General features: G+C 34.3%; 4 protein-coding genes and 1 long non-coding RNA gene across 7 annotated transcripts; 2 read left to right on the plus strand and 3 right to left on the minus strand.

Moving 5' to 3' along the window:
- Positions 1 to 3121: 3121 nt before the first annotated feature.
- Positions 3122 to 16319, minus strand: LOC130625669 (uncharacterized). Its single transcript, XM_057440768.1, has 10 exons — positions 16209 to 16319; positions 14719 to 15070; positions 12828 to 12945; positions 12428 to 12610; positions 10675 to 10876; positions 10156 to 10276; positions 9976 to 10040; positions 8986 to 9110; positions 7875 to 8024; positions 3122 to 3959 (listed from the first exon to the last, which is right to left on the minus strand). Exons 1-10 carry the CDS (start codon positions 16250 to 16252, stop codon positions 3859 to 3861), a joined length of 1461 nt encoding a protein of 486 aa, XP_057296751.1. The 5' UTR covers positions 16253 to 16319; the 3' UTR covers positions 3122 to 3858.
- Positions 16320 to 23620: 7301 nt separating this feature from the next.
- LOC130626016 (uncharacterized) lies at positions 23621 to 31463 on the minus strand. 2 transcript variants are annotated; one of them, XR_008981796.1, is made up of 3 exons: positions 31305 to 31463; positions 30467 to 30512; positions 23621 to 23980 (listed from the first exon to the last, which is right to left on the minus strand). It is a non-coding gene; the product is annotated as an uncharacterized LOC130626016 (long non-coding RNA). The 2 variants fall into 2 exon arrangements; XR_008981795.1 differs by having other exon boundaries at positions 31292 to 31463.
- A 775-nt stretch (positions 31464 to 32238) lies between these two features.
- Positions 32239 to 34623, plus strand: LOC130624927 (uncharacterized). Its single transcript, XM_057439984.1, has 6 exons — positions 32239 to 32623; positions 33345 to 33526; positions 33677 to 33749; positions 33823 to 33864; positions 33967 to 34204; positions 34297 to 34623. Exons 4-6 carry the CDS (start codon positions 33823 to 33825, stop codon positions 34422 to 34424), a joined length of 408 nt encoding a protein of 135 aa, XP_057295967.1. The 5' UTR covers positions 32239 to 32623; positions 33345 to 33526; positions 33677 to 33749; the 3' UTR covers positions 34425 to 34623.
- Positions 34624 to 40482: 5859 nt separating this feature from the next.
- Positions 40483 to 42503, minus strand: LOC130625764 (uncharacterized). 2 transcript variants are annotated; one of them, XR_008981755.1, is made up of 3 exons: positions 41591 to 42503; positions 40828 to 41409; positions 40483 to 40669 (listed from the first exon to the last, which is right to left on the minus strand). XR_008981755.1 is itself a non-coding variant. In XM_057440866.1 (2 exons), exons 1-2 carry the CDS (start codon positions 41829 to 41831, stop codon positions 41165 to 41167), a joined length of 486 nt encoding a protein of 161 aa, XP_057296849.1. In that variant the 5' UTR covers positions 41832 to 42503; the 3' UTR covers positions 40689 to 41164. The 2 variants fall into 2 exon arrangements, 1 of the variants encoding a protein (XP_057296849.1); XM_057440866.1 differs by lacking the exon at positions 40483 to 40669 and having other exon boundaries at positions 40689 to 41409.
- On the plus strand, positions 42198 to 44151 carry LOC130625136 (piggyBac transposable element-derived protein 3-like). The gene is made up of 3 exons (XM_057440205.1): positions 42198 to 42276; positions 42446 to 42571; positions 42686 to 44151. The coding sequence occupies exons 1-3, from the start codon at positions 42198 to 42200 to the stop codon at positions 44149 to 44151; spliced, it is 1671 nt and encodes a 556-aa protein (XP_057296188.1).
- Positions 44152 to 72089: the final 27938 nt, after the last annotated feature.

The raw sequence follows: 72089 nt of genomic DNA on the forward strand, positions 1-72089 counted from the left end.
ATACATCCTTATCTGCAAAACACAATGTACTTGTAGACTGTAAATGCATCCTTAAAACCATGAAATATACAACTTGGGAAGTAAGGAACCAAAACTAACCATTACATTAAGTTTCCTGAAAAAAGCGCTATACTGAAGACTTAAAATGGGTGTGTGAACACCCGAAACGTTGTCAATACGTTGTATTTATTTATTTTTTAGACAGGAAACTGTCCATTGTTAACACATGGCTGAGTGGTTAGTACAGTTACGCAGGGTTGAAGGGGCATATAGGCATAATACCCTTTTCCAAAAATTTTTTATCGCAACTTCAGTTTAAATAAAAACACAGAAAAAAGCTTGTCGTTACCCCGACCAGTTAAAAATATCACTCAGCCATTTAATTTTGCAGAATAAGTTTTCATCTATATAATAATCCGCCAGTTCCGTCTGTCTGTCTATCTGTGACTTTTGCAAAGTGGATTACATTCTTCAAAATTTTCTTTAACAAATTCTATAAAACATCGCTTACAAAATTGTTCTGTAATTTACCAAACTTTACCGATATAATAGTATTGACGTCAAAGGAAAGTTAATTAAGATTAGTGAAGCCATTACAATGCACTTAAAACTTTGAGGCCAAATAACTTGGAAACGAGATGATGACGTCAGTGTTTTTTTTACCGCGTGGGTAACTAGGACAACCTGGGACCAATTTGGGTAAGTTTCCCAAACCTGGGTCCCCGAATCCGTTTCGGAATGGACGGGTTGATAACGTCATCAAAAACCTTTAAACCCTGATGTCTCTGCAACCTTTTGTCAAAATACATAATCCTATACATTTTCTTCATCAGCGTTTCAGGATCTATAGGATGAATGCAACAAGTATACAAATTTCTACAAAAAATTTTCGGTCTTGATGGGGCCATTGCTGACGTCAGCAAAATTTTAAAACCCTTATATCTCATTAACCGCTTATCAAAAAGACATGATCATATACATTTTCTTGGTCAGCATTTAAACCTCTGCACAGTACAGGCAACGAATAAACTAAATTTCGCCAAAAATGTTTGTAATTGCACTGCTGACGTCAGCAAAAAATCTAAAACTACCTATTTTTCCATTGTCCTTCTGCCTAAGTGGATTTTTCCACGGACTTTATCGACTAGTCTATATAATAATACGCCAGTTCTGACTGTCTCTCTGTCTGTGACTTTTGCAACGTGGATAAAATTTCTCTGATATAGTCTATAAAACATCGCCTATAAATTCGTTCTGTAAATTAGCAAACTTTGACGTTAGAGCAATATTGACGTCAAGGGAAAGTATATTAAGATTAGTGAAGCCATCGCACTGTACTTTTAAATTTAAGTCTAAATAACTTGGAAACGGGTGGAAATAACTGACGTCATCTCCTGCATGGGTAACTAGGGACTACTTGGGTATACTAATTTCTGAAAAATTTTTGGGTTTAACGGGCCATTGCTGACGTCATCAAAATTTATAAACTGTGTTATATCTCAATAACCGTTCATCAAAAGCACATAATCATATACAATTTCTTGATCAGCAGTTTAAGCTCTACAAAATAGAGGCAACGTGAAAACAAGGTTCGAAATTATTTTTTGTGCATGAGTTGCTGACGTCATCAAAATTCAACTGACATTTTTTTCAATTTTAATTCTGCCTGAGTGGATTTTTCCACGGGCCTTCTCGACTAGTCTTATATAATAATACGCTGAAATATGCATGTCTCATACGTTAAATTTTCTGTCGTTACGGCGCAACGTCAATATCTTATATGAAATTAGTAAAGCCATTACAGTGTACCTAAAATTTTGAGGGCAAATAACTTGAAAGCGGGATGGTGACGGAATGATTTTTCACCGTGTGGGTAACTACGGACCACCTAGAACCGATTTGGGTAATTTTCTCAAACCTGGGTCCTCAAATCCCTTTCGGAATGGACGGGTTAATGACGTCATCAAAAACCTTTAAACCCTAATATCTCTGCAACCGTTTGTCAAAAGTACAAGGCTGATAAAAAAAGTGTATAGGATATACACTTTTTTTATCAGCCTTTCATGATCTACACGATGAAGAAATTAGACATATAAAATTCTGGAAAAAAGTTTTGTGTGTTTTTGCGGGTCTTTGCTGACGTCAGCAAAATTTTCAAACCCTTATATTTCCTTATACGTTCGTCGAAAACCCATGATCCTACAGATCTTTCTTATCAGAACCTCTACACATAATAGGCAACGAATAAACTAAACTTCCCTAAATTTTTTTTGTACCTGCACTGCTGACGTGAGCAAAAAATCTAAAACAACATATTTTTTTATTGTCCGTCTGCCTAAGTGGAATTCTCCACGGGCCTTTTTGACTAGTGACATTAATAAAAGGTTATAAATAAAAAAAAAGAATTAAAAAAATATTAAAAGGTACCTAACTGCATTTAGCATATGAATTTTTATGTAGTTAGCTAAAAACTGCATTAGGCTACTCTCACTTTTTATGCAGAGATAGCTATAAAGAGCTAGCCACAATCGAAACATAAAAATAAATATACCAAACTGAATAAAAACATCAAAAGAATGGGAATAAATAAGGCTAGGTATAGCTTCCTAGCAGAATGCTGCCTTGAAATCTACGTTCCTAGCTAAATTCTAAAAATTGGTTTGTTTAAGATTTATACATTGCAAGACAAAGTGACGATATATTCAGCTTAACATGTTATAACATCAAAATAAATATTCCTATAGATACAAAGTATTTAAAAAAAAAGGTCAAAAGGAGACTTGAAACCGGACAACACCTTCAAAGTAAAATGGCCTCCGAGCATGTTTTCGTTGTTTATCCGGTTCTGGCGTGATTCCGAAATTATTCAAAAATTAAGCTGCTTCCAATCGAAAAACGGAGGTCCGTAAATATCGGGGCCCGCGATAATTTCCGAAAAAAGTTGCGTGCAACCATTTTGAGCACACATAATACGGCTATTATTATAGAGATTCTCGGTATTGGAAAGATTGTATTTTGTTGTCTAAGACAACTGCAGCCTTACAAAATGTAGTTATTTTTATGGAGTTAATAACTTCAGGTAAAATATATTGAGAGGGTGAAGTCAGAAAATAACATCATCTTTCGGTGCATCTTTTTTTTTAACAAACTTTTTAAATTTATTTTTGTAAATTTACTTAATAAAGCAGTCCACTCCTGGTAACTAACATACCACAATAAAATAATATCACGAAATACTTTCTAATACTTCCTAATTTGAACCTTAGGTAATTCAAACAATTCTTTTCTCCAGCCATAATAGATATATTTTTTTAATTAACGTTTTTAAGCACCAAGAATTTTATTGTTATTATTATTACTATTATTATTTTTTAATCACGTAATAATCATATTTTGTTCTTAATTTCAAAATTCCGTTAAGTCAAATCACCCCCGCCCCCCTTCTAGCCTCCTAAAATATCAAGTTACCAAGAATAAATTGCATAGTTACAATGTCAAAATCAAGTAATTATAATAAAGTAAATACATAAGTATTTACAAATGCTAGTTAAAATAAAGTTCACAAAAGGAGAGAAATAATTTTCCCTTTCGTCACTTTTGTCCAACAAAGTTTATAATTTACAGAAACAAATTGTGAACTTCTTTCTTGTTGCATTTAATAGTGCAGAAATTACTTAACACGACAGCTATACCACAAAAACACAACACATAACTTTAACCTTTATCAAAACTTTGGAAACCGATGTAAGAGTAATAATTTCCTTAGTGGAATTTACAACAACAAAAGAAAAATGTAGAACAAAAAATTAGAAATCGAAATTTAATATAACATTGACCTTACTCAGGCCGAGGTTATAGCTAGTTATGCTTCTGATCTGGTTTTGGTGGAGAAACTTCCACGATTTCTACAGGCGCATATTTATCTTTAACTTCCTTGCTTGTTTTTTCTTTCACCGAGTCTAAAAACAAAAACAAAAGGTTGCCCGCTTTTCTTAACGATATGCTTATAAGAATATTAGCCTGGATTTTACTTAAATAGATTCACATCTCGGGCTAATTTTTACTTAAAAATGAGAATAAAACAAGATTCCAAGATTTTTGTTTTACAACTATGATATGTAAAACGTAGGCATCGACTTTTCGTGTATATTTACCACTTTTTGTCAAGGCGAAATCTTTTTGTCGGCTCCCCTTTTTCACAGTAACGTGATTCTTTTCAGTATTGTTCAATATAGCATGTATTAACAGAAATGATAACAAATATGGCTACCCCATTGCAGCGAAATTGTTTTTAATGTTGTTGTAGGCGATCAAGATTACATCCCGTGTTTTTGTTAAGTTTCATCCTTCTTTCAAAACTTTTCTAGCTATGCCTATACTGATACTTTGGGGGGTTCGTGATTAATTAGTCAGAGAGATGTGAATGGAAAGAAAGCATTTACTTTAAATGACATGAATTTATAAAAACATAACGCTCATTAAGATGTAAAAATGTTACGAGTCTATATCTTTAAATTCATTTTTCTTTGTTAACTTTTAGTATAACTTGTTTCTCTATGTTGTTTTCTGCTATCAATACCACGCATCACGCAACTAATTAATATACTCGAAAAGTGTAGAAAACCATCCAAAAAGTACTACATTGCAAATAATAAATAAAACTGTATTGTCAGTCCTAGTAATTTTGTATAGTTAAAAATATAAAGGAACTAAGTAAGTAATAAACAGAAGTTGTACGTAGGGATTCAATGATAACGGTTTGCAATTCTTCCCCTTTGTCGGTATCTAAGTTACATTACCCGCTAGAGATACGTATAGGATTGCTCTAACTTCCTCGTCTGCCATCCAAGTCGATTAGCGGTCAGTAAGTGGTTCCAATATGGCTCACAACGCTACATTTAAAGTGCTGGAGTGAATACTCGAACCTGCAACCTTATGATTACAAGTTGACATGGCTACCACTACACCAACTCCACCTAACCTAAGCCTTGTTTTATTTAATTCAGATATAAGGTTCTACTCTGCTGATTACCGAAAAATTCTGGGAGTCGTTTTGACATTTTGAGTTTGATGAAATAAAGAATATATCTGCTCAAACAAAAATTTCAACTTTTGTTTAATAATCTTGTCGGGTTTATTGTATTACTAAATTTATTGAATGAAAAAGGTGCAATTTGTCTTTCCCTTCCGATGTGGCTAAACTGTATGATTTTAATCCAATATTGGAAACTATAAAGGTGATAAACTTAAAATTCAGCTAATCTTTCCAGGAATGCGTTAGAACCAATAAATTAATTGAAATTAGACTGTGCTTACTTAAAAAGAAAAAGTTTTAGATGCAGTAGTTATTTTGGAACTGGTTATCCACAGGTTGATTTTGTAGATTCCACAGTAAATTCTGGCAGATTTTATGACATTTATTGCTTGTTTTTTTGCATTTTTCACCTCAGGTGTAAATGAATTGTACAGATTGTGGATCATGCTCCTTTACTTAGAACTTTAGAAAGTAATGAATCAAGTATATGCTAAATGCTGATGCAAGTTCAGAAAAGAGAGAGAATATGTAGTTGTCAACTGGAAAATCCGCTAATTAAAAAGGTCGTATATTACAGAAGAAGATACATGTAGTTGCTGAAGTTAGAAATCACCATCTTGGTAAATTATGTTTTTGATTGGATAAGCAACCAATCAAATCATTTTCACTTAAAAAATTACAGATGTTATAATATCAAACCTGTTTCTAATAATGTTACCAGAGTTTTTAATATGGTGCCCCAGAGATTGCAGTGTAACCTGAAGTAACGTTTTTCAACAATTATTATAGTCAACTATTCATGACTTTTCCGATGACTAGTCCGGATTAAGCCAATGTCTAAAGTCAATCACTTCAATGTATATTTATTTACCGAATTTGCCGAATTTACTGTATGAATTAATACACCTGTCCCGATTCTTTGATGCACAGCTGCTATTTGTCGACTTTCTTAAACAGAATGAATCTTCACATTCACATTCATACAGCAAAGGAATGCGATTTTGTGATTGACCTCTGCTTGAAACCGAGACATATTAGTAAAAGTCAAAAATTAAGAACACTTTGACCGTAACAATAATACCACCAAAACAAAATATTCACATGTCGGATTAAGTTAAAACTTTTTACACACACCAATTTAATGATGCTGAATATGATCTTAAAGTCAAAACATCAAACTTATAAAAAATGAAAAACATGTAACTCGGGAAACGTGTATTTGTAGTAGATTTCTAGTAGAAATTTTGTGAGCCCTTAAGAGAGGTATAAAATGAAAAAAAAGAATACTATCAAGTTATGCTTTTACAAAGTTCGCGAAATTTATATTGCTTATTTCGCAAAGATTATTTCTTGCTCGGGAAAATTAAAGGGGCTACGAACTGGTTAAAAGCTCACATTTCGTATATCCCGCGCACATATTAAATATCCGGCAAACGCGTTTTGCGCAATGAACAGACCAGCGCACTTTGTTTGCTGGTTCAATATATGTTTTCGAAAAGCATATTACAAAGAAATATTTCAGCAAGACTCATTCTGGATAAAAACATGACCAAGGCTGGAGAAGATAAAAGTTCTAGATATTAGCTATATGTTCGAGTCTGTAAATTACATACATGTCGGAAAAATAGGCATTTTTGTTTTCCGCCGACATCAGCTCGATTTTCGTGTAAGTCACTAAGTCTAAAACCAACAGCCGTTCCGTAGCCCCTTTAATTCTCCTTAGGTATTAAGAAACAAATTACCACCTTAGCTTATAAAACCACCACCCGTGACTAATGTTACTCATTCTCCCCTATTCTACGCATGTGCTTCAAGAAATACACAAAAGTGGCGCCTAGACAGGTAAAATGGCGAATTGACAGTTAAATTAGCGAAATGGCAGAAACATGACGAAAGAAGCAGATTGATCGTCAAAAAACGTAGCCACATTAGACAAAAAGCAGCAGAAATACGGAAAAAAGGGACAAAATGATAGAAAGAAAGGCAGGTTAACCAAAAGATGAAGAATCGTCAAGAAGAAGAAGAATAGACAGAAATAGTGGCAAGAAGAGTGGCAATCGACAGGAAAAGTAGCAGGAAAACGCGTATTAGAAATGACACTATTGAGTCACTGTGAACGCCTGATAAAGATTTTACTATCATTGTGCTGTTTAGTCGAAGAGATTTGAACACAGAAACCTTTTTTTATAGAGTGTGTAAAGTTTTGTGTATGGAACATATCCTTTTCACTGACAAGCACAAGGTTAATTATCGGCTTTGTTAAGATGCTTCTACTAAAAAAGCCACGAGAGGTCTTATCGACTGGTGACCTTGCGGTGGAGCGTTTGCCTTCAGTGCGAAAGCTCTTGGGTTTAAACCCCAACCAAGTCATGCCAGAGACTATAAAAGTGTGAATCGATCCTTTCTGCTTAACGTTCAGCATGACAACAGGATTGATATCTTAGGCGGTTGTCTAGTTGAGCGATTGCTATGCTTGCACGCCTTCCGTATCTCAAATGAGAGCTTTGAATGCACTAGGACCTCCTTGACGGGACCCTCATATATGACAGTTCCTATAGAAACTGAAGAGGCTATTCTGGGTAAATAATAGTTCTAAAAATAATAGTCATTTGTTTAGAAGGCTTCTTATGGAATTCAAAATTCCTCGAATGTTTTTGTATATAAAAAAATCCAAAAAGGTATGTATCCACTAACACTCTTCATCAATTTAACAGAGTTTACTTTTAAAAGGATGACGCAATTTAAGAACCACAATTTAATGTGGCAAGTTTTGAGAATCGTGAAATTGTCAACTCGTTCGTTACATTTGACTAACAATATCAATTACATCACTTCTTACCTGATAGATATACAGCCGCTATAGGCTGCATTTTTTCGTAGAAGTATACAAAGTCGTCAATCATGTAATAGCCAGGAACACAATAATCCAAACCGTTGTGACTAAATAATATCACTCCAGTTACATCCCCGCTTCCTGATTGTGATACACCTAAATATGATTTTTATTTTAATAGAAACACATAAACTTCACAATGATGCAGCAATAGTGGTACTAAATTCGTTCGTTCGTTCGTTCGTTCGTTCGTTCGTTCGTTCGTTCGTTCGTTCGTTCGTTCGTTCGTTCGTTCGTTCGTTCGTTCGTTCGTTCGTTCGTTCGTTCGTTCGTTCGTTCGTTCGTTCGTTCGTTCGTTCGTTCGTTCGTTCGTTCGTTCGTTCGTTCGTTCGTTCGTTCGTTCGTTCGTTCGTTCGTTCGTTCGTTCGTTTATTTATTTATTTATTTATTTATTTATTTATTTATTTATTTATTTATTTATTTATTTATTCATTCATTAGTTTCTGTAAGACTTCAAATGGTTCTTCCGAATAAACTATTTCGCAGAATCGGCCGATTTACCAAAAATCTTTTGACGTTTTAAAAACGTAGCAATCGCAAGCAGTTTCTATTCAAGCCCTCTATTGCCGATCAACAGGTTAATGCATTATTTTCAACTCTCTTATGATAATGCGAAGAGTGTCTATGTGTCTGTAACAGGCAAGGTGTCGAAAACCTATGTCTCAAATGTTAAATGAAAAATTTAAGGTCGCGACGTCAATAACACTAATTAGCTATTTAAGCTATACACAATAGAGGCAACAAGTAAACAAATTTCTTAAAAAAAAATATTTTGTCTCTTGACGGGTCAAGATGTCATCAAAATTTAAATGACTGTTCTTTTTCATTGTTATCCTGCCTAAGTGGATTTTTCCACGGGCCTCATTAACTAGTAGAATTATAAAATTAACTGTTGCTCTTTGCTTCCACTAATTACATGCATGTAGCATATTAATTTTTCAGTACTCTCATGAATTTGTTTTGCTAATTTTTCGTCGTATTTTGAATTATGTTTGTAATGTTTCAATATTTAATGCTTCAATGTTTAAAAACAAAAAAAGCTAGCTAGCTAGCTTACTTGCTCCTGATGCAACATGGATCGAGTCAATATAAAAGTTAAGTGTTGTTCCATCAAACTGAACACCAAAATGTCTCCATTCAAGTGGATTGTAAGGTCCATGTGACGCCAACACATGCTTAGTCCTAGAACATACAATGGCGCATAATACATTAGTCGTTTGTGTGAGAGAAAAGTTGCAAACACCCTTTGAGAAAGTTATACTGGGAGCATTGTCTGCTACTTGTACCACTTTCTCAAAAGGTGTTTGTATTTAGTACTCCGTACCTACTAAATGCAGTCGATGTCCTATTTTTTGGCACACAAATTCAAATCATTATTAATACTAATATAAAATATTAATATTAATGCGGCTACTAACTACACTCATTTCGCAGGCATAAACGGGAAGTTGCTGGCTCAAAATATCATTTAGCGCCTGCTAATCGGATATTAATAAGATTTGGAGCCTGCTGAGCAATGCATTGACTTCCCTGATCGAATACTGAACTTTGCAGAACAAAAAGGTAAACAAAAGAACATAAAAAACGAAGCAAAAAAGACGGGCAAAGAAATTTATTACTTTGCGGTGATTCTGTCAATCAAGAATCTAATCTTGAAAAGAGCGAAGACAAAATTGTAATAAAAGAAATTACAGAACGCCCCAGAAATACACAAGCTGGCTTTTCTAAAGTTTTTAAAAGTGGGTTGAATTAAGAAATACCTCTGTAGATTTTAAACCTTTATTATTGGATTGAGTTTGTAAATCGTGATTAAAAGAGTGAAAAGTAAAAATGGATAGATTTTTTTTTTTGATATTGGTAACAATAGTAAAAATGTTTATTTACTCGGGCGTTGTTGTCATTTGGCACTCTTGGATTGTAATTTACCGCCCTCCAGTGTCATTTATGCCTTTTGCTTTGCATCGGGCATAAATGAGACTGTCGGACGGTTAATCGTAAGAAAAAATGAAACAAAGAATGAAAATACTCTAATATATAGTAGGCTTACACTGTTTGATACTCTATTGTCCAATTTCTTGTTTGATAATCGAACCATAGTGTGGGCCCGACATCCTAAACAATTTGCTGACTTATAACAAAACATCAGAAACTTTTAAACGAAAAAATTACTGTATTTCTTTGTATGAATTACTAATCAGTTTGATGCCTTCTATGTTACGATACTTACAGGCTGATGTAGAACAGTTGTTCGTTGAGCAGTACTATTGGCAGCGGTTTGCACTTCGAGATCTTTCAGTAACAACTTGGCCCACAAAGCCAATGTTAGTTCTGAACATGCGTCAGGATTACTGAAATAAATGAAAAACAATTCAGCAAATCATACTAGCTTTAAAACCACCTTGCAGAACCACATGTTGGTATTAGAATAAGCACAAACTAAGTAATCTCTTAGTGGTTTCGTAACGACTGGAACAGAAAATGCCGTCTGGTGACCTATTGGTAGGTTACCAACTTTCGATGCGAAATTAGTAAAATGGTTTTCTTGATTGGAACTGTCAATAAGAATATTAGGATTTTTGTTAACACAATTGTTTGTTAAGACATCATCTTAATTAAACAAAAGAAAACCTGTTGTTGGAAAATGTTATGCTGACATAAATTTAGTGCCTTGAAAATAGAAATTGTTAAATTTTTTAGAGTACAGGAAAGAAAAATAAACAAAGGTTTAAAAATTAAATTCCCTTACAGATAGCATTCCTGCATTTTAGTAGTTGCAGAAAGTACTGACAATGCCGCTCCTCCAGATACCTGCAAAACATTTCCTGGCCGTTCAGGGACAGACACGATTTTAGAATATGCCGTAATAGTGGCTTGAGCTACTGCATCAGTTCCAATATTCTGAATGTTTGTTATGTCGTCAAACGTAAATTTCCAGGTGGGTAAAGCCTCTAAAAATTAATATGATATCATATATTATATAATGTCAATACTATATTGAACCTATGGAACCTGCAACAACTCTAACAACAATACGTTCTACAGAAACGTATTATTTCTTATTTATCTCTGAAAATTGTTCAATAGCTGCAAGAACAGCATTGAAGTCATCGCTATAAATAAAAGCTTTCACTTCAGCCTGCTAGCTTCGGCAACCTTAATAATTTCATCATCGCGCGGTGAAACAATGCAAACGTAAATAATGACTATTCTTAAAGTGCTTACTGAATTATATTTTAAGGTGGCTCTAGTATAACAACTTGACTTAAGAATGCTTAGAGAATTAGAAAAATGTGTAGAATAAAATATGTTAAAAATTAAAGTCTGTCATGGAGTAAGTTTGACTAAAATTCTCAAACCGTACAAAAAAAAATATAAAAAAAAATTGTGTCTGTTATAACAATTGTCTGCCATGAAAGTCTCAACAAAAAACCGTAGTTGAAACAAAAAGTGAGTGACTATTATATTGATATGAACTGTTTTTATGGTAGCTACCAGTTTAATAATTGGCTTTTCAAACCTGTCATAAAATCCTCTCAAAATAGGCGGTAAACCAATCAATCTATCGCATTTTGGTATATAACTTAAACAGTGTTTACGAAGACTATTAAGGGTTTAAATAGTGCGGGCAGTTTAAGAGCTTAAATTTATAAATTAATAATATCAAAAACAACTGATTTTTTAACATATTCATATCATTATGCGATAGTATACGGAAGCGTTAAATTCACGACAACTTAATTAGTTTGTTGTCATGATGATCCGTTGGTGGACAAAATAAAGCTGTCTTGACGTTTACACTAGCCAAAAAGGCCAAAGAACAAATGCGGTTTAAGCGCAGTCTGGCGTGTTTTTGTTACTTGTCCTACAACATTTTAAGCAAGCAAAGCGATATAAAATTTAGCGTTAAGGAGCTAAAGAGGGAAACCCGTGGACTCGTTTTTCTGCAAATTGACGCGTAATTTATGAGCACTTCCGTTTTAAGAATCTTGATTAGCGTAACGGTTGACTAAGAAAAACCCATTTAAGTTCAAGACTTTAGTACCTAAGTTCTATGCAAAGAAAATTTAATTTTAAAAGAACATTATGGGTTTCCTTCTTTAGGTACTTAAAGCTAAATTTTATTTAGCCGCGCTTGCTTAATATGTCACGATAAAAGAAAGAAAAATTTTATGCCTGGATTGGAAGACGTTAAATACAGTAAAGTTGGTTAGAAAGATACTTAAAAGAGGAAAAATGGTTGCTAAGGATGTCCCTATGCAGTTAATTTAGCAGTTGGTCACAAAATGCATCATTTAAATTTAGTTGCACCATGGCTTCACGATAAATGTTGCGTATGACAGTTGGAATAAAAAAAGTCACAAAATTTTATTAAAGTAACTTTACAGTTTCACTAATTCAACATAACCATTCCATTATTTTTTACAGTGTTTCGACATCTCTCTTAACCCAATAAATGACCATATTTAAGTGGGAAAAATTACCTAAACAACAATGCTTACCAAACGAACAAAATCCAAATACACTAGAGTCTGCAGTTGTGCCACACCACGCCCTAACTGCAGTGAGACTTGGAGGAGCATCAAAGGTGCAATCTTTGTACTCCTTTCCTCCATAACTGAATGGGTAATGGCAGTAGTCTATGGTGAGTCCGGTTGTCGTGCCTCCAAATGCAAACGGTCTTCCTAAATTAAAAACAAATAAAAATTGTACGAACAAACGTCATATTTATCAAAATGCTGTTTTAAAACATACATGCTGTTTTGCTATATGCCTACGTAAAAGCAATACGAATAAATACATATATTTGGCCGATAATAACCGTAGTTAAGTCAAAATGTGAATACTAATGTTGCACCATTGAAAAATTATATTACACCATGCAATCATAAAGGAACTTACTCTCTTCACAGAAATCTCCCCAGTGTGACATTGGACATTCACAAGTAAATGAATCGTTGTTATACCCTGGTAAACACGTGCCGTTATTTTTACACAGCCTTTCGTCGCAACCAGTATTCTAAAGAAGGCACGAATGATGTTTCATAACCAAGTTTATTTATTTATTTTTTGATTGAAAAATTTATACAACTTCTAAATCGATGAACATCAAAGAGCTTTTTAAAGCGAAAATACTTTTTAAACAACAACTATTCAAAAAATAAAAAAGAATTTGCGTTCGTCTAAGACACATTTTGTACCATTGATTTTTTAAAGTATAGCTAACAAATTCACAGGTTGTTGTTTCTATAAAATGTATTAGCTATTAGACTTCCTAAAATATGTAGAAGTTGTTTTTGAAGATTATTTGGGGGTTATTCTGTTGTTTTTTCTTGCATTTGCAATTCTAAAATTAATAAAAATATGGCATTATAGCGCCTTTAAATAATTTCCTTTTTCTTTGTTGAGAGTAGTAGATTTATTGCACATAATTTCAATAGTTGCGTTACGTATTGTACAGATGTAACCACGATCCGTAATCTATTGCGACTCCAAAAGGTAATTTAGGTGTTATTAAAACAAACATGTTAACTATTAATATACTTTTCCTATAACTTATTGTAACCGACTGGTAGCCTTGTGGTAGAGCATTTGCTTCCAGTGCGGGAGGTCTTGGGTTCAAACCCTGGCCGAGTCATGGCAGAGACTATAAAAGTGTGAATCTATCCTTTCTGCTTAGCACTCAGCATGAGAATAGGTTTGATATCTTAGGTGGTTGTCTAGTTAAGCGATTAATGTGCTTGCACGAGTGTTGTAGCTAAAATGAGAGCTTTAAATGCACTAAGACCCCCTTCGCAGGAGCCTCGTTGATAGCAGTACCGTAAAGGAACTGAAGAGGCTATCTTGGGTAAATAAATAATTTCAAAAATGTATTCAAGATTTTGCATACAATATTTTGTAGGAGTTAAGCTTGGTTTCCACTAGGGACTAAGGTGAGATAACATAAATGACTTTTTGATCATGATTTCTTACTTGATTTCAGTCCACAGTGAAAACATATTTAATTTGTGTTATGTCAAACTCACCCTCTTCTTAATTCATGAAATAACATGGACTTGCCATCAACTGTTTTTTGATACCAAGTTCACGTTTATTTCATGAAATAAGGAAACATCAAAGTAATACCGATATTTTCATGCAATTGTGAGTTGCAAAACATGCAGTGTGAGAATTTGTGAGATAAAAACGTTTCAAAAATACTTTCGATCCATAAAAGAAATTTTATGGATCGTTTTTTCTCTCTATAATTTAATAAATCATTTGAAACATGGTTTCTAACTCATCAAAATTTAGAAAAGAAAATGGCACTCTTCTTATTTCAATTTTTTGAAAATGATATCGTTTTTTCTATCCACTTTGTTTTTAATAAGAGGAACCTGTATGGGACTAAAGAAAAGAGGCACACTTAGCAAAGAGGCCAAACCAAAGTAGACAAAAACATTGTGCCGGGATTGTTATGTTTGAAAACACAGGCAAAATAAGGAAGAAAATAAGAATTTTAATTATCTTTCCACAGTTAATTTATTACTGCTAGCAATGTTGTCAAAATCTATTGGCGGACCTTTTGTAGCAGTTTATAGTGCATAGTTTGCATTACTAATCATTAATATATATAATCAATCGATATAAACTTAATGGAAATGTTTGGGCCTTTCAGCAGTAATTTATTACTGAAGTGTAAATCCTGTGTAAATATTCATAATAAATAAATAAAATGTTCATTGCTCACAAAAAAAGTTAATTGTGTTAACAGATCACTAGTTAAAAAAAATATATATATTTTTGCTTTTACCTTAAGAGAAACGTGAATCCAGCCAGTCTTTTTTGCAATCAATGATTTATTTGAATAAATGTTTTCTTTGTAGAGATGACATTCAACAAATTCATGTACTTGCATTCCATCAAACATAGTTTCCACTGGTCCAGCATTTGCTCCAAAGCATGTTGCATTGAGCATGCATTTTTTGACACAAGCTTTTTGATTTACAGCAGTGGTGTTAAGAAAATTGTGGGTTATATTTAAAATGGAATTTTCGGTAGGCTCACCAGCAAAATATGCAAAGAATGACTTTCCACCATCATTGGTACCATTTCGACACAAATATTGTGATTCACATGTTTGTGCATTCGCGATTGTGTTGACACTAAAACAGAGTTTATGAATAAAAGTGTTGGCTAGAAAAATAAGAAGCAAATAAATTGTATCAAACTAACTGCTTGTTTTGAATGGTAGATTTTTTCCCTGTTATTTCTTGATTTATGGGTTAAGTTTTTTGTGTCTTTTGCTATTTTCTTGCAAATTTATGGCTTTGGAATTACTTTAAGTTATTCTAAATGCTCTACTCTTTTAACTCAGTCTTTGATTAAACTTGTGATAGTAGTATTCTATACATACTGAATCTTTTTATCGCGTCACAACAACAACACTTAGTTACTCCCGAGTTTGAGTTTTTTTTGTTCCAACTATATCCTTCATAAAGCAGTAAAAAATAACAAAATCGATACAGATAAAAGAACAAAGAGAAGCATGCTGTGTTATGATTAAAAAAACTCACAAGGTGAGATTGTTTAAGGATCTAAAATCACTGCAAAAAATATTGGCGCGAGACTGCAATGTCTGTAGCCAGAAGTTATATTTTAGGCTATACTGGATTTACCAAGTTGAACTTCTCCAAATCCACTTAACAAGGACTTAGGATCTTAGGTTATTTGGTTTAATTTAAATTCTCAAGCCGTAATAATTATTACTAGCGTCAGCATGACTTTCTCCCTCTGGTATTTCTTTGTATTTCGTGAGACCTAACTTTGCGCTAAAATCAGATCCACGTATACCTATACCTACAGAAGTTCCAGCTGTGGAGTATGATGAATTGATGGTTCTAGCCAATCCGAAAAAGAACTGCGTTTTCGCCATTTTTTATTAAGGATTGTGGTTTTAACTATTTTCGTGTTAATATACCGAGGCTTTTCTGTTTAAGAAAAGCATTTACTTAAGACTTCTTCTATTATAACTTGCGTAAAAAACTTTCTTATACATGATTCCTTACTTCGACAATGTTTGCTTATTTTTTTTTAGTTTCAGTTATTAAGGTATATTTTGTTGAATATTGTAATTCATGGTCTCCAGATCTCAAACACGTTCTTTAATTTCCAGGTTGACTGGTCAGCCGCAAAAATATAAAATATACGGATATACCAAGTATATCTGATATATTAAATGACCATAACGTGTTCATTGCAGAAAAAAAAGAAAAAAAGAAAGAAAGAAAGTAAGTAACTTACAAGAGTAGCAGAATCACAAAAAACATTAACATTTTCATTGCCATTCTCACATCAGAAAAAAAATGTAGACATAAAACAACCAAGACTTTTTTTAGCTACAGATGAATTCTTTCAGTCATCTTTTTTAATTCACTACATCAATAAGAGTTAATTAATAATTTTAATATTTCAATATTTAATTATATCATTTTTTTTTATTTTGACTGTTGCTATGTTATATGTAAAATGGAGGTTCTCAATTCTTATCATGAATTTATCCTCAAAATTAGGTGTTTTCGGGCGAATTTAACCATAACTTGTGTGCATTTGCCAAGGGTATTTTTTTTTAGGAAAAACAAAATAGCACTTGGAAAAGAAACTATGCTGTATTTTTTCAAAAAAATGTTACCAAAGCAATATTTATTTTAATTTAAAGAAAAATCAAAACGAAGAGAATGGAAATTTGTTATTTTTGCCACAAAACAACATATTTTCCACTTGTGGAAAGACATTATAGCATTCAAACTCCCTTATTCTCCTATTTTTTTGAATGGTAAAAAGACATAACCTTAGAATCTACGCAATGTTTAATTATTAAATTCTATAATCTGTTTTGACTTTAGCCGTTGCTATGCCATATATAAAATGGAAAGAGGGACGTGTTTAAAAACGATACAAATTCACATTTCGTATATAAACAGGCTCTAATAGTAAAAAGTTGACTTCAAAATTCATTTTGCATATTATGTTAACACTTTTTTTATGAAAAATCCTTTATTCTGACTCTCTTACAAAAATATTTTTATCTGTTAATGTGATACGAAGAATTAACAATAGCTGTCTGCGCAGCCAAAAATTATTTTTCATTTCATGGTTTCGTTCATACTCATAAAATCTTGATTAACATGGTAATGGTATGGACAAACATTATTTTTAGTTTTTACTTAAAAAAATCAAGTCATCCTTCGCAATTTTATTTTTCATTTACTTTTCAACTTCCTATTCGTTTTTCTTTCAAAACAAGTGAGCGAGTTTCCCTATGTAACTATGGCTTGTATACACCAAAGGGTGGGTATCCTTTAATCTTTTCTAACTGACGGGTTAACGTCAACTTGGAATCAGCAGGTGATTTCGAAATAGTATAGTCCTTCAAAGTGAACAAGAGGTCTTATCACCTAAACGTCAGCGCCTAGTGAGAAACTTAACATCACTCGGCATTGAAAGATGAAAATAAGAATCTAGCATGAATACGTAATTATTGTGGTAAATTTTAGTCTCTTTATATTTTTATACTCCTTTATCACGTTTACATGTTAAGCGGTGGTATGTATCAGGGGATTAATTACATATGTTTCTGGGTGTGTTTTGCTTACCAAATGAGTACGACACAATAAATTAGGCAGCATTCATAAAAGAAAAGGTATCAAGCAACGTAAACTATTCAACAGATTTTTATTGAAAGATATGAAAATCCTTAACAAAATGTATAACGCAAGTCACTATAATATAATGATAAGAAAAAAACGAAAACCGGGGGGTTAATTTACCAAAACCTGGTTATGTGTTCTAATTAAAAATCCCCGGCTGTCTCAAAAAGCAAAATAGCATTGTCATTGCTTCTGTTGATGAATTTTTAATTCTCTGTTCTTTGCATATTAAGGATAGTTCATGTATTCTAGATTAAAGTAAATAATTAACGACATGGCTTAATCAATTAAGCCATCCTGAGTATAAATCTTAAACAAATTTTAAGATTTTGACCACAAAATCTATAGAGATGTTGATTTAGTTGAAAATTGTGTTTCGTTTGATAGTGGCCTTTTATCATAGCCATTATTACTGTTTTTTTTCTTTTCACCAATTTCTTTTTACTGAGCTGCGACTTGGGCATATGCCTCTCGGTCGCTACAAATTTTATTGCAATATTAGCGTTGGCAAAATGCTAAAATTTATTGATTTAATTAGACAAAAATGTGCTACTTACAGTTTATTTTATACTCACATTTTTCGTAACGAAAAAGTCGTAGAGTTTCAAGCTTGACCCCAGCCCCTTTTACCGTGACGGTGAAAAGGCGCTGGTATAGGCTGGTCACGTGGGCATAAAATGAACCAGATTGAGATTGAGATTCTCAAAATTTCGATAAAAGAAAAATCATATAAAATCAGGGTAAAGAAATAAGAATGATATTTTTTCACGAAAAGGTAGATTATTTTTTCTTGTCTACTAGAACAATAAGTTTGGAGCAGTTCTAATAAAAGTTAGCTAAAAATGCGAATAAATTGGCTTTGTACCCCCTGCCCCCGTTATTTCCCGATTTTCCGTTTGCCGGGAGCGAAAGACTGGGAAGTACACTTAGCAATCAGAAAACGGCTATCGGCTAATTTGAATTATACACGCTTTTTTCTCTTAATATTTCGAATTGGAAAGCTTGTACCTTTCTTTGAATGCGCAAAAACGTGTTATATTTATCGCTTCATTAAAAACAAGATTTTAAAGTACCAAATTATCAGCTTGAATTGGCATCTTTGTATCCTTTTCATGCAAGAGAAGAAAAGTGAGTTGCGAAGGTAGCTATGGATGATTTGAAAGTTAGTTTTACGTTTTTCCTCTTTGATTTGATGTAGTTAGTTAACTAAATTACTTTTTAGTTCCTGAGGCCGCCATGGAAAATATTTTTTGCTGTCATCCTTCAATCAAATCATTAGCTAGCTAGATAGATACAGTCAGAAAAAGAAAATTCAATCCACAAGTATTAACAAAACTCTGTCTTTTTAGATTTTGTTATATATAATGTCTTTAAATATTTCCTAAAACTCAAGTTGCTTCTTTTTTTGTTGCACCGCGGAAATAAATTTAAGTCACCAATCCCAAACTAACGTGAAAATTCATTCTTTAAGGTATTTGCTCATTTGTGGTTAAAAACTTTTATACTGTTGCTACTAGCGTCTTTTTACTGATATATGTTGAAAATCTGAACTATTTTATCAAACGGTGTCTTTACCTGGAAGTTCTACTTTGTTAACCTACTTTTGCATGTTGTTAAATTCTTCAACACTCGAACCTCACAATAAATTTTTCAAGAAGTGAGCTATGTACAACGTGTGAAGTCACGAATGACCAAGTGGAGTTTTGTTTGATAATGGTGGTGACCGTTAATTTACTTATTGTTTTGAGAGATTAGGTTTGGACATATATAAATATATTTAAAAAGATAAAAAAATTTAGGGCTTCATCATTTTCTTTACACATCTAGCTTTATGTTTTTGCATTGCGTTTCATAAGCTAACAATAATGTGGTATAGCTAAGTTATGATGCGTAAAAACTACTCTTGAATGACCCTTTAAGAATGTGAAACCACATAATAGACCTTAATCAAATTTCCTGTTTTTCGTAACTTTTTGTGTTCAGTATGGTAGATTAGTATGCGTGTGATTTTTTTATTACCAGAAAATATTTTTGTAGTGCATTATTATTACTGTCAAAAGCAGAATTTCTGGAGCTTTTGTGTATTGTGGCAGGGGTTATTTTTAAAATTTCGGAAGAGTTCATTATTTTTTTAGGTCATCTAGCTACACCTCGGAAGTCTGGAAGACAAGAATGTAATCTAACTACGTGCGAGACGTGATTAAACAAACAAATTAAACCCTATATGATGTTGTCATTATGATTTTGTAAATTTTTAGATTTAAAAAATTGGATTCAAAATCTGGAAGTTAATTTTAAATGTTTTGTATTGTTAGATTGCATTCAGAAATGTTCAAAACCCACGCAATTAAAATTTCCAGAAGATAAATTTTGTTTTATTGCACCCGTTTTCGTCTGATTTGTTCTTGCGTTGTTTTAATGCCTACACAACTTTCGAATTCAGTCCTACTTGGTCTCACTTATGAAACTTTACGGTAGTTCAAAAAGAAGTGCAAGAAAAATCAGATTCGGGTTTGTTCTTATTTTCTTACAAAATTGAGACTCAGGTAGTTAGTTGTAAGAACAGTTTTGTTTCTATTCATCGGGAAATATTTGGGTCCTATTCTTATACAGTTGTTCTTACAACAAAAGCGCGTAGTCCTGTCACATTTCCTAGAAATTCCTAAAAAATATACCAGAGCAGGTGATTCGAATTGCTCAATTAGTTCTTGCAATTTTTCCGAATGTGGATGGCTCCTCGAAATTAAAGTCTAGTGTAGCAAAATTGTATTTCGGCAAAAAAAAAATACGCTAGAGAATCAGTACGCCGTTTTCGCAAAACTGAGTGTCAAATAATCCTATGTTTTTTCCTATCCTGACTACAGCAGGGAGGGGGAGGGTGCTAACAGCTTCAAGGCCCATATCCCTGTGAACATTGCCACCTCTGGTTCTTGATGAAAAAATTTTGCTTGCAACTTGCGAGAATGCTTCGCAACCTTTTTTAATTTTTAGTTTATTTATGCAAATTCTACATATTAACGATTTTGAAGATGAGCCGGGGTGATGTGGCACGTGTTTTCAAAAAGCTGAGGAAATGGTGCTACACTAAAAGTCCAGCACATGTTAATTGGGGTTACAGAAGGAAAGGTGTCTCCATTGACTCCTAGTATAAGGCTAACCTGGTTCACTAGTGCTTTGTCATTCTGCATTATTAATTTAGCAAATGTGTGGATGACCTTTGACTAATAGTCAACACTATATTAATTTAACCAAAACAATAGACTACCTTAACCTTGTTACTTAAGCCCATAAGTCCATACTACAAACAGGGGCGGGTAAATATGGAGTAGAACACAGTAAGCCTCTTGCTCTTGAACAGTCCAGACGTTTGCCCTCCCACCCTCCCTGATTAATGTACTAATTAGTTCTGCTTTGTTTTCTTCTATATTCGACACACTAACACAACATTGGTGATGGTATGACGACAATAACAATCTGGTATGCGTTATCTCTCACGTTTCTATCGACACGTAAATACGACGTTGGTGATGGAAAGAAGACAAGAACAACCTGACACAATTTATACAAATTCATTGATGTGGATGGTGACTGGATGCGCGCGCGGCGCGGTCTGATAGTCGATGTTTGATTTAGCTTCTTTACAGAGGGGCTACATTTCATTTGGCTGATAGACCCCACCAAGGTTTTAGTCCAGAGGCAGAATCAACCTTCTCTGTGCCATTTTCTTTCTTATAATTCCACTAATTCTGGTAGGGGTGCTGGGCTTTCTGAGTTATTCTGTTTAAGCTTAGACTTGTATGTTCTTTAGGGTTAAGTAAGTTTTTTGTGTAGAGCGTGCCAGTTCATGTCAGTCTGTTATAATGAGACAAACGTTTAATTGTCATTAATTGTATTTAATTGTCATGTACTGTCAAAGGTCAGTTGTCAAAATGTTATAGACATATAGTAAAAAGAAGCCCGTGTGGCAACTGCTATGATAAAAACTCACCATAATAGACATACAGTGTCAAGAGTCAAGATTCCGTTGTCTTAGGCATGTAGTGCCGGTTGTCTTGTCCGTTACAATGCCAGTAATTTGTCAATTGTCTTGTCTGCTACAGTGTCAGTAATTTATTTCAGTACTTAATTTCTAACGAAGCCCAAGAAGCTTTTTCCAAAACAAAGCTATTTTCCATCAAAATAGCCAGATTTACCAATCCAATCTCTTTGAGTGTATATTCAGGCTTTCCGCTCACACGTGTGCCGGATATGAAATTGGTTGGATGTTTGTTGATGCTGTAAATAGCGGAAAACAAACATTTTCAGGATTTACCATGTGCATAAACAAAACGTACAAGCGCCTGTTTCCGACAGGCAGATCTTTTATGTCCATTCGGACTTTTATTGCGTGGGCATCGCATATGAAAATCGACTTTTATATGTCCTGCTCTTGGTGCGGCGGAAAATGCAGTTCACTTGCTTGTGATGGAACGAAAATTGGATTAAATTTTAAACAAGCATTTGTTTCACCCATTGAACGCTCCAACGAATCTGAAATTTTGGAAACGAAACTGAGACGATTGGATCGGTGCTTTATTCCCATATCCATGAACAACACCGGAGTATTTTTCAAATTGGCGCGAGATACTTTTCAACAAATGTGGGGATTTATAATTGATGGGGATTATAACCAAATTTCGTCACTTATGTTCGAAGAATATGTGCAGTTACTTGATGATCGAGTTGTACCTTTTTTTTCTCGCGTTTTTCACATACAACAGGAAGGTATAGATCAAAACGAACGATGCTGTTTACTGATTGTTCCGTTGATGTCATATGTCCTATCGCTTTAGCAGAAAGGCTGAAAAGTTTTTTTAGCATTAGCAATATTGACACTTTGGTGTTTGCCGAAGATGTTAAGACATATTGTCCTGAGATGACATGGTTAATGATACAATCATTTCTCGTTCATAATGGGACGATTCCCGAGGACAAGCTTAGCTTTTTCGTACACGTATGCGAGCGTGTAATACTCCACCTGCACCAACTCAGGTACTTATAACCCGGCGAAGTACAGTCGAGCGTACTATTTTACTGAGAATGGAGAGCAATTGAGAATAATGCGAAGTTTTTCTATGGATAAAAGGGAAATAAATGACACCGCAAATGATGACACCCCAGATGTTAGATGTCGGAAGGTGTACCCGGACGTGTCCAAAAAAGGAACAACATATTTTTTTGTGGTTTTGTTCTTATCATGGTCACTTTTTTGGGTTTCACATTATAATAGGAAGTGAAGGAAAAAAGGACGCACTGGCATCATTGTATACCCATTTGGAAAAAGGCCCGAATCCATTTTTTTACGATTTTGCTTGTGGCTTAAGCAAGTACGCCATAAATGCTCTCAAGCCTACAATAGTAGCAGGTTAAGTGGAATGAACTCACCGAACACAAGTATCTGTGAACAATGTAACAGCTTTCTGCAAAGAATTAAAGCCTCGGCAAAATTAATGGGACAAGCGCATTATACGTTTTACGTTCCATTCTTTATACACCAGTGGAATATTAAAGTTTTTAATAATAGCCGGACCAAAATGAAGATTGGCTACTACGGTGCGTTTGAGTAGACACTGACTAAGAAGATTGTGCAAAACGATATAAAGTAACATTATCAGGTTACAAAAGTGCTAGGCCAATGATCTATTATTAAATATGCTGCGTGAATTTTATATAGAAGCCTGAATATTTGCGAACATAAAAAAATTTCCACGTATAATACAATAACTGTACTGTTTGTTTCATAATTTGTTAACATAATATCTAACTATCATAAAAATGTTATTGTCACTGCTCTTAACGCCTTGTTTACACTTAGGAGCTAACATCGTTACGACTTTACCAAGATATGTAGTGTGCGTAGGTGTAAAAGGTGTTAATAACTTTTTCGATAATGTCAAAGTTCAGGTAACAAAGCTCTTGATACTTAACACAGACTTCTTACTGTTTTCAATCAAAGCTGTTTAAATACTTAATAAATTCTATTTGAAAATCTGCCTTAGAAATAGAAAAGAAGTGCTTTCAATAAAATTATTTTATATACATATAGCAAAGCAAATATGTTTTTGGTTTACATATATACATGCTTGACACCATTGTAACAAACATTAATTCAAGTTTTTATAAGTTTCATGTCTAGCTTTTTCATATTCAGTGTTCATGCTGCTACTGAGTATAAGATATATAACAAATAAAAAAATATATATAACTAAGGCAACATATTGTCTTCCTCTATGACCATAGAATGTGCTGCTATATTTGTATGCCAATCTTTTCGTAGATCCATTTCATGTCTCATTATTCACATCGCAAATCTCATTTCTTCCCAAGCTATATAAATAAGGAAAATATATTATCTAATAATAAATACACAGTTTCACATTGTCAATCGCCAAATATGTAAATAATTATTGTGGCGCCGTAGGTTAGTGGTTTTAACTCTCACACTTTGTGTGGGAGACTGGGGCTCAATTCCTCTTGGTAGTGATTTAATATGGGCAAGTAAATGTTACCATAACCTAAGCCATATGAGGGAAATTGGGGCATGGCCGCTTTTCCTAAAACCAGCAGTAACCAACAGTATTTTGAAGTAACCACCAGAGAGCCACCAGCATTTTGAACTAACCAACAGAGAAACAGCAGTTTTTTGTAAGTAACCACAAGAGAACGATTAGTTAAGTAGATAAAAACGAAATGAATGCAACTACCGCTTCGAATGTGCAACATGTTATAATGTACGCAACAGTTCATGACACGTTATTTCTGAAATGTTTACGTCTGGTGTGAGTCGGGCTTTATGCAACAATTGATTAAAAGTGTGAAGGCCTTTTTATAAAAAAGTCTGCGTAACTCAAAATGAGCATTAAATACTCAAGGATTCCCCATCTATATTACTTCCAGGCCTTTCCTGGAAGTGATAGACAGGGTATATCCCTTAAATTTGTGAGGCCAGCCATGTAAAATATGCGCATTTATCTAGTAGGTTTAAGTAACAGTCATACTTAGTAACACTTATGTCTACAAAGTACATGTCCTTTTGAAGTGCATTATAAAGGCTTTAGAGTACTCTGCTAGAGTGCGTATCATCAGTGAGTGCTTATGGTAACATAGCTAGCTACATTTTTATGCAAATTGCCATTAAGCTAGACAAAAAAAAAAGGAAAGTTGGGTGACTATACCCTGTATTGTGTCGAGCTAGCTATAGATTTTGTGTTGCAATTACCTCAACAAAAATGTTTAGCTACCAAGAAAGGTAAAAAGTAAAGGTCCTGTTGTATATAGTCAGCATTCCTTGTGAATCCCATAATATTCAGTTTTTTCAGCAAGAACGTTTAAAATCCAAGCCAGAACTTCCTTTACATTCTGCTGCAGCTGTCGCGCCATTATTTTTTTCTAGACGAAAACATTTGCCTTATATGGACACAATTTCACCATATATGGGAGAAATCTTGAGATACGAAACTGTGACTGTAACGGTGTGTAAGGGTATGAAAGAAATACGAAAGGAGCTGCAAGAAAAGAATAACACCATACTGAAGGAGCAGCCATTAAAGACTAAATGTTGGTGATTAAAAGGATGATGAAACTAAGAACAAAGTAAAGCAGCTACACGGTCTCCAAATTAATCAATTTGATTACTTTGAAAACAAACTATCAGAGTTGGAAGGCAGAGAAAGAAGAAAAACTCTCCGATTTGAGAACATCGATGAAGGAGAAATGAAACCTGGGTGTGTAGTGAAGACAAGGTACGTGACGTGATACAAAAACGGTTAGGTATAGATGAAAAAATTTCCATAGAGTGTGCGCACAGAGCGGGACAAAAAGTGGAAGAAATGGAACGATCGTTGTGAGGTTTTTGAATGACAAAGATAAGGAAAAAGTTCTGACAAATTATTGCTCAAGGAAGTTGTGGGAACAGAAGATCTACGTAGACGAAGACTTTTCTGAGCGTACATTAGACATTAGAAAAAAGCTTCTCCAAGAAATGAAAGCTTTGAAGAATAAAGAGGTAAGATCCAAACTTAATTATAAAACGCTAATAAGGCAATCTTGAAAACAAATTTGACGTCAAAATTAAACGTTAAATAACGTTATCAAAAATCGTTACTTAAACGTTTTTTGCCTTCTATGAGTCTCCTGACTTGAAAATATAATGGCATTGCTATATTTTTTATTTTTTCTCTTTTCTATTTTTTGGTTTGTCTATTTTAAATTTTAACGGACTAGAAGTTTTTGTAACGTTTTACCATTGCATACCTTAGAAGTTAAAAATATATTACATTACATGTAATTAACGCGAATGAGCCTAGCTCGCGGTAATTTATCGCAATCGTCGAGTCCAACCCCAACTCTTTTAATATTTCCTTTGAACTGTCAATGTAATCTCCAGCTATAGGATACTGCACGTCTTTAACTTTTGCGATTAAAATTGATAAATTTTCTGGACAGTCCAAAGTGGCACAAACCTTGATTAAAACCACCTTGGAGATCAACAGTTTAAATGTCTAAATACTCATTATGATGCAGAAAAAATTAGCCTCAACGAAAATCTCACAAAGGAAAACTTTTCAGAAGCTTACATAAGAACTTTGAATCTTTTAAAAACTGTGCAATATAAGCAAACTTTCAGCATAATTTGTTTAATGGAATCATGGTGCACAGATGAAATATTTCACGCGAACTTTCACCTGGCCGGATATAATAAAACTCATCTTCAGTGGACGACAGGTTCCAAAGGAGGCGGAGTTTGTGTATTCGTTCATGAAGATCTCTCCTTCTGTATTCGCAAAGAAATTTCTGTTTCAAATGTCGATTGTGAGACATTGTTTATAGAAACAGAGAATAATGGCTGTAAAAACTTCATTATTGGTGTAACCTATAGACCTCCAAATGCGAATGTAAACAATTTTAACTTAGCTCTATCGAGAATTCTTGATAGAATTGGCTGTGAAAACAAACATGTGTTTTTGACAGGTGATTTTAATCTAGATTCACTAAGTTATGATAAAAACATAACTACTCAAAATATGTTTAATTGTCTTTTTCAAATGGTTATGTACTAATCATTAATGGACCAACGCGAGTGACACCTACTTCGAATATAATAATTGATCACATTTTCACTAATTGTCTTTGTGAAAATCAAGTGTTGTCAGGAAAAATTCAAACAGATGTGTCTGACCACTTCCCAATACTTTTTACTTCTAAAAATATCGCAAGTACCTTTTCTAAGCAGCAAACGATAACCTTTTATACAAGAATCTATTCCAAAACTGCTATTAATAGCTTCAAATGCTCGCTAAATCATACCGATTGGACCGAGGTACTAAATACAATAGATATAAACCAACCATATGAGCTCTTCTTAAATATACTTTCAAAATGTATTAGAAAAGAGGTATTTTAAATTGCCTTTTATTGGCAAGTACTCTAATACTGCCAAAGAAAAAGTCAATCAACTTGTCAATAAGATGTGTAAAGAAATCAATGTCTGCCTCGTTTTTAAGTCGTGTAAAATTAAAGATTATTTTTCTTGCAAGGACCGAGTTCCTGAATCTTTTAAATCTGGACTTGTGTATAAATTTGTTTGTGCTAGTTGTAATGCTAGCTATGTGGGTGAAACCACCAGACACATTTCTAGTAGATTTAAAGAACATTTGAAAACTGATAAAAACTCACAAATATTTAAGCATATGCAGTCAAATCTTAACTGTAAATTACTATGTAACGAAAATTGTTTTTCTATTTTGGATCATGCAGACACTGATTGGCAGAGGAAACTCAAAGAGGGTATGCATATTTCTTGGTTGAAACCAGACCTCAATAAACAAGTTAAGCATTGCATCATCAATTTATCCGTTTAATTTTATGTTTTTTTGCTTGTTCAATATCGTTTTTGTTACTTAGATATTGATTTAGCATGTGTAAATTCATTTTATAAAATTAAAAAATTGTACTTTTGGGAAATATTTAATTGTCTTAAACAAATTGTGTATATAAATTTTATTTAACTAACTTTTGTTAGTTTATCTAATATTATTTTGTCAACATGGATTAGCTTGTGTATAATTTATATAAAATTGTACTTTTGGGAAATATTTAAATAACTTTCGAAAAATTTTTTGTATAAAGAGTGTATGTATCAACTTTTGTATAATATTCTGAAGATGACTTTGGTAAAGTCGAAACATGTTAAAAATAAAACGTGTCGTAATTTTTATGAAAATACTTTCAAAAGAATATGAAAAATTCTTTTCACTAAAAAAAACTTGCATTAAAACTAAATCGCTGCAATCCCCATGGATAACAAAGGGCTTGATAAAGTCATCAAAACTAAAACAAAAGCTTTACGTCAAACAGTTAAAGTCTAAGTCGTGTAAAGATATTGAAAACCACAAAACTTATAAAAACTTATTTGAAAAAATTGGGAAAACTTTCAAGGAAGAATCACTACACAAACCTGTAAAATAGATACAAAGGCGATGCCAAAAAGACAAAGTGAATAGGAATGAAATTGTAATAGAAAATGAAAATGAAATTGCTAATGCATTTAACGATTTCTTTGTTAACGTAGGACCTAGTCTAGCAGCAAATACTAGAAACAATAAAGACTATAGGACATATCTACCTAAATGTACATTTAAGCATAACAATTACCCGTTAGCAATAAATAAATTAGATACAGCTTTTAACAGCTTAAAACGCAATAAAGCACCTGGCTATGACAATATTTGCAGTAATGTCGTAATAGACACATTTTCAGCAATGAGATATGTAATTCACAACATTTTCAGTAAGTCAACATCACAGGGTGTATTTCCTAATAAATTAAAAGTTGCAAAAGTGACACCAATTTTTAAATCAGGTGATACTGAGATATTATCAAACTATTGGCTAATTTTTATTTTGCCAACATTTTCAAAAATTCAAGAAAAAATAATGTATTAACAGATTATTTTATTATTTTACTGATCACGCAATATTTTACGAAAAACAGTTTGGATTTAGAAACAAGCACTCCATAGATCATGCAATTATGCAACTTATTGGTGACATACAAAACTCGTTTGAGAATGGTCAGTATACTTTAGGAATCTTCAATGACCTGTCTAAAGCATTTGACACTGTTAATCACGATAAGAAGATTAAAAGCGTATGGTATCAATGGATCTGACTTTGATTGGTTTAAAAGTTACTTGTGTAATCGACAACAATATGTCAGTTTTGACAACAAAATGAAAACAAGCAAACTAGCAATCAAATGCGGAGTTCCTCAGGGCTCCATACTTGGTCCACTTTTGTTTTTAATATACGTAAACGACCTAATAAATTGTTCTAATATACTCCAGCCAATTATGTTCCCGGACAATAATAATATATTTTACTCGCATTATAACATAGAAACACTTTTTGCCACGATGAACACAGAACTAGCGAAATTAAAGGACTGGTTTGATTCAAACAAACTTTCGCTAAATATAAAAAAAGACTAAATACATCCTTTTTCATCAAAAAACACAAAAAGAAAAATATAGAATATAAGGCTAGTCATGTATTGAACAAACAATGTCTCATACAATTATATTACTACTTTATTCATAGCTACTTTGTAGATATGAATAAAGGAGTAATAGTAATAATTGTAGCTTGTTTGGGGTAGTACTCACAAAACTAAATTGGAGTCTCTCTATCGGCAACAAAAACTTGCCACGAGAATAATTACCTCTCAGAACCTTTGCCACTGTTCGTTCTGCAATATATATCAGGGGCGGATCCAGACTTTTTCAAGACTTAGTCAAAATTTAAGCTTTGCGGGTACAAAAATCGCCGAAAATTGTCTCCCGATTTATCTAGTTATTAATAAAATTGACGAAAAAAAAACGCATAAGAAAATCTCCTAACAACATTTTTTATAAGAATCAACTCTCCATCTTACACATCTTATTTTAGATAGATAAAAGCACTAAAATTAACAGGGATTAACTACAATAAAGTGAGACAATTGTGAATATATTTCAATATTTATAAACTGTTGCTGTTTCTGCCAATATCAGGCTTCATCAACATGACTATGTGAATCAAATGATCACACCAGCCATGGACAGCAAAATAAAACACAATCATAACAAAAACAATAAGAATATGGAAAGATCAGGATAATGAAGATGAAATGTACATACATGTGATATGATACATACACACCTCAACCCATGTATTTGTTCAGATATATTTGTTTATTCATAGGGCTAAACTCAAGTTTAAACTTTAAAAGAAGAATTAAGAAGGGCAATTTTCTGCTTTTTGCATGCTGAAATAGGAAAATGCGACTTTCGCTTAAGAAAGTTGCAACCTAAAACAAGGGGAACGTAATGATTTGGCTTGAAGTCTACACCAGATTTAACAATACCTTCATAACAAAATAAAGTTTTTAACTGATCTTCATCAGGTAAAATAGATGGGCATGGCAATATAAACTGTGTAAAGAGAGTTCGAAACAGTAACAAGCGAACTGTGGGTAAAACGTATTAATTTTTCTCTTTATTACTGTTGACAAGGCAAGTATTGATAGACTATGTCTTGGGGGTACAGTTGTTGATTACTTCTGCTTAAACTGCCTCCTCAGGAGAAAGAGTCATATCACAAATAATATGGGAAAGGGAAAATTTGAATAAACTTTTTTTCAGATATAAAAATATTTGCCTTTCAGTTTTTAAAAGCATATTGAGAACAAGGATGATTGAAGTAAAAGGAAGGATGCAAGAAAAGTTCTATGGATGTCAAGATTCTCAAAACATCAACAAGAAAATTATCACCTACCAATACCAACAATGCTGAGCTGTATAGACAGTCTGATGGATTGGATCTAAAAATAACATATTTTGCGATGACCTTTCACTCAACAAACTTTGTTTCCTTATAGCTTGGAGGAAAGAATACGGAAGGAGAAACAACTCTTTTAATTCTGTTGAAACACTGCGTGAGGTTCTAGCAGGTGTCTGTATAGAAACTTAATTTGAAATTTTGGCGGTTGTGTGACTAAATTATTCGTGAATAACAATTCGCAATTATGATTGGTTATAAAAACAATTAGATAATTTGATGATGAATTTGATGATAATACCAAAACAAGAAGCCACATTGAAATTGGCAAAATTTCTTTTGTTCTTATGTTAACATAATTAGCGAAGAAGCACATGCTCGACACTTTTGTAAACAAAAAGAAAAAGTTTATATCTCGTTTTAAAACGACGTTCTGATATAAGAAGTTATTTCTTTAGTTAGAATAAACATTAATCCAGCACACATTTTGTCGGCACACGTCCGGCGCATATCTATCTATATTGTTTTTCATGATCAAAGTGGTATACTCAAGCCTGCAAAAATAGGTTAATATCATGGTTAAACGCTTATTTCCAAACTTATTGTTGAAGTTTTTAACAGCAATGCTTACCGACTTATATTAGGCACACTTTCCATACAAATATCACGTGCCTGCAGCGTGTTACAGTCAGATTTCAATAAAAAAAGTTAGCCCCTATTAAAGGAGAATATGGAATTTGATCATTTTTTTGCGAAAAAGACTCGGTCGAGCACCTCACGGACTGATTCTTTTGAAATTAAAAACAATAGAAAATTCAATACATTTAAAGCGTACAGAAATGAAGTTGTTTCTCCTTCCGTATTCTTTCCTCCAAGCTTATAGCCATTCGAAGAGTTGTTTATTTTCATCACCGATATTACTTATCCATATGTCAAGTTCTTGCTTCTAATAACAACACAAATATTAATTGAGAAAGAACTCATTCACAATGCTAAAAATTCTGTTCAAAGCTCATGTTACAAAAACAATTAGCCAGCTAGCTAGCTAATTAAATCTTTTTGTATTTGTTTTTTATAGTCTGTTGTAAAAAGTTCTCCCTCAACTAGCTTTTCGTAGCGAATATACTGAAAACCTTAATAAATGCAAGGTGTGTTGGAGAGTAGAAAACATACTTCTCACCTTAAAGCAATAATTCCTTTATCTTCGCACCTCGCCTCAGATGAATGTATATATCTGCACCTGAATTCTGATGAAGACTTTTACCAACCAAGGGATAAATATCCCCAGACAACAAAAATGTCCGATAATAAACACTTTCTAAAAGTTCTTTTTGCATTTTACGAACTGATTCAACATTATCACACTTTAAATCAGTAAGCACTCGCGCCAACAAGTCTGCAGTAGACATGATAGTACGGAAAGAATCCAAGCCAAAAGGCGTGACTCTTTCACTAATCCTGACGAATGGGAGTTAAAACTATAGCCTAACAGGTTATAAGTAACCACGCAGTACAGAACCTAAATTTCCTACGCCGGCTGCGGGCCACATACTGTTGGACTACGCATAGAGTGTGAAAATTACGTCACAATTTTGACGTCACATGCCTCTTAGGTGAGATGGGGAGGGTTGCGGGCCATAGCTATTTGATTTTTGACTGACTGAGTGATTGATTAGTCAAAATGAATCAGTCAAAATCTGTAAGCTATAATTTGCAACCCCTCAGTCTATATAGCAGCGACGTCACAACTTTGACGTCAACATCGCCATAGGCGAAATGGAGAGGGCTGTGAACCATGGATTTTCGCTGTAAATAAATTACAATCTGATTTTTAACGCGCTCCGTCTGCAACACCTGGATCGTCGACATCATTCGCTTTCTTAACATTTTTCGTCAAATTTACACTTAGTCATGTGACTTATCTGACTAACCCTGGATCCGCACCTGTATATATTAGCAAATGAGACATATTTCCTTTGTGATTTAGGTGGTACCCAGTTATTAACATAATGACCGATTGAATAAGCAACACACAAAGTTAAAGCACGCCAATAAAATTCATGTTTCAAAAAATGAGACAAAAAGCGTGGTCAAATCGATTTACGTTTTCAGAGCAACAGATCAGAGTGACAGAAAACGTGAAAGAATAAAACGGTAATTTTAAATTCTTTAATCTTTTGTTCAATTTATGAAAACTAAAAATGACATAATCTGAATTGTTCTTTATAGTAGGACCTTATTTTTAGTGAGGCTTCTTCAATCAGCAAAATCCTGGATGTCAGGTTAATTAGGATGAATGATACAGTTTAATTAGGCGTTTTCTCAGCTTCGTTAAGATAAACTTTGATCGTCGAAAACACACACTTAACTGAATTTTAGCATCTAGCTAGCTATCTAACTGAAAAAATGATCTTTATTTTATGACACCATATGTAAATATTCTAATCCTTTATTGTTCTATGTTCATAAGTTTTTTGCATTCTTTTTTAATTTAATTTTTTGAAATAATTCCACGTTCCACGAAATTTGCTTTTTTCTCAGCAAGCATGTATGTCTTGTTATTTATTTTTTGATATGCTAAATTATGAGGAGATTAATTAATTTCAGCTTCTTTGTAAAAGTGTTATTATCTGAATTATTCTTGGACAAAGAAGATTCTCTGCTGAACAAGAATTTTACCTGAGAGGATAAATTTTTGCGTGGATTTATTTTAATATGTCAAATAATTTATTTCCTAAATATTTGATATAACATATTGCTGAACTTATGTCCTGTTAATCCCTATAGACTAGTTGCAAAAAAAGACTATAGCAGAACAAATGCTGTATTCAATTCATTATTTTTAAAATTTATTATAAAACAAAATGTGGTGCAGTGTTGTTTGGATGGAAAACGGTCGGGAAACCGAAGGAACAGTCCCCTACATTTGGGTAAATGAAGAGACAAAGGTAGTCCGATATCCTAAGGGTGTATCAAAATACAAAGCTGAAAAGGAATTTATGCAGCAAACACCAAACTGGATGACATTGCAATTGGTCAAAGTAAAACGTATTGAAAGTGAGTTTTAGTACTCTTATTTATCATTTTTTTTAAAAAAATACTTGTTCCTACAGTCCTTGGTAAATAATTTTGAGTCGATTTTCCCTAATTTGGACAAATTGTTTGGTCCCTTGTGTGTTCGAATTTGTATGTTATTTAACTTTTTAGAAAACTGGGAACTCTGTGAAGAATATGCTTTCACAACTGATGATGAAACATTAAATCAACAATAAGAGAAAAGGTTTGCAATTATATTGTTCATTGTTGTAATACTAAGATTTCATTTTAATAACACTCTAAAATGAACTATTTAGATGACAGTGATGATGAGGATTCACCTGTCAAGAAAAAGAAATGTAAGTAATGGACCACCAGAGGGTTTCCTTCATCAATTTGTTGCATATTTGTTTATTTTGAGAAGTAGTATTTTTCAGAGTACTATATGTCTCTTGTTTTAGTTCTGGCGCCGACACTACCACGGCTTAATTCCACGATTAACGATTTTTCGGATGAGTCACTATTACAAAAAATGTTTCAGTGTGAGAAGCACCACAAATACGGATTCAGTATCCACTAATTTTAATCGCTCCATCGACAACATGGTGGCTGTAGCAAATTCGTCAGGCGGTAGCAGTGATTCTTCTATTTCATTCAAAAAGAATGTGACAACTACTGGATATCCATTATCCATTGAAAGTACGTATATGTTCACTCAATTGTACCTTGTTTAATGTATACAAAAGCCAACAAATAAAGTTCAAAAGGATATAAAATTTTCTCTCTGTTAGGACTTCAAAGAAAGGTTATCCAGGGGATAGCTGATATTCTTGAAGCAGTTGAGCGATGTGGAAACATGATGGAAAACAATAACACAAATAATTTTAAAACGCCTAAAATGGATGATATCAAGTCTTAATAATTTATGAGGATTTTAAAGTAACGTATTAATTTATTTTGTTTTATATTGTGTATCTAATTTAGGTTTTGAAACATAACATTTGTTTTAAAAAAATTATATTTATGTGTATTGAAAATTTTTTGTATATTTTGTTGTGTATTTTCTGTAAATATTTTACCCAGTTTTTGAAACAGAAATAAAGTCATTTATTTATTTATTTATTTAAAGTTTGTCTTCTCAAATTCTTTGCATCGCGGTACTACAATGTACATCCTGAGGATGTTGTGCACGACCTGTGGTATAACATATGGCGTAAAGAGGACGTCCCCTGGCATTATCCTGGGAAATGCCCTCAGGTTAAACAATAAAAGACTTCCCCTAGACGACTTGTTAAAACACCTCGAGGACGTAGTCATAAGACAACCTTAGGACAACAATAAAGGACGTCTTAGACACAGGGATAGGACGTCCTCCTATATTACACATGTGCCCAACAGTGGATGTCCCGGGGATAAAGAAAATGTCGTCCTCCGGACATTTTTAGGACGAACATTTGCCCACTGGGAGTTGACACATTCAAAGCCTTTGTTTCAACATATGAACATTTTAAACATATTTCAAATAAATATCTTTCAGGCACTTTGTTTTATGTACAGGTCAAAAAAAGAATCCCCTGTGGTGTTTTCAAATACGTTTCATGTGATGAAAAAAATATGTCACTAGATCTATTGGGTTGTATTACACGCCATTTAGGAAAACAAAGTTCAGTCGATTTTCCATTTCGTATCGCGGCCCATATATCTGGAACAAGATCTCCGAAGTAAAACCATTAATCTTACAGGACAAATGCCGTTTTAAAACTTTTCAATCAAAAGTGCAAAATTTTATCTTGTGTTGTCTACAAGACGAAATATCCCTCTTTTAATAACAATATTCACCATCCCTTTTCGAATTCAAACTAATGTTTGCACTTACACTTTATCTTTTATCTTTTTACTAATATTTTAAACAAGTTGTAAATATTACATATCCGACAGCTGTTATAAATGGAGGAACAAGTTAACATTTCTCTTTCGACAAGCTCGTAAACTATGCATAGCGTAGATCCCGCAGGTTCTCAATGATAAGACTTTTTTGCCTTCTATGAGTCTCCTGACTTGAAAATATAATGGCATTGCTATATTTTTTATTTTTTCTCTTTTCTATTTTTTGGTTTGTCTATTTTAAATTTTAACGGACTAGAAGTTTTTGTAACGTTTTACCATTGCATACCTTAGAAGTTAAAAATATATTACATTACATGTAATTAACGCGAATGAGCCTAGCTCGCGGTAATTTATCGCAATCGTCGAGTCCAACCCCAACTCTTTTAATATTTCCTTTGAACTGTCAATGTAATCTCCAGCTATAGGATACTGCACGTCTTTAACTTTTGCGATTAAAATTGATAAATTTTCTGGACAGTCCAAAGTGGCACAAACCTTGATTAAAACCACCTTGTCCTAATGGGGAAGCCATTGGTTTATTTTTATAAACCCCACCTCGTACTTATCTCCTTATAAACTGGAGTACCAGACAAATCGTGAAAGTTCTCTTAGGATATGCCCAACAACTATCCAACCAAATTTTCCTCTCATCGCCAGCAACCGCAAATTTATCGTGTTTATTGTTATTCTCTTTTAAGTGCAATTTTCTGGTTTTCATAAGGTTTCCAGTTAGCAGTATCCTGATTAACATGATATCCTCTTAATGCTGAGTAGAATTCGAAGTATCTTGCCATTCTGTTAGCCAAGGCTTGTGATACGAGATTGAGCGTGATACTCTTGAAGGCTAGAAACAACAGTACTCATTTTATTTACTTACAATGTAATGTCTTCAAATTGCACTGGGCTATAACGTGCAGATCAAGCCTTAACGTTCGAATTTTAAAGAAACATTCGAATCCGACGATTCGAATTATCAGACATTCCAATTTAAAAAATTCAACTTTCATAACTTTGATGTTACTATTTTAAAAGAACTAGTGCAAACTCTAGTATAGAAAATGCTTTAATGTCAATGAAGAATAACTAAAACTTACCATCAAACATTTTTAATGGTGAATTATTTAAAGTTGAAGAAAGTCTGCAAGTTGTTAAGGGGCGGAAATCCAAACGAACAAATTGAATTGAAAAAATTCGCGTTAATTAAGGATCTTAAAAGTGCCAATTTGCGTTAATTATCACACACTTTAAGGTCTAACCTCGTCCTTCTCGTTAATTTTCGATCGCATACATTTCAAGTCCGTTAAATACTGACAAGCTATATTTGTGTAAAAAGGCATATGTTATGGATGGCTGAGGTATCTTTTGTCCAATCTAAGGCACAAATGTGGGTAGGATGGAATTTATTCTACTCCAAAGACTCTGAAGCTCACTTGCCTCAGATCAACCTATCACCTACATCAAATGCTGTTGTTAAAGAAACGCTAAAAAGATCTTAAACAATGGCTATAGAATGTAAAAAAAAAAACATTGTTCTAACCTATGATTTAGCAATTGCAAAGATGGCGTTAGAAGTACAGACGGAAGAAGTGCCAACCTTGGATAATGTTTTTGTAGCATTAGGTGCCTTTTATATAGAATTGTAATTTTTTGGTGTCATTGGGAAATACATTACGGAATCAGGAGGTCCATACCTGCTCAATGAATGTCATATAATTAAAAAAGGATCCATTGCATCATTTTTATCTGGGAAAGGATGGAAAAGAAGCAAAAACGTTCACCAAATTTTAGCTCTAGAGATGGAAATTTTGAATTGCGAAGCATTCCAGCTATCATTGGAAGAAGAAGAACTTATATTTACTGAAGATTTGAAAACATATCTCGTATCCAATAAATCTAAACGAGAACAATCAGAAAGTGATATCTCTGAAGAAGGTGAAAATCTGTTGAAGAAATACCAAGCTTTTGTTAAAGACACTGCATATGGTCACCACGGTTTAACTGCACAGCATTGGATTGGATATATTGAAATGCTGCATCTTTATCATGGATTTGCTAAAAGTTTTCGAACAGGTAATCTGGACCTCTACATATACTTTCTACCCTGGTTAGCAAGTTACTTCTTCACTCTCAATCATCACAATTACGCTCGTTGGCTTGTTATCTACCATGATAATCTTCTTAAGATAAAGGAAAAACATCCAGAGGTTTATAAAGATTTCCAAAATGGTTATTTTGCTTTAAAACAAACTTTAAACAAACAGTGAGTGCAGATGCGGCTTGTCAACGAAGTGGAATATCAACCTTGACCAATTCCATATCCGTCAGACAGCGTTGTTGAGTTGGATCTTTCCAGAAAAGATGTTTCAGAAGACCTTAAACCACATAGAATAAAGCAGAATTGTAAAGAGCTGCTGTTACAGATACGATGATCCATTCTCTGTAAATATCAATAAAGCTCATCTTTTCAATATTTCAGGCTGCGAATGAAGGTACTACAAACTTTCTATTGAAAGTCGAAGATATGGGTAACTTTATTGAATCATGCAACAAAGAAATAGAAAATTACCTTAACCCTATTTATACCGGCAGTGTGCACAATGTGCACGTAGCAAATCTATTTAGTCGCCATTTCTAAAATTTTCACCGTAGCGTGTTAACATTTTATGACTTTCGTTACTTTTTTGCTGGCGGTCACTTGTAAAAAAAATATTTTTTTTGGCGTGCCGCGCGGTCACATCGGTCAGTCTGTCGGTCGAGCCCAAATATACAAATTTTCGGACTTTCCGTATTTAGAAATTTTTTGTTTAAAGATAATTAACTCCTATATGTATCGAGCTCAAATCTTCGTCTAGGGGCTTGGAAATAGCAAAATACGATTTATTCGCGTAATAACGGAATACGCAAAGAGTGAACGATAATACCACTTTTTGAGACTTTATGTACAGGATGTTTAGGTCGCATTGATATAGAAAGCACCTGTTTCGCTTGGGTACATAACATTTTGTACTTAATAAATTAGAAACGCTGGAAGGTTCAAAAAAGGGACAACTTTGACGTTGTTCTTGAACAGGGAGTTTAACCAAGGCTACCCTAGTCTGTATATATATATTTGAATAAAAACTTGCTATTATGTGGGATATACCAAACATGCAAGATAATGATGACGAGGATGATATACCCCATTGGTAATTTGTTTGCAAGAAGGATGTTATCCAGGCCCACAACAACAAGAAGGTAGCTATAGCTAAAACAGTATTTATAGGTAGCTAGATGTAGGTAGAGCCAATTTTAATACATCACTAGTCAAATGTAATATAAAAAATATATATATTCCAAAAATAAATTTAGTTAGCTATGACATACATAAAACTAGTTACATAGCTAGGTAGTTAACATATTGGTAGCTTATATTTAGCTAAACAAAAATGATTATTTATAGTTTATTGTATAATTTATATATAGTTACAGAAATCCAAAGTCGTCAAACAACTCCGTAACTGACTATGCTGATCAAGATTTGTCAAGTGAGATCAATGCCATAATTGGTGGCGCTCCAGTTATCAAAACAAAATGTAGTTGCAAAGGTTCCTGCCAGAGAGGGTGTGACTGTCGTAAAATTGGGGTAAAATGCACAGTTGGATTTTGCCTATGTGACCCATGTAAATGCAAAAACTTCAGAGAGCAGGTGAAAAATTTTAAACAATAATGTAATGCTGTATAATATATATATATATATATATATATATATATATATATATATATATATATATATATATATATATATATATATATATATATATATATATATATATATATATATATATATATATATATATATATATATATATATATAAAAATTGTTTACCTTGCTACCCATTTGGGTAAAAGTACGTATACACTTGAAGACTAAATTACAAAGCACTTACATTATATAGTGTACAAAATATCAATGTGATTATGGTATGGCTTTGCTTTTAGGCTGCTGTAGTTAGTTCAAATTTAGTAGATGGGAATAGTTACAATGATACAACTAGTAATGGATCAACAGAACCAGAAGTCAGTATATACATTATAGCTTGCAATAAAAAACTTAAATTATAAGACTAATGTAGTAACATTTTCAATATATATATATAGGATGCAGTGGAAAATATTACCTGTAAGTGCAAAGGTCGTTGTATCCGATGTCCTTGCAGAAATAATGGCAGCAATTGTGATGATCAGTTTTGTGCTTGTGACTTAACAAAATGTAAAAATAAAAACGAAATAGTAAGTACCAGCACATTTCTGTGTACAATACCTATAAAACAAAATATAAAAAAGTGTTAATAAGTATTTATATGTGTATATGGAATATGGTAGGTCACATCCAGTAGAAAACGAAAATATATTAGACCAGCTGATGTTGGTGATTTATTATCAAAAAGATCAGCAGACACAAAGGATGAATGTGTTGTATGTATTTTTTTTTAATTATATACTTTAACCTTATCCACATCCATTATTAGTATATATATTAAATTTATAATGGCATTAAATTTCAGAAGTATTGTGAAAGTCTTCAAAGCGAACAGTTAAGAGAAATATTAGCTGATATGGCAGAAAAATCACCAAGCACTTGGAAATTAGTGAAATCTGAGATTGAGGGCCATGGTAATAGGAGAAGGACAGAGGACACCCCAGGCTGGTGTGTATGTGGCCAATGTATAGAAATGGAAGAAGAAAGGGATCAAGTTTGCTGCCAAAATAATATAAAGAACCATGAAAATGCTGAATTCAGGCATCTTATTCTTGATGACAGGGTTCTAGACCTTGCAATGCATGGAAACAGTGATTGGCTTCAGTACCCATTTGATCCTGAAGAAAATGCTTGCTGGTGATACACTGCCTATCGGCAGTACATAATGTGGTTTTGGGGACACTTAGGTAGTGGTAATAGAAAAGTCATACCCTCTTGCATTTTACGAAAAATCAGAGAACGTTTTCTTTCTGTAGATGGAATTTACAGAGGTTTTATGGATAGGTATGAGGCTTTACGATAAAATATAAAATAATGAAAAATATAGGCAGAAAAACTACACTACATACCAACAGATAAGAGTTATTGGAGTTTCATTTCTTCTCTTGCTTGATGTTTTTCAAGTAATAATTCCATGGGAGGAGCAGCTGTTGCAGCAATATTTTGACGTAATGCTTTAGTACATTCTCGTCCAATCCCTACGCGATTAACATTTCCCTTGTCAACATGACGTCTCCATAGTATTTCTGCCATGAGTCCTATAATGCACATATATAGATATACATTTTTATTCCTTTTTTATATATACATATATTTTACGATATGTTTTAGTTTTACATAATTTTATTATTGTATATAACTATTGTAAAGATAACTATTGTAAAGATAATAAACGTTAGTTGAACTTAGAACATACTTCGTATATAGATATAGTCCTTTGGTTTAGGTACTGCTACTAAAAACCATTGCTTTGTCCTCTTTCCATATCTGCGGACATAAACAAGTGAACCATTTTTTTTTTGAAGCTGTCCTCAATTTAAATGACCGTTAAAGTCCAAATATGCTAATTGATATCATTTTTGTACCCAATGCGCTTTGGACAGTAGGCTAACACAAAACATTGGCAAAAGACTTGCACCTGCAAACAGTAAAGCTTTGAAATCACATATAGCTATATATATATATATCATGCTTTCCAGAAACAAATCAGCCAGCTACTCTTGTATATAATTTACAAATTTGCTTTATATACTTTAATATTTCCATCGATGGGAAATTTGAATCTTTTTTTCAATCTCCATTTCAGTTTTAGCCTTTTTTGAGCTAACAATAACAACACGTGGTGTATCATTAGGACCAGTTATTGAAGACTTTGTGTTACTGCTGCTATCATATGTTGGCGAAAGTAAGCATGAGAGAGGTGAAGTAAAAGAAGTCGATGAATCTTTAGACGAGCTACTTGATGACTGTCTTTTCTTTTTTAGTACTACAACTTCACCTAAATAAATAAAATAAAATTTTATGTAACTTTCTATAGCTAGCTAGAAGCCATCATGTCAATAACTATTTTATAAGATATCTGATGTTTCTTTTTACTTTTTATACCAACTAAACTTAGCTAGCTAGGCAGTCTGACAATCTGATTAAAGTTAGATCACAGTTTGCAATTATTTTCTTACTGCATGGAGTATGCACCATTCTCTTTGAAGAGTTTAGTAACATAATACTGTTTCTGGAATCTTTATTGTGGTGTGCCCTCAAAACTTCATGAACCCAAGTGAAGAAATCTTGGTTGTATAAAAACTTTTCTTTTAGACGTATTAAGTTCTCGTAGAACTCCTTTGCCTTCTCTCCAGTTCCAAGGTAAACTCTATACTTGCTTCCCCTAACAATCTTTGGTGCTTTTGAGGAGCTAGCCATGTTGAAACCCTAGCAGTTTGACATGAGCTATCGCACGCTTCAGTGCTGGCCAAAGCTATCAAAACTACACTCAGCCCTGGGTAATTTTAAAAAAAATGTGGTTTTGCCTTATGATTTTCAAATTTTTGCTGCTGATATCAGCATATTTTGGGCCTCGAGTGCCACACCTCCGTATATATAGGAGTTAATTATCTTTAATATAGGTCTTACATGAATATACACTTCATAAAATCACATTTAGCAGTAAATGAAGTAACTAATGAATCATTATATTATTCCTATTGATGATGACATGTATTCTGATATGAACAGTTAGAATGACATTTTTTATATTTCTTAGTACAAAGTTTCATATAAGTAAAAAAGATGGAGCCGAAAAGGCAGAGAATTTCTGCTGAGGATGCAATTGCAAGCATATTGCAGTTTGTAGATGATGATGATAGTGGTAAACTTGACTTTCAAGAATTCTATGCAGATGAAGAGCTGGACGAAATTGATATAGAAATATAAGGTATGACTATATTTATGATTACTGTTTTCTCCCGTTGCGATAGTGCTTCTTCTATTATTTTGTTGAAAGTATTTCAATATTTTGCTCAATTTATTTTATTTAGGTGAAGATCCCGAAGGTAAAATAGCAGAAGCAGAACAAGAGGAAGGAGAACATGAAGTAGAAGTAGAAGAAGAGCATGGTGAAAATGACAACACGGATGACATAGTACGAACCACTCGTGCGAACCGTTTGAGACATCGTCAACTAACAAGCCAAAGATTAGGTCATAGTATCGATACTGCCCTTGACTTGGTCTATTATGATGTATTTGAGCTTCCTGTGGAACTCTAAAGCATTGAAGGAATAGCAAAAGTGGACAGAAATAGAAACAATAACATACATTACAAATTCGATAACCGCCCAACCAACGTAAACACAGGGCAAAACATTCAAGCGAATGTTATAAGAGGTCGGCAAGGTGTTGCTCCGGTAGCCAAGGGTACCAAAGATAACAGGAAATCTTTTGAACATTTTATCACTCATGATTTGGTTCACAAGATTGTCAATTATACAAACATAAAAATTGAAAAGGTTATCGCTGAACTTCCGGATGAATTCGACAATAAGAAATACCCGTTTATAAAACCTACTGTTCCATCTGAACTTAGTGCATTTGGGGGACTGTTTTTATATAGGGGGCTTTATAAGCTCAATACAATTAGTATTGATGAATTGTTTTCCAACGACTATGGTCCACCAATAGTTAGTGCAACTATGTCACGTAATCGTTTTACATTTCTTTTGTCAAACCTTCAATTTGACGACCAAACAACTCGGGACGGAAGATGGAAGAAGGATCGTTTTGCCGCTATACGAGAACTTTTTGAGGAATTCAACCATTGTTGTATGCTGTGTCTTATACTGGATTATCTTTCTTTAGATGAGACATTGTACGCTATGAGGACACAGATAGGGTTCAAACAGTACAACCCAAACAAGCCAGTTAAATATGGCATACTATTCAAGTCCATAAATGCAGCTCGTGATCCATACAACTTTGTTGCTGCACCATATAGTGGAAGAACGATTAAAGAAGGTGGTGAATATTACGTACAAGGTACAGAAGAAATTGTGAAATATTTGATTGGAAGATTGAAAAACATGACGGAACTTGCAGGACGTAATATCTCATTTGACCGTTTATACACGTCAATGTCGTTATCACTCTGGTTGTACGGTAAACACATTACTAGTATCAGAACAATGCAAATAATCAGAAAAGGAATTCCACCAGCAATAAAATGTATGCAAGACCGACAACCATTATCATCAGAGATTTATTGGCAACAAGATGGACGTCGTTGCCTTTCGTCGTACGTAGTGAAGACAGCGACAACAAAAAAAATTCTACTCTTGTCGACACTTCCCCCGCTATTAGGAATTACAAAAGATGACAACCGCAATAAATTAGCCCAGTCCACACTCTATGATTTTATGAAGGGGGGCACTGATATGATCGACCGGAGAATGGGTTTCCACAGATGTAAGCCAAAATCAAGGAAATGGCCCATCGTTGTATTCTCCTATATCATTGATAAGACACGTGTAAATAGTGCAACAATTCACGCACTCAATCAAAACAAAGATCCCTGCAAAGTGAATTCATATGAATATGTTTTCAATTTAGTGATGCAATTTGTGAAGCCTTTCATCGAAGAATGTAATGTGAGTCCATTTCAATGGCAAATCAAGAACAAGATCGAGTTGATCCTTGGCCGGCCGCAACAGCCGCAACATCTTGAGGCAGTTCCTTCGTTTGACCATTAAACATTGACCGTAAAGAGGCAGAAAAATACAACAGCGACAGAACACAACACAAAACAATTAATATTAAAGCAATTCGAAATGAATTAAATAGGTACAAATGAGATAAATAAAACTTATCATAACGTGAATATCCTTAAACGGATAAATTAAAAATTATTCTTAACGGAACGTGTTTAAGTTAAAGCAAACAACTACCTGTGCGCAAGGACTTGTGACCCTGGCTGTAGCTTTCCACATGTGTTACGGAGCTCCAACACTTAGCCTTATACAGATAATTGTTGTTGTGGACCAGCCTAATGACAGTACCAGCCTGTCGTAACTGCGTGGGCGTAACACCACGAAGACCAGATAACAAAATCTAACCCCCTTGCAAACCTTCTTCTAAAATGACTAAGGGCTGCAGGGTTGTCAATCCTGAAAGCAAAGGGAGCAAACTCTGCCTCCCTACTGGACTGTGGTAATAAATGGGATCGTCAAGCCCAAAGACAATTATGATGTGAAGCCCCTTTGCCGTGCTTCTTAAAGTGTCTCTATACAAAGAGAGGAGTGAGCAATCTCCGGTTTCACGGTGCACTGACCAACATAAATCAGCTGGGGTAAATAAAACCATTAGGGTCATGGATTCCCTCTCCTATTTGTTCTGTGACATACAGATAAGCTAACTTCTAGAGAAGAAAAGTATGCATGACGAAGAATTATTCAAGTGGAATGTGTCTGCTTGAGAAATACAGCGATCGTTGCATTTGAACCAGGTGTTTTTTAGGTCTTTAATGAAGGCCCAGTAATGACTTGCTATTAATGTACCTGAGTGGTTAGTGGTAGAAACCAAGTTGTACTTGTTGTTAAAAGACACATCATTAGTTGGGTAAGATGCTACCTTTAAGACATAATGTTTTTTAGGCAAGCAATTGACTAACTTGTTGTTTTTAAAAGAAGACCCATTTACTGATGTGTATCTTATTAATTGTACAACAAGAAAGTCGCCGCAATTAGAAATCTGAATTTCAATTGTAGCCTCTTGATGCAATGAACACTGGGAGCAGAACCACTTATTGTCACCTGGAAATATACCCCAACTAACTGTGTTTTTTCTTTGTAATATATAGGTTTTCCTTTATATCATACAGACTTCAGAAAAACAGATAAAAGAATACTTTATTTTTTATTTTTAGTTTCTATGTCAAAGAGTAATACTATCGGTCCTAATACTGCAGTATTTTGCTCCATGAAGCTCTATTTTGATATGTAAAATGTAATAATCTATCTCTATACCCAGTTTAGGTACTTTTGGCCAAAATTTATATTGGTTAGTGTGATATTACTTGAGAAAATTTCTCTCACCAGAGTGTAGCACTTTTTCTAAAAATTTTTTCAAAAACATTCAAAATTTCTCTGATCTGTGAGGTCCTCCTCAATAATATAAACGTCACTTTTCAACACACAAGTGGTTGAGAAGCAAGACAAACCACTTATAATCTAGCAAAATGAAATAAATTCCGGAAAACTCTTGAAATTTTCATCAGCAAAAACAAATTCCGCAAATATTTTTGATATTTTCAGTGGCGATATTGGATCTTACATTTGTTACAGCTTGTATTCTTTTTGTATTCTTGACATTGTGATGAAAAATAGAGAGATGATATTCCATAAATTGGACGGTTAAATCGGACTTAGGTACTAAATTAGATTTTTTCTGACTTTCGATTTACCAAATTTCTTTCATCCGCAAAAATTCATTCCGCAATATTTCTTTTAAGGTCGCTATCCCCAAAAATTTATTCCGCAAAATATGCCATTTTTGGGTCACTCATCCGTAAAAATAAATTCCGCAAAGATTTATTCCGCAAATAGTTTCTTCCCTTAAGTTAAAACCTTTGCATCAGAATCGGGAAGGTACAAAGTAACTATCTCAACTGAAAACAAACTCATATCAGTAGCCGTTACCGGAGATCAGTTTGGAAACATTTTTTTCCACGCCTTGCAAGCAAAAGTGGACATGGCAGGATCGTTGAAGTATTCATTGACAACTGTACTCTTATCATTCAGTCATGCTGACGGCACAATGCAGAAAACTTCGAAGGTGAAGTCATTAAATGAATTAGAAAAGGGAGTAAGAACAGTAGATTCAATATATGTGAACATCACTATAAGTGATGGAATGTTTCTTCTTCATTTATTCGTTGACTTGTCATCAACCTTGTGTTTGATAAAGTAATAAGACCGTCTATCAAGGATTATGAAAGAGAAAGAGATCAGACAATCTAAATGTTGCTTATCATATCACGGATGGTAAGCAAAAAAAACCTGGCAATTAGTTACAAACTTTGAGGAAAAGCCTAGTAGAATTCCTCACTAGCTATTGGAATGATGACTAATTTGTGGTAATATTGGATAAAAAGAAATTGTTTGTCAACTGTGGCAATGTGCTATTCCTTTATTGCTGAAGAAGGAAAAATGATCAAAAGAATAAAAAAGGATTATTTGTGCACGCACGAGAAAGCTGATTCAAGAATAATATTTCATTTCAAGCTTACCTCACCAGTTAACGTGGTGATAGGCACTGTGGAACAGATGTGCTGATCATAGCTCTCGGATGCATGCACCTTATTAGTTTCGATACAAAGGTTTGGATGGAAGTGGGGCTGATCACAAAGAAGAAAGAAAATAATTTACAAAGAGGTGGCAAGCAACCGCAATGATGAACTCAGCCTGTTAGGTCTTTGGAAATAAGCTAGAGGTTGTACTCCTTTAGAGAACATGCCTCTAAAAGCACAATTCTCCCTTTTTACAAGGAATTAATTATAAAAATATAAAAAAATAAAAATAAAAAGGACACAACACATTTGAAAAGATGAACAGAATTTTAATCAAGGGCAGGTAGGTTTCGACCCATATTTCGGAACCTAAGTACCCTGGATATCTAGCTGGGTCACCTCGAAGAGGTCCGCGGACGGTCATCAGCACAAACTAGACATCCCTATCTTCCTAAAATAAACCTGCTAATATTATATTTTTTATTTTTTTTATTTATTTTTTAACTCGGGTAATAAGTGGAGTCGTCACTCTCCAAAGACAAGACCTAGTATGATCAAACCCCCTTGCTAACTTAATTTTTATTTGATTTTTTTTTTATTTTTATTCTTGACTTGGGTAATAAGTGGAGTCGTCACTCTCCAAAGACAAGACTGAGTGTAGTCAAGCCCCCTTGCTGACTCATTCTGGTTAAAATATTCTTACCTCAGCTCTTCTAAAAAGAAAACATATGACTCGTGACTGTTAATAACGCGGTAATCACAGAAAATTACTGCTCTATCGTTGCAATGTATCCACCTGTGAACCATTTGGTCGAAGGCCATGGTTGTGTAGTGACCATTATTTAAGTTGCCGCAATGGTTGATAATAGCCCTTAATTGAAAATTTTTACGAAATTTCACTTCTCCATCTACGGTAAAAGGTATGGAAAGGGTACCAGGGTAAGCAGTAATACGAGAGGCAATTTTTGACACAATTCCGTTGGCACTGTCAAAACGTTTTAGCTGTAAAATGAGATGGGAACCGCACGACACTACCTCTTTTTCAACTACAGCAGTTTAATGAGCGTTGCAAACATGGCAGAAGTAGGCATTGGTGTGTGACAACTCCTCGCTTTCGAAGAAATTATCTAAGAAAGATTGTAACGTAGGGTGCAGAGAAAGTTGGATGCATGGTGCTATAACTTCTGAGGAGCTGGTAATATGACATGAATTGCAAGTGGTTGATGTCTTGATGCCAATACTAAAAAGACTTCCAAGAAATGGAAAGTCTAATGACAGACCAGGTAGGAGATTTCAAGAACCTCGGGGACGTCGTGCTGAGCAAAGATATTAAATGCACTTCCGTTCGCAGCTGAGATATGATGTTTCATAGCAAGCAAAAATGAGAGGGATCAACTGGACTTCTAGAAACAGCCAAACTTTGAAGAACAGCTACAAATGCTTCGCCTAACTTTGAGGTTGTTTTGCTGACAGAAATGGCTTCTTTAACTTTTGGAAGGTTATAAAAACATTGTAAGATGGAGTTTGCATAACATGTGTTTCCCAAGTTTTTTAGACCGCTATTCCTAAAATCAGGGTTAAATGGCAATGCGACTGTTGTTTTGGAAGGCCTTGTAGCAAGTTTTTCAAGTTTTTTGATTTTACAAGATTTTGTGTGACTTGCGGAAGATTTCTAAAGGGTTTTTTATTTCTTACATTCCATATTTGTAACAGAAGAAACTTCAGGAATGATTGGGGCCTTTTCAGGCTCAACCCAAGTGTTAGAATTTCGAAACATCCAGATGTAAAAAGAAGCACTCATGGAGGTAAAAGTTAGGGATTTTAAAAGGGAACGTAAAGGTTTGTTAGGGAAACCAAGGCGACGAAAACATGTCCTTACTGATTCTGAACAGAAACCCCTTGCACCCACCTCAATGGCAAAGAAATGCACGATCCATCCATTGTTTTTCATAGCATAACAAAGTCAAGAATATTTGTTAAGCTTTCGTTTGTGCCAATATTCCGTATTTTCTTCACATGGACAAGTCAGTTCTAACATAATTACAGTTTTGGAAGAACTGGATATTAATAACACGTCTGGGCGTAGTTTGTTATTGCAATGTATGGTGGAACAACTAAAACGGAATCTAAATCTGACAGTATTTTCCAATCGGAAGCAAGGTGAAGAAGGCCTGGACACTTTGTATGTCTCTTCTTAGATGGTGATTGACCGGCCGGAATGAAATTAATTTTGTTGCACTTGGAAACCTTAAGAGGTTCATATGATACCAAAAACTCTTTTAATGCCGTAACCAAAACTATTAAAACCGAGTCATGACGGTATGTGTATCTACCCTGCGTAAGGGAGGTCCTACAGGCACCCAATATGTGAGAGACATTTGAGGATGGTTTCTTGCACAGAGTGCAACTTTTGTCTTTCTCAATTCCCCATCTCACAAGATTGGTTGGAGAGGGAAGGGTGTCGTAGGTTGCCCCTATACAAAAGGAAGTTAGACATTGTGGCAGGGAAAGAATTGTTCTCCAAGATAAATCATTTTTCACATAAGAGCAACACTTCGTCCAATTGCCTTGCAAATGCAATTGTACAGCTCTGGCATGGTAAATATCTTCTTCATTTTCTTCAATGATATTGGAAACAAGCTTTCGGTAAGCATAAGTGCCTTTTGGTGGTATATTTTTGTGGTCTAAGAGCCTTAAGCCAGGTCGACCAGTCTGATGCAAACCTAAAATCCTTTTGAAATTGAACTGACTATCCGCCGAAAGAACTGCCTCACTAACTTTCCAATTTCCAGATTTTAAATCTGGTACGCACTTAGACACACAAGGGTCGACAGAATCTCTTAGTAACAGATGTCCACTGATTTTGGCAGATTTGAGAACAGATGCAAGACTTTTCAGGGGAAGAGGACAAGGCGATGTCGAGGAATATAAGGAAATGTTGGAAATTGAATTATGTAGTTTTAACCATTTCCTAATAAAAACAGAAAATCTTTGCTCTAGTTTTGTGATAGTAGATAGAGAAACTTCATAAATTAATAATGGCCAGCGGATTCTGGGAATTAACAGATGGTGTAAAAACAAAACGTTATGGACCCCTTTATAAAAGGACCTGTCTATAGCTATAAGTTTGTCTTCGGCATAAAACCAATTGAAACAATTAAGAAATTTATCTGACGAGGTAATATCCAGGTACGAATTGTCAAATTACGTTATCGATCCATTGAAACATAGAATCAGTCAAGTTATCCGATTACTTGGACTTGTTTACAGATTTATCAGTAACTGTAAAAATCAATGTTTTATTACAAAATCAAATAAGTCCATCTCTTAAGTGGAAACAATTATCTTGTCCAGTGATGACTTGAAGGCTGCCAGAGAGTACTTTTGAAAAAATCACATCTGCTGAAGTTAAGAAATTCACAAAAAAGATGCTTATGCTAAAATATCAAAAGAAAACAACAACATACTGTATTATACAGGACGTATTCTACCAGATCAGAAGTCCACTAACACGAGCACTATGACAGATGTTATGTTAGATTTGAAAAGTTCCACATTTTTTGTACCAATTGTTGATAATCCTCGGCCGCAACAATGACAGGTCACCAGTTGGTCCTATTGCCGCAACTGTTAAGCCTTGGAAATTTATTGATCAAAACCGTAGGATATTCAATGCATGGTTCGAATGTTGGTTAATAACCTATGTACCTAAACTAATGAAACAACCAAAATGGTTTCGAAATGATCTTAATATCAAAATTGGCGACATTGGCCTATTCCTAAGAGCAGCAAAATTTGTCAGGACAATATATGTATGGTTTAGTAGTTGATGTTGAATTTGGAAACGATGGTCGTATAAGAACTGCTGTTGTTAGATATCGAAACTCAAGCGAATCGACTAATCGAGTAACAAGACGAGCTGTCATAGAATTAATCGTTATTAATCACGTTGACGAATTGTACATACAAACTGAATTGCATGAAGCTGCGTTGAAAGCAAAAGCGATGTTAAATTATATTAATTAAGACAAATCTCAAAATATTGATTATCGATATCAACTATCAATCAAAATTCTTCATTTGACTGGGGGCAATGTACAGTTAACACTGGATTTGTGTTGATTTCGTGTTATATGATACTATACGTTCGTTTCGTGTTCAATATGTTTGTTATGTGCATGTTCTATTGTTCTTTTATGGTGTATTGCGTAATTAACTTGTGTTTTATGTTCGTGTCTCAAGTGTGCTATTTTAATTGATAGAATTTATATATGTAGTTTTTTTATTTATTCCCGCTCAAAAAGACAAAGTAACAAGTTTACATCAAAATTTCAAATACAAAAGTTACATCAAAATTTCAAATACAAAAGTTACAAAGTTTTTTTCATTATCAAATTTCAAATAAATTTGCGTCAGTTAAAGAAGTTCAAGAAAGTTATACACTCACAATGTTCATCCTGTCAAGCCCTGTAAAGAATAGTTGGTATATATTTGTTATTTATTTAGTTATTATTCATTTCAAATTTAGGCGTTGTGTTTTTCTTTGTATTTCATATTTTCTGTGTATTTGTTTTAGTTTGAACCTTGTTTAACAAAAAGTTCCAAGCAATTCTATCAGGGAAAACTTACACACGATGAGGATGATATGGATTTTTCGAGCAGTGATGACAAATGTAATTTTCTTGATGTTACGACTTTCGTCCAGTTTTCGAACCACGTTATGGACAAACAACTTTTTTTCACATTGTTCCAACTTCTTTACAACATTAAAAAAACGTTGTTTGACTATGATATGACTAATAGGATCTACTTTAGCAACTTAAAAAAAATAATCAGAAAATTGAGATGTTGATTCTTTTTTTTTAGGAAAAACTAAAAATGGCGGTTTTCATTTTGAAACCTAAATTTGATGTTAGATTTAAATTTTGTATATTCGTAGGTGCAAGAATCTCAGCCATGAGGTTCATGACATGAAAACAATCCCTTTTTGTGGTGCTTTGTTAGTGGTCTGACACCACCTAGGCACCTAAATTTTATGTTAGATTTTGTATTTTTGTTGTCGCAGAAGATAGTACTACTTGTATACAAAATTTTAATCATGAGGCTTATGACATGAAATGAGGGTCTTTTTGATAGATCTTGGTCCCTGGAACCTAAAAACTCCATCTGACAAAGCAATTTGAATTACTGACCCGAAAAACAATAGATTGAGATTATCAAACTTTCTGAGGAAAATGACATGAAAATTTCCGTTGGTAGCTCCTGGACTACAGTATTTTATCCATATTTTTTTAAAAAAATACCAAAACTGATATCAGAAAATTCTTGATTCTGTCATTTTGGGTCGGAAACTCTTTTCAAAATAATGATTGTGCGCAAATTGTTTTGGATTTTAATGCCTCTGCAACCGCAATTGTTATGATAATAATAATTTTTGTCTTTAAACATGCAGTTTACTAGCACTAAATCAAACCAAAACCATTCTATATCAACGAGGTTTTATAAAACATGCACTTCTGGGTGATAAAATTAGGGCTGTTACACCTTTTGAGATTTAAAGGCTAATATCCCAATAAAAAATTTTGAGTTCTACACTTGCTGCAGTTTTTTTATTTAAACCAAATAGTTTCTCAACATTGTAATTAAAAAGTTTTAGGCAACTTATAACTAATGAGATTTCAAACTATGACCTTTTTATAATATAATAAAATAAAAATTCCTTTGGTAAATCTCTATAAATATCATAACAAAGTTCTAATTGAGTAACTACTTGACACAATACCTGATTTGGGGATTAAATTGTTTCATCTTGTGTTTCCAATGGACGCTACCGGGAATATAAACTAATTTTGGAAAATTGAAATTCTAATGGGATAAATAAATTGCTTGATAAACATCATAAAGTATATAAATATCATGAGAGAGTTCTAATTGAGTAATCAGTTGCCATAATACCTGTTTGGGGATTAAATTGTTCCATCTTGTCATTCTAATAGACCATCCTGGGAATATAAAATTCTGTAAAAAAACGTTCTAATTCTAATAAAACTCCCCTGGGATAAATGGCAATGTATATCATATGATAAATGAGAAGTTGTTGAAAATGTCATGTGAAAAGTCAGGATCAGTGATCGATATACATGTATTCAAAGTTGATTGTGATTACCATAAAGTTTGGTACATTAGAAAGAATAATTATGGTAAAGTGGCTGAACTGGATTTCACAGACGTTTGATCCAGTGGAGAAGTGAAGAACAGTTGTAAGTCAATCATAAGAGAGTTTATTTGACAAGATATGAATACAAAAGCGTTGCTGCGATCCTTACAACGTTCATCTAAAAAAGATATTTGGTTGTTATACATACTTTTTATAGGCAACTAATTCTGTTATTTTAGTGTCAATCACAGGGCAACATTTTGATTTCAACCTTAAAGTTGTTAAGCATAATATTCAAATTTTGCAGCATTTTGTTGTTAATTAATGCAAAAGATAAAAAATCTTGAAGATATTTATAATATACATTTTATCTAACTTTTTGGTGCTTACTTACTTAGCAGTTTTTTAAGTTTTGCAGAAGGTTTGCGTATATAGTTTATGTGGAATTTGCTTCATAGAAACACTTCGTATTGTTGATGAAAGGATGGCTAAATTGTTGGATATCAAACCAGACCAAAAGTTGTGTGATAAATGCCGTAAGTTAAGTGATAGTAAAGTTAAGTCAATGAAGAGAATAACGAAGTAATCGATTCTAGTTACTGTGAGCCATTAACTTCCACAGAATTAGTGAATAAAACAATTGAGGCATTGGGTTGTTCACCAATTTCACCTGTTGGCTTCCCTTGACAAAGTGGAAAGAGAAAGTTTAATGAGGTTCTTTCTATTGGTAGTGAAGCCATATCTGAAGCCTTAAATATTACACCCGAGCATCGTTAGTATAGTAACAGAAAGCATTGTTTTGAGAAAGTATCTGATTTGGCCAAACTTACAAATGACATGAAATAAATGTTGTTAAACAACACACGAAAAAAAGACTGATGTTATTGAATTTAAAGGAACTGCACTTGGAGTTCCTAAACGTTTCGCAGAAAAACATCGGAATCTCAAAGTATTGTCAATTGCGCCCTAAATGGTGTGTTGCAGTAGGCAATGCGTCTGGAATTCACAATGTATATATATCTGTGTTTGTCAGATACATCAGAATACCAAATTAATAGTTGATTCACTTCCTGGAAAGTGCGAATATAAGTTGTTATTGGCGCAATTGGTATGTGATGTGACAAACAGAGATTGCATGTCACATAGCTGTGATAATGCCCAGGTCGAGAAAACGTCAATAGGGAGCTTTTAGAGTTGATAGAAAAGGAGGATGAGATCCACCAAAAACAATGGATCAAAACAGAAAAAGCTATATCACTGGTGTAACTAACGTTGCTTAAAGAAGAGTTTAAAAATGAAGTGTGAAAGTCATTAGAAAAATTACGTGAGCATCGTTTTATTGCGAAAGCTCAAGCATCTTATTTGAGACAAAGAAAATAGAGTTTGGAAGATCATACTGTCTTAATATTATTAGATTTCGCAGAAAATTATAGTTCTATAGTTCAAGATGTTGTCCAGGGTTACCATTGGAATAACAGTCAAGCAACATTGCATCCATCTGTAATTTATTTAAAAAAAGAAGACAAGCTTGAACATTTGAGCTACTGCATTGTGTCGGATTGCTTACAACATGATACCAATGCTGTGCATTCATTTTTAACAAATATTGTTGAAAGATTTAAAGAAAAAGCATTCAAAATCACAACACTGTCTTTATGCAGACAGTCAGTATAAAAATTACAAAAACTTTGCAAATTTGCGTAATCACTTTAATGATCATGGAATGGGGGCAAAATGGCATATTTTTGCCACTAGCTATGGTAAAAGTCCTTGTGATGGAAAATTGGAGGCAAGGTTAAACGGTGTTTAATAAAAGCCAGTCTACGTGAAAACATCCATATGGTGTACATTGTCTACCAATAGATACTTTCAAACTTTTTTACAGCTTTTCTCCGCCATGTTCGTTGTTACTTTTCGCGGAACAGCATTAAGGTCGTTTTCCACTTCACGGAAAAAGTCACGGAATTTGTTACGTGTCGCTTTGAACAACATTTTCCACTTGTGATATATTTTGTCGCGTAAATTGAAATAAACCAAAACAAACATGGCCGTCAAACGTAAAGTAAACGCACAAAAATACTTCTACTGATACGAAGACGTCTTATTGCTAAAAACAAATACAAAAAGAGGTTTTGTGTTCGCAAGATTTTTACGAAACCAAAAGAAAGAATAGCAGAAACGAAAAGCAGAAAGGCGAATACCATCTTTTGGTATAAGAACTCAGATTGCACGACCAGGAGTATTTTTTCAAATATTTTAGGATGACTGCATCGGCATTTGAAGTGTTGTTACGAACGATTGCTCCTTTTATAACGAAATCATCGTTTAAACGCAAGGCTATTTGTCCAAGTGAACGACTGGCCTTGACATAGCCATACAATCATTGCATTAAGCTACCGAATTCGCATCACAACTCAATAAACAATATATTAAGTTTCCTAAATCAGAAAGGGAATGAAAGCATGTTGCTCTGAACTTTGAAAAACAATGGTATTTCAATAATTGTATTGGTGCTATAGATGGCAACCACGTTGTAATGCAAGCTCTGGTTCATATTTTTTTTAATTATAAAAACACACATTCTATAGTTTTGTTAGGAGTATGAAATCCTGGTTATGAGTTTATTATGGTTGACATAGGAGATTGTAGTGGAAACAGTGATTGGGGTGTGTACTCCAACAGTAACTTGCTTACAGCTTGGATCACAACTTACTTAAAATTCCGCCTGCACAGGTTTTGAATGGCACCAACTTATTATTTCCCTATGTACCCCATTTCAGCAAAAAAAATCACATCATGAAACCATACCCTAAAGAGGTCCTTGGTTTAAAAGAAAGGATCTTTAATTATCGACTGTGGAGAACCAGGAGAATTATCGAAAACACATTTGGCATAGCTTCTGAACGCTTCAGAATATTCCGGTCTAATGAAAGATCGAACAAGTTTAAGATGTAGCTATTGTCCGCTTGATTTTATTGACAGAGACTTATTTTCTCGCACTGAAGGGGTCAATGGAGAAATGAAATCGGGGATGACACTGGCCTCATTCCCATCAGAAGAACTGGTTCAAATAACTACTCACGAGACGCTTAGATACTTAGAGATCAATTTCGCGGCTATTTTTGTTCCTCTGCTGGTGAAATGCAATGGCAATGGAATATAGTACAAAGCACACATAACAAATCGGACGATAAATCAAAACTAGATAACTATCGACCAATTTCCACGCTAAATGTATTCCCGAAGATTATCGAACAAATTGTACATCACCAACTGCACAATTATCTGGTAGAAAACAGCCTTCTTCAATGCCAACAATTTGGATTTCGTAAACAGCGATCTACGCAACAAGCGGTGTCATTGCTTGTCGAAATTATTCGCAAAAGTGAAGATAATAAAGAATGTACTGGGTCGATTTATCTCGACTTACGAAAAGCCTTCGACACTGTGAACCACTCGCGGCTTTTACACAAACTCCAACTTCATGGAATCCATGATATCGAGTTGCAGTGGTTCGAAGATTATTTATTCAATCGTACCCAATATGTCACATACGATACCATAAATTCATTACCTCAAGAGATTACTTGTGGTGCACCCCATGGTTCAACCCTAGGTCCATTACTATTCCTTCTACTTCCTAACGACCTACACCAACTACAAAGTAAATCGAAATTACTTTTGTATGCCGAAGACACTGTTGTGTATTACTCATCAAAATTGAGCAAAGAAGTTGAATCAGTTCTTAATAACGAAGTCCAACACATTGCAGACTGGATGAATAAAAACTGTTTAATAATAAATTTTAAAAAGGGAAAGACTGAGTTTGTTATGTATGGAGCTCATCAAAACCTACGTAAACAGGAAGCATGTACCATCAAGGTAAATGCTGCGTCAATTAAAAAAGAAGATAATTATATCTATCTGGGAGTAAATCTGGACAACCATCTGACACTACAGGAACATCTTGACACAACGTACAACATCTGGAAAGCTCAAATTACTCAAAAGTATTCAATATATTTTGACAACTGACATAGTAAAGTCGGTTTATAACACTGTTACTCTGCTGATTTTACTTTATTGTTATCCAATAATGCTATCTTTATCAAGAACCCAGGAAGAGAAGATACAATATATACGCAATCGACTGTTTAAAATTTGTGGTGGTACCCACCAATGGGATTCTATTGCAACGATCAAGAAACAAAGAGCTGCGGTTAAATTTTTCAAAAGTATCAATTGCATCACTGATAGCCACTTCAATTTAGAGCAAATCAACCACACAATGAATACTCGAAGAAATCAATCAAACATCAAACTTAGCCATCTTAGGACTGAATTCGTTAGAAAATCTTTCAGGCATCAAGGTGGCATGATTTTTAACGAATTACCAACTGTACTACAGAAAGAATCATCTTTATTTTTATTTAAAAGGAACATTAGGGATATTAAACTCCTTTGATGAACTTTCACCTTTATTACTATGTATATATATACTGTACGAGTTATGTAACACTTGTTAAATTGTATAAAAATACATATAGTATCTAACATTTAATCTTCCAGTTCATACAACACCTCCACCATCATCATCAGCTAAACCTGATGCGGTTTCTTTTTCTCTTCTTTTCAAGCAACGATGGTAGTTGTCTTTCATTCTATTCCAATTTTTCTCGCAACATTTCCTACAACACAAAAAAATTGTTTAAAATTTTATTAGTAGCTAGCTAGCTAGATAGCTATATGTATATTTTCTTTGTTGGTATCCTACTCTCACTGTCTTTCAGAATTGCCATAAAAATAAATTCCGAAATAGTATTTGTAATAGCTATAGCTAGCTAGATTTTCTGCTTATAAAACTTTGTAACACTTACTATCAATTCCAAAAACTAGGCATATCCTTCTTCATGCTTCATCTTTCTTTCGCTTTTCTTAAAATGCTCTACATGTTGTGTACCATAAACAAGGATAATCCCTGACAAGTTCAATCTTAGTCGCCAACATATGTGCTCTTGGCTTTGCAATTCTGCAGGCCTACCCAACGTCTTCTCTTGCATCACTAACTTGCAACTGTTGTGAACCAGCTGCGTAAGTTTAAGTTTCTTGTTATCATATCATTCCTCATTTTGGTTCAATAATTCTGATTCTTCCACAGTTAAGAGACCTGACTCGTCCGCAATTTTCTCGTTTGGGAGCCGAGGGCAAGCATGAATCGACTGAAAACTTCAATTTTTTGACACGTGATTTGAAAAATAAAATATCTGATTGGCTACTATAACAACAAAACACATTTTCCGCGAATCAGCACAACAAAAAGTTTAAGTGATTTTAACTTTTTTTCCGACACGTAACGTAATATTTTCCTTCAGGAGATTTCCAAAGAATGTTACACGCATGCGCCAAACGGAAAAATGTTCGTTACGCGGACATTTTCCGTGAAGTGAAAAAACGGCCTTTAGGCTTACTTTTCATGTCGAGGCCGCATTACGTAATTTAATTGATGAACAGGTCTATCTTTGGGTACAGTTGCTGTTTTCAAATAAAGTTGGATGATTTATGTTAAAGGTTTGGCTATTTCCTCCTTACAATCCTCTAACATCCCATTCGGCAAATCATCTATGCCAGTAGCTCTTTTACGTTTAAGGTTTTTTTGCTCTTTTTCTACGAATAAATTCGAAGAATACCCAAAGGCAAAAACAGTTTTTCTTTTAACATTACTTTAACACCCCTTACAAAATCCTGCAACGGAAACGCAATTTTTTTTTCAGTTGTCTCCTGCCACTGTGGCAAAACACTTGAAATAGTGTTCGCAAGTAAGGATTTATTTATTTGTCTCAACAGACTGGAGACCATTTAGATAGAATAACACCTACTAGTCTGTAATGACCACCAAACGAAGTTACAAGTTTGACAAGTATAATTACAAACCTTATATACTTATAAATAATGATTGATAAATGCAACAATAAAAGGCTTAAATGTTAAAACTACTATATGAGAAAAAAAACTTGGACAGATACTTACCCAACGACAGCGTAAACATATTAATTTCTAAAAACTGTTGAAGAAAATTCCAAGTGCTGATGGATTAATATTGGATAAAATTATTATTATTATTATTATTATTATTATTATTGGGATTATTATGAAACTAGACAATTTTATTCTCATGCTGAACGCTAAGCAGAAAGGATCGGTTCACACCTTTATAGTCTTTTGCGTGACTCCGCCGGGTTTGAATCCAAGACCTTCCGCACTGAAAGCGAACGCTCTACCACAAGGCTACCTGTCGGTAAATTCCCAAATGTTATTTTTCTCACTCTAAGTAAACGTATCGAGCCCAAGTTATCCCGACTATTTAGACGAATGCAACCATTATTGTAATTAAAAAAGTATTTAGAAGAGTAGGAGGAGGTTTGTTATAATGTTGAACATCTTAACAAAATCAAAAAAAAGAATCAACTTTAAGATCCAGAAACAGAGAAGCAGAATAAAATTTAAAGTCGGAAAAGGTTATTGTGCACATAGCTCTTTTTAGCTTTTTGTAGATTTGAAACTCGCTGGGTTTTATAAGATAATGCAAGACATATGTAAGTGAAATAGGGCGAAGTAAAAGGACACCAATATAGATCAAGGAACATAATGTCTGAGTTTGCACAGAGCGCCATTAGCTTGTTTTAATTTATCTCAAACAAAATCTGTGTATTTTCCCCAATTGAGGTTTTCGTGAATAAAAGCATCTAAAAATTTCACAACATTACTGGGATGTAACTTTTTACTATGTATTGTTATATCTGAATAATCGGGATGATATATAAATTACACACTTCTGTAAATAACGCAGTTTCAAAAATAGGAATATCTTGAAAGCACGTTTTTTTATTACAAACAATAATGGCGACTAGTATAAACAATGTTTTACATTTCTCAAATTTTATTATTGGAGATGGTGATATGATAAATAGTGTTGGAATTCGCTGAAAGAAGTACATAACCAGATTTTGAAAATTATTTAATGGCTATGGATATAGCGAATAAAAGTCGAAAAAGAGCTTTACTTTTACAATTCGGTAGTTCCGAGCTACAAGACATATATGATTCGTATGATAACACTGGCACAACATATAATAAACCAACAACTACCGTAGCCCCAATCTGCCAACAATAAAACACTTCAAGGAAACCATGCAGAGTTTTTGCAGCAAACATTTAAATCGATTGTAAACTCTGAAAAAAGATTATTTAGGCAATGCTATCTGGGCAAATTGCACACATAGCGAATGCTATCCTTGCAAATCGATCACATGGCGAACGCTATCTTTACAAATTGATCACTTAGCGAATGCTATCTATCCAAATTGCACACTTAGGAAATGCTATCTATGAAAATTGATCATTTAGCAAAATGGTATGTATGCAAATCGCACACTTAGGGAACGCTATCTATGCAAATTGATCACTTAGCGAATGCTATCAATGCAAATTGCACACTTAGAGAATGCTATTTATACAAATTGCATACTTGGCAAAATTGATCATTTGAAAACACTATGATGCGAGAAAAAAAATTCGCTCTAGTGAAAAGGGAGGTTGGCTGAGAAGCATGAAGCTTCCGTCGAATGCAACCTATGACGATTTATTGAATTTGCTATCTTGCTACTTGTTATTTTGAGAGAAAAGAAACAACCCTCTCAAATTTGACACAAGTGACGTTATTTTTTTTTTGGTTGATATCCGGAGGGAAGTTGTGAATAACATTTAAACACCAACGCAAACAAACAGACCCCTTCGACAATTGAGCTTTATTGTCAGAAAACAAGAATGGCTAGAACCAAGTTTATTTTCAGAACAAAGTGCAAGACAATTCAAATGATACAAGACTTGACAGCGCCAATATTTGTGAGTTCTGACAATGACGAATCAAATGATTTTGTTTCAGCTCATGGTTTTAGAACACCAACACCATTGGTTGGAACTTCTCATCAACGAGCAGAGGTAAGACAAAAGATGGACAATGTCTATTCTGCATCTTTAGCATCTGATAGGAAGAAGGCACAACAGAGAAAAGAAACTTAAGGTTACAAAGCTTGAATGCAGCACGAAAATCAAGAGTTCTCCCTGAAGCTCTTTTAACTGATGACCATTGTACTATTTAAATACATCACCCTTCAGAAGGTCGTGAAACACGTCTTTTTTTATGCAAGAGAAACAATGCCTGTATTATATGATTAGGCGGGAAGTTTGAGCATTTAGGCTGAACATTATAATATTTAGACTTTACTTATTATTCAATCAGGAGTGTTTCATATTAGAGAACGTGATGGTCTAGTTAACATGACATCTGGAGCTTCAGTAGCATTTATGGGATTTGGAATAGAGAAAGAGTTTTCCACTAACGATGCTTCTGTAACTGAAAAATCTACCTCAACAACAAGTTTATTATCAAGTTCGGAAGAAGACAGTGAACTGATAACAACAGCAAATTTTGAAAAATTACAAAAAGTCTGTTATCATCCCTTGGGGATGAACTCAATGATGGGGAACAATCAGTAACTGTAGACAGAGAAAGTATATTGGATGAAATGTTGACATTTTTTCCAGTGAGCGTTTTCACATCAAAAAAATGGTTTTAATCGAATTCAAGGAAGAGGAAGCCCAGGGTGATGATGTTGCAAGGGACGCTTTCACATTATTTTTTTAAAAAAATGTAACAAAATTTGATGGCTACTTTGAGAAAGAACCAGTACACACTTCGGAAGCGATGGAGTTAAATACAGTGGGAAAAATTATTACCTCTGGTTGTGTATTTTATAATGTATATCTTTTTCAATTATCACATGCTGCCATAAAGTATGCATTGTTTGAAGAAATAACTGAGTATGTGGAAAGTTTGCAGCTGTGAAAAAAAATGAAATCCAACCCATAGCAAAAATATTGACTGAATCTCGCATTTTTGATATAACAAAGTAAGAAAATGTGATCGAATTATTTGTTAAAGCTGCAAACTTTTGTTTGAAAGAAATTGTTACAGCTGTTAATGCTATAGCTGCTGAAACAACGCCCACACCCGAACGATTTTTAAAAGTTATCGAAGCCGATGAGGAAAAGCAACTTCACCAGAAAATTAGAACTTGGTTTCATCGTTATGTACGTTTATTGAAACAGAAAGAAATTTTGTTGGATCTTGTCAGTTTTATAACTGAATCATCGAACCTTCTGCCTCGTGAAATCATAAAATTAGAGTATATTGATCACCAACTATTGTACGTGTTGTAAAATTTTGAGGCTGCCGCGCTAATATGTTTCCTTTTCTCACCTTTGTGAAAACATCAATTTTTATATCAATTATTCAGTAAAGACTCATTGGGTGTTAACCCTATTCGGTCCGGGGGGGGGGGCGGATTCCGCCCCCCCTGACGTTTTTTTTTAATAACTCCTGATTGCTTTCCTATATAGCTATGATACTTACTGAGTTTCAACATTTATCAATTAGACACCTGCATGCTAAATTTTTAGGTCCCATACCTTTCAGAGGCTTTGATATTGGCCATTACTTGAAACTACCCCTAAAATCTCAATGAAATCCTTATAATGGGAAAAATATAATAACTCCTGTTAGGATTATCCTTAGAACTTAAAACTTGCAACACAACTTTGTTTCATCAAGAAGAATTATTTTGAATAATTTTGACACGTGACTAATCCGATTTCCCGATTTTATCGGATTTTACCCAAAAATCGGAAAAAAACGGATTTTCGGGCAATTTTTGATCCGATTATTTAGCTTTCAAAAACTTCAAACAGAATGTAAAAATTCACTCTAGAACAAAAGTAATTATATTTTAAGCAGATAGTTGCATTTTTAACAATTTTCAAGCTTCTGATGACGTCACAGAAAATGTGCCGACGCAAGCAAAAATTTATTGCTGCCATTTTGTTCCTTTTATGACGTACTGTAAGTGTGCCAAGTTTGATTCAATTTGAACAATCCTATGAAAAGTTATTGAGGGGGGGGGGGCGGAATCCGCCCCCCCCCCCCCCCCCCCCGGTCATAGTATGTTCGAAAAACCCCGGACCGAATAGGGTTAAGGACAATATTTAATATCTTTTTTTTAAAAAAAAATCTTTCATTTTATATTTTGTTGACCATACACTTGATGATTATGCATTATTTCTCCTTTTTATTGATATGACACTTTTATATAGAACACTGCACCTTTCAAAAAATTCTTCAGACTATGAGTGTGCTATAACTTGATTGATGATAAGTAATGCATGGATACTCGATTTGCTTATGTATATATGTATACAGGTTTTTTCGACTAACATTATTTGATGGTCTTTTGTTTTAAAAGTTATGTTCTTTATGACTACACATTTTTTGAAACGCTATTTTTAACATTGTTTTAACTACTTTAATCGTAAAAACTTTCGCAAGAAAAAATTGCATTGAAAAGTAGAGTAATATGTTTTCCCTCAATCTAAAAAATACTAATTGTAAAATTCACCTAGCGAACTTTTTTTCAACTTTTTATTCACAAACATTTCTGACAAAAGTTTCTACAATTAAAGTATGTTGGAATTTTTTTTTGTATATGTGAAGTCAATACAAGAAGATGTTTTTTACAAGCTTTTTTTAGTGTTTATGTACATAGATGTTCACTTTGAGGTATATACTGAAACTTTTTTAAACAGAAACTTCAGTGATTTTAACAAATTTGCCAATATGACCCATTTGAAAGTTTTATTACCGGAAATATCTTATATTCATATTTCTACTTCGTGAGCAAAAAAGTGGTTAGTTTGTATTATAATGAACTGTATTTTTAGTAGATAACTGCATCGTAACTATTAGTCTCAATCTTTTATACTGTGAACAAGACTGAGCTTTTGTTATATGTACCTCACTGAGAAATATTGTTAAGCCGTCAAAATGATTACAGTAACCCATAATGAGCATTTTTAATTAGCACTGAAGCGTTGAAGAGTGCAACATATCAATATCACACTGCATAAGCCAAAAACTTATTTTTAATATGCCAGGAAACACGATTAGATTAGTCATTCGTACCGCAATACATATTTCGTTTATATTCATTGACATTGTACAAAAAAAATAGTGATCAGCTAATTGATTTTCTTTTATTGTTCTCTTACTCTCAAGTTAAAAAACTGACTAAGAAGTAGTTTCCACTTGTTGTACTTATGTTATATGAATTAAAAAGCTCGAAAGCTGGTTTAAATAAAAAAGTTCGATATTTAAAATATGCGGGAAATTTGTCATAATACCTCACGTGACAGAAAAGTCGATTTTAGTTCAAGTGGGGTAAAAAATGTCTATGCTAGATCACAACATTGTTAGAAATGATGACAATAGGTCTAACAGGCGCATATAGGTCAGAGGTCGTGGTTACGTAACTTTACCGATTGTAAATTCGTGGTCCTGCCCATTTTTCATACTGTGTTCTTCTGGCTCAACTCACTCTTGTCGCTTTTCTTTGGCTAATGCGCACGACAAGCCTTGGGCTGACTAAATTAATTTTTATTTGATTTTGTTTTTATTTTTGAATGGGGTAATAAGTGGAGTCGTCACTCTCCAAAGACAAGACTGAGTGTAGTCAAGCCCCCTTGCTGATTCTGGTTAAAATATTCTTACATCAGCTCTTCTAAAAAGAAAACAGATGACTCGTGACTGTAAGGCGGTCATCACAGAAAATTACAGCTCTATCGTTGCAATGTATCCACCTGTGAACTTTTTGGTCGAAGGCTATGGTTGTGTAGTGACCATTATTTAAGTTGCCGCAATGGTTAATAATAGCCCTAAATTAAAAATTTTTACGAAATTTCACTTCTCCATCTAAGGTAAAAGTTATGGAAATGGTACCAGGGTAAGCAGTAATACGAGAAGCAATTTCGGACACAAGGCCGTTGGCACTGGCAAAACGTTTTAGCTGTAAAATGTGATGGAAACCAAACGAAACTAACTCTTTTTCAACTAGAGCAGTTTGATGAGCGTTGCAAACATGGCAGAAGTAGGCATTAGTGTCTGATAACTCTTCGCTTTCTAAGTAAGATTGAAACGTAGGTACAGAGAAAGTCGGATGCATGGTGTTATAACAAGTCTTCTATTAAAAATTTTGGTTACAAGCGTTAAGCCAACTACAAAGATAAAACAGTCCGATATATCTAAATTGGTATAAGCTTCAGGACGCTTCCTTTGATTATGTCGATATCAAATTAAACACTGTAGCGAGAAACCTGACTTTGGATGAAATGAGGAAATCTGGCTGCAACGAACAAATTATTTCAATAGCTGGTCATACAACAAAATACAATTTAGACACTAAAAAAGTGGAATGTTTCATCAATGATGCCACATTATTATGATTCTTACATTATGGAATGAACAGATAACAACCATTTCAAGCAGTGCTCATAAGGAATGCTATTGTTCGAGATTTTAATTACGACAAAGGTTTATCACTGAGAACAACATCTGTCAATGACTGCTATCAAAGCACATAATCTACCATAAAATTGTTCGGACTTTCTATGTACCTCCAATTTTAATCATATTAAAATTGGAGGTACATTTGTTATCCTGTCCTGCATTGAAAATAGAGCCTTCTCTTCAGATTGAAAATGATCTGTTTCTCGGTTTTGTTATGAAATTGAAATGTCTATCACAATCACTTAGTTGCTGGAAGGAGCTTTTCAATTTTGAACTTTTTTAACAACATTAAAAATTTCCCACTAAAGTTTGAGATTTTCCAGAGTGGATATAGTGCCACACAGGTGCAGTGCAGATTTTGTGTATATGAATAAATGATGCCAAAAGCTTTCGCGAATGGGAAAACTATTCTCCGTAAAAAATACAATAATTTTCAATTCATAACGTTTTTCGTGAAAAGATTCACTTGGTTATTCGGGCAAAAACATCGAAAGCGTTCCTGGCATCATCTGACGCTGTATAACCATGGCCTATTTTGACAAAAAACTTTCTGGAATAAAAAATTCTTACGTAATAACGCGAAAAAATAGTGTAGTGTCTTCCCAACATGGCGGACGCTTTTCTTTAACGGAAATTTTAATGACAAAGTTTTATCGAAAATATGCAAAACTATTTCAATCATTGTCGAATTTAAACTCTGTATACAAATACGAAAAAGAGAAGATTAAATTTGATAATTGTTGATAATCAACGTTAACTTTGTTCGTAAACTGTTTATTGTGAAAGATGTTGCAAGAGAAAAAAACCGTTACTTCAGATGTTATTTAAAAATTCAGCTGTGAGATTGTAAGAGGACCTTTCCAACAGAAAAAGGTTTGAAACAACATGGAAGAAGAATAAGAAGAATAAGAATAAAAGTTACAAAGTGCACGCACAATGATAAACTCGACAGGTTAGGTCTTAAAATTTAAGTTCTAGAGGTATAACTCCTCTAAAGAATATGCTTATTTAAAAGAACACAATTCTTCTTTTTCCAAGGAGATAATAGGCACAAAAATTGATTAAATAAACAGAGAGAGTAGGACAGGACTTCTGTAACGGGTATAAGGGTTTCGACTCGTATTCCTGAACCAAGGTACCCAAAATGTCTAACTGAGTCACCTGAAAAGAGGTCTGCGAACAGTCTTCAGTAGGAACTAGACATGTCTTTCATACATACCTTTTAATCTGTCCTACTCTGTACAATCTTTATGTGACTGGGGACCCCGTTGCTGGTGTAATTTTTATTTCGTTCTTTGCTTTTATTTTGACTGGGATAATAAGTGGATTCGTGACTCTCCCAGATAATAGGAGTAACTACATCGCAATGCAGATAAAACTAGTCTCTTAAGACGGAAAGTTTAATTAAAAAAAGGAGGTTTCTCTACAAGACTACAAAAAAAAAGAAAAAAGAATAGTCAACCCCCTTTGCTGACATAAACCGGAAGTTTTGTCGCTTCGCTTGCAAAGGACCAATGATCCGTCGTTGCAATGAAACACTTACTATGCACTTGGTTATAAGCAACAGTAGTGTAATGGCCATTGTTCAAATTTCCAGAGTGGTTAATTACAGCCCTTAAGTTGTAGTGCTTGCGACAAGAGTAAGATGACGAAGCATTTGGCTAAGTACTATTATATTTCCGGTTATAAAGGGACGGTGCACCGTGTACAGATATATTTACTATTTACCTACCTAATTGTTTACCTACAATTAGTTTATTACTGCAAACCTTCTCCAAATGTTTTAAGGTAGCCGGAGGCAAATCTAATAACTTCGCCCTGCACACTAGTGCATAGTCATATATTACGAACGTACTTTCTTCGTCTGTTCGTTAGTTAGGCAGGGTAAATGACCAATTTGGGCCATTGGTGAACACAGAGGTCTACCGTAAATTATACCCCTCGGCTGTCTGTCATCCCATGAAGAACTTTCATATCTTTATTTTACGCTCCATTGATCTTACCAACATCGTGTCGATGTCCTTTTGTGAACTGCCAATCGAAAGCAAGCACTCGTTTTTACGGGAACACCAAATGCCCCTTAGGGAGAAGACTATCGCACCAAAAGATATATTGATGATGTTAAATCGACCGGCCAGTGCCCTTTTGAGATCGGGTCTATCGTAGTATCTTATCTTCTGAGTATGGCGTCGTTTAAAGATGATCCTGCCGCGTGCAATTTCCCCCGATTTGATAATTACCAGATCTTGCTTAAGCCAGGTACCATTCATGTCGAAAACAAGTTCCACAAGTACGCTATGCCTATTCTTCAGGGCGACGAATTTTACAATATCAACAATTGCATCATACCGCTGTATGCAAGGAAACTGGGTGAACCCACAATGTTGTTCCACGTGGGACAACGTTTCACCCACTCGTTGACAATACCTGCATTTTGTATTAGCATCACGCCCTGGGTTGCAATTTTCCAACGTTGGTAAACGTCCAAAGCGCAGGCTTACAAACGTCACTCGCTTCAAGTCTGAGTCCAATAGACCTAATCCTCAGAGCCAATCCTTTCCCAATGTACAGATCTATTTGGCGGACTTCCCTTACCTTTCATTGTTCTGTCGACCAGAGGCTGATCACCTTGGAGACCTGCTGCGGTTATGAGTACGGACAGAAGCGAAATATTTCCCTCGGATTTTCAAAGGCGATCAGGAGCGCACCCAACACCACAAAAAGTGTGGTGCTTTACCGGCCGTTGAACCATATCTCCCAGCAAACAGATTCAATGGTGTCAGGCAGTTAACAAGAAAAGAGAACGTCGGACTTTCAAAAGATTACCCAAACCTTTCGGTGAAGTTGAGACTCCCTGAATCCGACAGTGTAGCGCGCTTGCGGCCTAAAACATCTAAGGGCATCAGACCTGTTATTGCCTTCATGGCTTTGGTTACACACCAACAGTCCCTTTAAGAAGTCAATCACGATTCTTGAATCGTTCCGGTTAAGGTCTCGTTCGTTCAAATACTATAGCGCGTGGCCTTGTAGTTATGGAGTTCGCTTCGTAATCACAAGGCCTGTGGTTCGGCCCACAGCGCGGGGATGTTTAGCAAGTGTCTTTACTACAGCTACGGGTCAACCCATGCCATGTGAGGGAAATTGGGTAGGTAATGCCGGTGTATACTTAATGTATACATTCCGAACACAGGACCCACATTGATAACAGTGTTTCAAACACTGAAGTGGCTATATCCTGTATAAATATTCGGAATAATAATAATAATAATAATAATAATAATAATAATAATAATAATAATAATAATAATAATAATAATAATAATAATAATAATAATAATAATAATATTTATAGATACTTTTTTGTTCTTTATTTTATTTACTTGTTTATATTTATCGTATGTTTTCAAGCTCAATAAGTCGCGAAATACGATTTTTTTACTATGTGACTTCCTTGTAACTTTTAAACAACTTTACAATAGCTATTGATTGGTATACATAACATCGGCATTTTTCTATTGTGTAACGTCATATATATTTTTCTTACGGGTGTGGCCCACAAGTCATTTCAAAAAAGCCAGTAAACGGTTTTGTCATATTTGGACTAAAACAAACCATCCCTAAAAGTTTCAATTTGCCGGGGTTAGTTTTTTTGGTTCTCAGTTCCCTGACTAGCAAATTAAATCCACGACAAACTTTTTTTCTACTTGTTATTGTTTTCTATTGACTTCTACGATATTATGATTGAAAACTTTTCAATCATACATTTTTAAAACAGCCTCTCAAAATTAAATGAAAAATAACATTTTTTAATAATATACAATGTATACATAAGATGGTCAAATACTAACACAACTTTTTCAGAGTGTTGATTGTATAACTTTCTTTTTCCATTTTTTAGCACTTTGTTCAGTTCTCTAGTATACAGGGGAATTGGACTCTCATCATTCTCATCATCATTCTCGGCTTAACGTCCGTTTTCCATGCTAGCATGGGTTGGACGGGGTATATTAATGACCCTCTTCCAATCTGATCTAGACTGTGTTAGATCTAAACTCAACTTCCTCTCTATTAAGTCTGTCCTTATAACCTCCTGCCAAGTCTTTCTTGGTCTGCCTCTGCGCTTTGCCCCAGGAACTATCAAGTCTCTACACTTTCTTACCCAATTATCCTCCTCCATTCTTTCCAAGTGCCCCAGCCAATTCAATCTTCTTATCTGGATAACATCTTTAATTCTACGGAGACTTAGCCTGCTTCTTAGCTCATCTGAAGTCTTTCTGTCTCTCAGACTGGCATTACACATCCACCTAACCATTCTCATATCATTCCTTTCTAAACGGTTAAGATCTTCCTGCTTCACTGCCCATGTCTCACTACCGTACAACATAACACTTCTTACACAGGCCTCATACAACCTACCTTTTACCTCAATTGACAGGACTCTGCTAGTCAATAAAGGAAGTAACTCTCTAAACTTTTTCCAAGCAGAACCTATCCTGCAAGTAACACTTCTTCCAACACCCCCTTCACTGCCCAACATATCACCTAAGTAACAGAAGTTCATAACTATCTCTAACGAGCCACTGTTGTACATCATTAAAGCTGGAAATACTTCATTCTCTATAATCTCACCTTTGCAACGCTTGCATACAAACTGTATGCCAGCTCTTAACCTTCCACTAATACTACTGCACTTCTTATGTACCCAATGCGTGCAAGTCTGACAAAAAATTGAGTTACTACCAACCCCTTTCCTGCAAACTCCACAAGGCCACTTTCCAATTACAAGGTCACACTTGGCTGCAATGCTACTTATCATGACTTTAGACTTTGCTGTGTTTACCTTCAGCCCTCTCTCTTCCATCGACTCTGCTATGAGAACCAAATCATCTGCATACAATAACTCCCATGGACAACCTGTTCTGAACTCCATCGACAGCGCTTCTAAAACTAGAATAAACAACAAAGGACTAAGTACAGAACCCTGATGTACACCAACATTAACACTAAATTCATCACTAAGTGAATCGTTAATCCTGACACGACTTCTAGCATTGCTGTACATAGACTGAAACATCGTAACTAGCCACTCATCCACACCTAATTTTCTCATAGCCCACCAAATAACTTTACGTGGCACTCTATCAAAAGCTTTCTCTAAATCTACAAAGGCAAAATAGAGATTCTTTCTCTTTCCTAAATACTTTTCCTGAAGCTGTCTGAGTAAAAATATTGCATCTGTAGTGCCACGCCCTGGAACAAAACCAAATTGCATCTTATCTATATCAATTCTTTCTCTAAGTAACTTATCAATCACTCTTTCAATAACTTTCATTACTTGATCAACCAACTTCAAACCTCTATAGTTACCCCTTTCTAATGCATCACCCTTGCCCTTGAAACAATTCACTATTACACTCGACTGCCACTCACTCGGAATAGCACCATCCTTTATAATTTGGTTAGCAAGACTTGTAATAAGCTCAACTCCAATATATCCAGATGCTTTTACCATCACTGCAACAATACCTGATACTCCTGCAGCCTTGCCAATCTTCAATTTCCTAATAGCCTCCACTACCCATTCTGTTTTGATCTGCATAGCTGGCCCTTCTACGACATCATCATCAGACAAATTATCCTCGTCCCAATCAAACTCAGTGTTAAGCAACCTCTGATAATGATTCTTCCAAGCTACTCTTTTCTCCTCCTCTGTGCTAGCCAAAACACCTTCATCATTACGTATACACTTCTCACCTACAATATCTTGATTAGTCTTCTTCATTTGCTTTGCTATCTTGAATACCTCATTGCGCTGGTCTTCCCTTCTTAACACATCTGCAAATCTGTTTCTCTCTGCTTCTGATTTTGTCTTATACACTGCTGTACGAGCTCGACGCTTTAGCTTCTAAGTAAATATTTTTACTACCACCTGACTTCCACTCTTTCCAAAGTTTCCTCTTTTCCTTTATACACTGGTCAACCTCATTATTCCACCACCAGGTCTGTCTATGTCTAGCTGGTCCTTTCGTCCACCCACAGGTATCATCAGAGGCTTCTAGAAGACAATTCTTCAAAGTAGTCCAAGTACTTTCAACATTGTCACTATCACATTGACTATTGTAGGCTAACTGCTGAACTTTTGCACTAAATTGTCTTGCTACAATCTTCCTTCAGCTTCCAGACTTTTCGACGGGGCCTGTACTTTCCCTTGGCTTCTCTGACACTCTTCAAGATAATATCACAAACCAGCAACCTATGCTGGGAAACACACTCTTCCCCCGATATAACTTTCACGTCCTTCACCACTTTCTTGTCTGACTTTCTAACCAAAAAGTAACCTATCTGTGTCTTACAACCACCTGACTCATATGTTATCAGCCTACTCTGTCTCTTACTGAATGATGTGTTGCAAACCACCATGTCCGTTGCCATTCCAAACTCAAGCAATCTCTCCCCTTCCTTATTTCTGCTCCCAAATCCATAGCCTCCATGCACACCTCTATAACCTTCAGATGACTTCCCAACATGACCATTAAAGTCGCCGCCCACCATGACAAGTTCAGTGTCTCCAAACTTTGATGTGACTGCTATTAACTCATCATAAAACTTATCTTTATCTTCCTCACTGAGTCCACACTGTGGAGCATAAACTGACAAAAAAGTGACAATCCTATTACCTATCAAAAACTTTATCACTATAATACGACTATTAACACGCATAACATCTATTACTTTTTCTACCCACTTCTCTGCAACGAATATGCCAACTCCTCCATATCCATCACTATTACCA

The sequence above is a fragment of the Hydractinia symbiolongicarpus genome, chromosome 14 (assembly GCF_029227915.1).
Source record: "Hydractinia symbiolongicarpus strain clone_291-10 chromosome 14, HSymV2.1, whole genome shotgun sequence".
Lineage (NCBI taxonomy): Eukaryota > Metazoa > Cnidaria > Hydrozoa > Anthoathecata > Hydractiniidae > Hydractinia > Hydractinia symbiolongicarpus.

Bases quoted from the DNA above. Each gene is read 5' to 3' on its own strand.
- LOC130625669 (XM_057440768.1), bottom strand. From the start codon at position 16,252: ATGGCAATGAAAATGTTAATGTTTTTTGTGATTCTGCTACTCTT. The intron at 12,946-14,718 runs GTAAAAGCAAAA...TGCCTTCTTTAG, and splicing joins GGATTCACGTTTCTCTTAAG to AATACTGGTTGCGACGAAAG. The intron at 10,277-10,674 runs GTAAGGGAATTT...CATTTATTTCAG, and splicing joins AAAATGCAGGAATGCTATCT to TAATCCTGACGCATGTTCAG.
- LOC130624927 (XM_057439984.1), top strand. From the start codon at position 33,823: ATGACAGTGATGATGAGGATTCACCTGTCAAGAAAAAGAAAT. The intron at 33,865-33,966 runs GTAAGTAATGGA...CTCTTGTTTTAG, and splicing joins ACCTGTCAAGAAAAAGAAAT to TTCTGGCGCCGACACTACCA. The intron at 34,205-34,296 runs GTACGTATATGT...TCTCTCTGTTAG, and splicing joins ATATCCATTATCCATTGAAA to GACTTCAAAGAAAGGTTATC.
- LOC130625764 (XM_057440866.1), bottom strand. From the start codon at position 41,831: ATGGCTAGCTCCTCAAAAGCACCAAAGATTGTTAGGGGAAGCAAGTAT. The intron at 41,410-41,590 runs GTAAGAAAATAA...TTATTTATTTAG, and splicing joins AATGGTGCATACTCCATGCA to GTGAAGTTGTAGTACTAAAA.
- LOC130625136 (XM_057440205.1), top strand. From the start codon at position 42,198: ATGGAGCCGAAAAGGCAGAGAATTTCTGCTGAGGATGCAATTGCAAGC. The intron at 42,277-42,445 runs GTAAACTTGACT...TATTTTATTTAG, and splicing joins TGTAGATGATGATGATAGTG to GTGAAGATCCCGAAGGTAAA. The intron at 42,572-42,685 runs GTTTGAGACATC...AAAGCATTGAAG, and splicing joins ACGAACCACTCGTGCGAACC to GAATAGCAAAAGTGGACAGA.